Source organism: Anser cygnoides, chromosome 1 (genome assembly GCF_040182565.1).
Source record: "Anser cygnoides isolate HZ-2024a breed goose chromosome 1, Taihu_goose_T2T_genome, whole genome shotgun sequence".
Classification (NCBI taxonomy): Eukaryota; Metazoa; Chordata; class Aves; order Anseriformes; family Anatidae; genus Anser; species Anser cygnoides.
In genome coordinates, this window is record NC_089873.1 from 130716649 (window position 1) to 130779331 (window position 62683).

The 62683-nt window shown below is 39.9% G+C and overlaps 1 protein-coding gene and 1 long non-coding RNA gene across 2 annotated transcripts; both read left to right on the forward strand.

Moving 5' to 3' along the window:
- The first annotated feature begins 12700 nt into the window (after positions 1 to 12700).
- Positions 12701 to 29702, forward strand: LOC136786776 (uncharacterized). Its single transcript, XR_010826255.1, has 4 exons — positions 12701 to 13022; positions 21980 to 22053; positions 25072 to 25105; positions 27968 to 29702. It is a non-coding gene; the product is annotated as an uncharacterized lncRNA (long non-coding RNA).
- Positions 29703 to 29850: 148 nt separating this feature from the next.
- Positions 29851 to 59909, forward strand: VEGFD (vascular endothelial growth factor D). Its single transcript, XM_013183845.3, has 7 exons — positions 29851 to 30480; positions 47953 to 48163; positions 51805 to 51995; positions 54268 to 54416; positions 55194 to 55291; positions 58135 to 58330; positions 59251 to 59909. The coding sequence occupies exons 1-7, from the start codon at positions 30391 to 30393 to the stop codon at positions 59375 to 59377; spliced, it is 1062 nt and encodes a 353-aa protein (XP_013039299.3). The 5' UTR covers positions 29851 to 30390; the 3' UTR covers positions 59378 to 59909.
- The last annotated feature ends 2774 nt before the right edge of the window (positions 59910 to 62683 follow it).

A 62683-nucleotide genomic window follows, 5' to 3' on the forward strand; every position in this document is an offset into this window, starting at 1 on the left:
TCCACAGTCCCTTGGATGTTGATGAGTGGGGTATAAAAGAAAATCAGAACCTGCACTACTGGATCTTAATTCAAGTGGCTGTTGAACAAAGGCTTTAGTGGTTGGTAGTTGTAGCTACAAACGTAGCTACATTTCCAGCGAAGATTTTACCATCTATACTGGGACAGAGCACAAGAGAATCTGTAGCTAGATAAAAAAACTCGGACTAGTATCTGCTCATACTGCTCAGATTTCATGCCCTTGCTCCCTCTCTAAGACCAGATGCTTGTTCTTAATGGGTGCCTTTGAACCAACGCAAGAAAAACAGCAGCTGCCCAGCCTACAAGTACAGCATGAATTGTGGTATGGCCTTGATCATCTTTGACAAATGGCCATTGAAGGGTGGATATTTATACCCAGGCTCAGTTGTTAGTTTGTTCAGTGATCTTGCTATTAGTATTAAGGAATGAATAAATGAGAGCAAATGAACATTTGGGTAGGATATGCATTTTTATTAGGTTAACTCATCCTTGGGGAAAGAAGGAAGGCTCTGATCAAAGCATCGCCTTATTGCAGAAATCTGACTGCAGGGACAGTTTCATTTGTTGAGGATTCAGTCTTTAGCATGCAGCAGAGTTGAATGATTTAAGAGACTGGCCCAAAGCAAAGACAACACACAGGAAGGGGTTACCACTGCTGTGAAGTTTAATGGTTCTGAATTAAAAGCAGTTCATTTTAGAAGCAGGAAGTATATGACAGTGTTGACATTTACTGCCCTCTGGCAGGAGCGTAGTAGGTCCATGTGGTAGGTTTGATTTTTTGTTTCTCTTTAACAAAAAAGAATTACTTTTTTTTCTTTTTTTTTTTTTTTCCCTGTTACTATTTGTCTTTTGCATACCTTCAGCCAGTAAATGGAGAAAGATGCTTAGAAAATATCATAAAATGGGGAAAATAAGGGACGCTCCACCAATTACTAGGTCTGTTTATAGATAGGGAAGTGTCTACCAACCCAGATACTTACCTGGAGGGCTGGACATAGAGCCCAGTCTCCCAGTTTGTTGTCCACAATGCTCTCTTCAAAACCACTCTTTTATTGCACTATCATTGCAGATTGCTGTTTTATAAAATATCCTCACACAAGCCTTCTGAAGATATATTCAATCACACAGTGACACAAATCAGTGCTTATGTTATTGTCAATAAAATTAACTGGGAAAATATAATTGTCAGGTTTTCCCCATATTAGCATTCCTAAGGGTATAGACTACTTTACCTGAAAAGCATGAGTGAAATTACATTCATACTAAAGTCAGTAGTTATTTTGTCATCACCAGGTGAAGTAAGAAAATATTCCGTGTATACTGTCTGCCAGAACCAGGTGAGATTCAGATATAACTTGACTGCATTATGTCTAACTTGTTCAAATTTGGAAATAAAGTCATGGATCCTCATTATAAATAAGTTTCTGGCAATTCTTTGCCTGTACACAGAGGAGCATTTTCTACTTCTTTGGCATTAAACTCTGTAAGACATCTGCACCCTGTAATTGGCAGGGACTCTTGTTTGCTAAAAAAGGGATGAGGTAATCAAGAACTGAGTAAACCAATTGACTGCTCACCAGAACAGGCCTAGCAGGGAACATAAAGAAGAAAAGCTTATAAGTCACTAGAACATGTAACTATATGAAAAATTATATAGTACATCTGGGATAGATAAGTCATTGCTATATAGGAAGCCTGTTCTGAGCTTCAGCTATCTGAAATTGTTCTGATACCAATGCATGAGTGCATGGATTAAAAGGAATCCTACCTCTTCCAACTGTGACATTTTGCCTTTAGCACATCATCCAGGTTTTTCTCTCATGTGCTAAGGAGCGTCTCTCTATGTGTGGAGGAGGCAACCCGGACTCCATCATTCACCACAGACAGGTAAGTGCCAGTCAGAGGCAGTGTTGTGTCAGTAGAGCTCTGGTCTACAATAGTGCATTGTCACTGTTGTATGGGTGTTTCAGGAGGTCCGTGAAGAGAGACAGCATGTCAGAACTGATATTAAGGTGTTAGGATTATGCTTCATGACTATCCAGCCTGCTTGCGAGCCCCAGTTGTTCATGTACTCTTTGAATAGACCTCCCCAATTCACTGATGGATTAGCTTAATAGCTCACAAAAGTCATATTTGGAATTAGTAATGTATACACGTTGACATTACTAAAGATATATTCTCCTCTCCTTTATAAATCATCTATTTTCAGGCACAATTAGAATGGTTCCTTCTGGGGGTGTTGGATTTCTCTCTGTGTTTTTCTGTATTTCAGAAAGCACCACAGAACCTCTGGTAGTTTTTGAGATACTCATTTAATCAACTTAAATTAAAAAAAAAAAAGTATTGGTTTATTTTTAATTGCATCTCCCTGCTATGAAGACTTCAGCAAACATATCAAAAATATATTCTACTGTAGTAAAATAATGCAAAAAAAAGGGGAAGAAAGTAATAAGAAAGTCGTCTTCTCTTTTCCAAGAAAACGGCTTTGCCCCAGTGCAAACAAGACCTCTCCAAGAATTTAACACATCTGCAGCATGTGATGGAAACTAATTTTGGCATATTTGGGACACAAATCTCAGGAAAATGAAATATGCAGCATGTGGGAGCTTGTTATGAAGGCCTTGCTGGCACCAAGGACCTTCAGAGGACCTAAGTGTTGTAATAATTTTAGCTCATATTGTGTTTTGTAGATTTCTCATAAAAGCTTGGTCTTATCTTCAGACCTGTAAATTGTAATGGTATGGCCTTAAAGCACCAGCACCAAGTACAAAATCACTGATTAATTTTGCAGAAACAAACAAACAATTTCTTCACTAGTTTTATCTTTCCAAGCTGAGGGTTAACATGCCCTTTGTGTAAAATGTGTTGCAAAAATGATATCTAAATGTGGCAAATATATAGTGAGAGTGTCTTTCTATCTCTTTCTGCAAAGGATTGGCTGATGATTTTGAGCTGGAGTATTTGTAGCTTTTGTTAAAAATAATAGAAGGAAGATAGCTTTAGGTGTGCTCACTGCTGTTTTGAAGGTAGTCCTTCTCAGCTCCACTGCTCTTTAGTTACCTTACATTACATAATAACATTAGCAGGTTATTTTTCCAAAACTGTTTTACCTATAATTTCACAAATAGTTCAATTTTCACTTCATAAATGTTCATATGTTTATTTATATATATGTATATATATATATAAAGAGAATCAGAAAGAATATTTTTGAAGATAGATTAATGATCTATCTTTAACTTTGGAGATTTTACGATAAATCAGGCTCAGATTAATTAGGGGTTGTCCAGCTAGTTTTACTGTGCATTTTTTTGTGTCAATAACTAAAAGTAGTTATATGTATATACCACACATGATTAAAAAAAATATAGTTCTCTGTTTCTAGATATTGCTTGGAAGAGATATTTTAGTCTCTCTTTGAATATGTTAATGTGTGTGTGTACCCTAAAACTAAATGGTTATGCTTTTTGCGCTTTAGAATTTTTGTCTTAGTCCTGTTAATACTGATCGTGTAACCTAATCTCAATAGTCACATACTTTTTTGGACATCTTAGCAGGAAAACCATGAGTCGATTTGGCATGGAGACTAACCTTTCACCCCTTGGGGTGGTCCTGTCAGGACATAAAAGAAGGCACGTAAGTGGATTAGTGTGTGGAAGCTTGCAGTGATGACTCTCTCTTCAATGATTTCCATGAGCATCACATTCTTATGGTTCTACCAGCAATACAGCTCTGTGTAAGCGAAACACATCTGTTTATGCTGTTTTCATACGTGCACTCTATTCTGGTATCTTTTGAAACTAAGGTTTTCTGCTGCATTCATATACTCAGTGCATAGCAACATCATGTGAATGGGACTAATGAAGAGCAGTATCCTAATGGTGTTTAAAGCACTAATGGCCAATCAGTCGGCTATTTCCTGGCAGTTAATGGCCATCTGGAGGAGGTCTTAATCCATCTGGTCGTTAACTGTCAGGAAATGATTGACTTGGAGGTCATTAGGACTCTTAAGAAAAAAAAAAAAAAAAAAAAAGAGATATTTTTTTCCTTCTCAGTCTCTGCACCATCATACCACTGGCTTGCAGTCCTTAAATGCTGTCTCCCATGAGCATTTTTTTATTGATTGTGAAGTTTTTAGCTGTCCGAAATGTTTTATGCACTTGATAGAATCAGACAAGTACGATCCCCACCTGAAAGTCTATAATTTAAGGTTACAATTTTGCATTTGTATCTACATAGGAAGAATCTTGAACTCATGAAATTCTGTTTAACTGAAGGGAGTTCTACATACAAAAAAAAGTTTTGGTCTTTCACATACAACTGATAGACTGTGAGTGCGACAGAAATGATATCTGTTGAAAAAGAACTAAGCAGTAAGCATTAGAAGAATGATAGGGAAATAATGGTTAAAATCATTTCCTGTGTTAGGTGAAGTAAAACTGAATATGAATAAAACTATGAATTGTCTTGGCCATCTTTGTCTTCTCCCCACATTTCTTTCTTTTTCTGCTATATGTTTAAATACATAAGAGTGCGACATTTTAAAATTCATCTTTGTTTATTATGACAGACATGGAGGGAAACCTGTATTTCCAAACCTCTCTACAAGAGCTTGCCTTGCTGGTTTTCTGCAACAATAACTTGAGTTTGTGGTGAGCCCACTGTTTAGCATAACAGGACTGCCTTGCTGGTTCCTTTACTCCCCCATTTGTCCGTGCTGATCTTTGCCCTAAAGTAAGATGAAGTCACACTGTAAGCTCTCTAGGACCCATAAAGATGTGTTAGTTTGTTTGCTGTTGTTGTTGTTCATTTGAATTTGCATTTGCATTTGTACAGGACGTGGTAAAATTGCATGTGGTTGATATGCGAGGAACCAGATGTTAGGTTACTGCACAGCTGCCTGAGTGAAGTTGGATCTGAGACTTCAAATATTTAAGGAGAAAGCAAAGATGAATTAAAAAGAGAGAATTGTTGTGGAATGCCATCTTTGTGTTATGATTCATTGACACTGAGGGGAGGGGAGGGGAAAGGGGAGAAGGGGAAAAACTGGAAGGAGGAGATGTAGAACAGAAAAATAAATGTAGGTGAAGCAAGAGGTCAGGTAAAATAGAGTTAGTGCTCCAATATGTGGATCAAAACAAAAGCACAGGTGATTATCAACAGATTGTTTACTTAAAACAATAAGTATTCTAGAAGATTTGGTGACTAGATCTGAGTAAGGCCTATAGAAGCAGCTGTTAGAAGAATGGATTTGCCCAATACACAGCATTTACAGAAGCAAGAGTAGAGAAAATTTTGGCTGATTTCCACCTGAATTTCTCTTTGAATACAGAGTCTATGTATTTGTGGAATTATTGATAACTGAATCTAATATGGTATCTGGATGCAAATCACTAAGTTTATTGAGTCTGTCAGGAAGTAAGTAATACAGGAAGAAAAAGAAGTGAGAGGAAGACATTCATTTTTTTATAATATCATAAGACATGGTGTTGCAAATTATAATTAGGTCAGGAAATTAAACACAATATGCTATATAAGTTAAAAATGGAGTAACCCTAAAGAAAAAACAAATTAAATAAAAATGTCTTTAAAATATGATTGTAAAATACTTACGGGTACATTTGAAGCCACATGTTGAAAAATTTATTACTGCTCTGGTATGCAAACCCCACTACATTTTATCATCTCTTTTTACTTCACTTTTTAAATTTTATTTTGGTTCAGTTTGGCAATAAAATGGACATATTGAAAAAGGTTAGTAAATCAGTTCTGATATCCAGAAGGGGAATTTAGTGTGCTCATATTTATGCTGGGAACTCCAGTGTTTCCCTGTTGGAGCAGCTGTGATTTCAATAGGCTGCAGAGCTTACGTGTGGCAATGTCTTTCTTCTTATAATTAAGAACACCTTTACAAATAAAACCCAGGAAAGGAAGGAAAGAATGTTAGGGGTGATAAAATTAAAGACTTCTGAAAAGAAACTCTTTGAAGGGAATACAATATAGGTAATTCTTCATTTCAGAAAGGGAATTTATATGTTTAGTCCATTTCTGATATGTGCATTTTCTGTATTGAGAGCGTGCTTTTGGTTACTATGTGAGACTGCTTTCTAAAGGCCCCTTCCTGAAATGGTTTGGTCCTTAGTTAGGGAACTATCTAGTGGAGGTGATAGCAATTGTATGAGTAAAATTGCAAGAACAAAAAGAAGGAATATCAAAGAGTTCCAATTTTTAATCTCATTTAATGCTTTATTAGGAGTTAGACAGCTCACTCATTATCCACCTGGTCCCCGGGTGATCTGTGAACTCCTATGTTCCCTGGCAGATTCACCATTTTGGATTGGTGGCCAAAGACCAAGGCTGACCAGGGGGTTTATCAGTAGTGAAAATCCTGACCACCATCCCCATTCCAGAATAAAAGATCTGGGAAGTTTGTATGAGCCACAGGAGAAGGAAATATGACCTTCTGCATGTAAAGAGACGGATGAAACTACAGCTTAGACTTTTGGTGGTTTTGCTATAGAAGCTTTCACTCTTAAAAAAATACATCTGCCTTTCTTTGATCCACAGTTAGAATTAAATTTTAGGGTGTATACTAAAATATGTTAACCAGCAAGCAGTTTAGATCTGACTAGGCAGGCTGCATGTGCATTAAATAATACTCAAAATAGGCTATTTCTATTTTAAATATGAATGATAAAGGCATATTGATTTCATGATTGCCACATGCAATGGGAAACAGAAATTAATAATATCACAAACTCTAGAAATTCTCTGTAAGAAAAAAAAAAAGAAAAAGAAAACATGTCAGACTACTTCTCCTGACATTTTTTCAAACCTGATATTTTTGAGTAATCCCTAACGCTTTTCTCTGCCGAGTGAGGAACTGTTCTGTATCCTGTCTTGTCTTAGTTTGATGCCTTGATGTAAATGACCGTTGTATGAACTGGAACAGGTTGCCCAGAGAGGTGATGGAGTCTCCATTCTTGAAGAAACTCAAAACCTGACTGGACTCAATTTACTTAGTTCTTATTCAATGTGTATGAATAAAAAATATACTGCTGCAAAGGCCTACAAGATGTTATCTATAAAACGTGTTTTATTGGTTTGGTTTGGTAATTTCAAGTACGTATCTTACTTCTGAAAGTTGTCACTGCTTGGCCAGAGAGTCCATGATGTTCTGTCCAGGCAGAACACAAAGTCTCTGCTGATAGTCTCTTGTAAATGTCCAGTGACCACTGTGCAGCTCATTACACATTGAGATACATTTGGTCTTTTTATGGGTACTCAATTTGTCAAACATAATTAGCTGAAATCAGTCCTCAGAGACCAGGAAAGATCATGTCTATGATCACGTGTTGTATTTGAATAGGCTCTGTTAGCACTGAGGAAGAGGAAGAAAGTGTTTCTTCTTACTGTTGTCCAGACTTTTGTAGCCAGTTCAGTGTCAGTTTATGGTTGGTTCTGCATGTGAACATCATGCAATACTGTGAAGCTTCCTGTGGTCTTTAAGGAGTTCAATGAGTAAAATACACTTAATAATGACTTAGCCACAATGACTTCACCTGAAAATCTGCATTAATTTTGAATAGACTTTTAGACTTTTTTAGGATTCCTGAAGAAGAAATGTGGTTCTCTAATAAAATCAGTTAAACCTGTCACAAGGATTTAATTTTTCTTTTTTGCTTTTGCTTTGTCTGTTAAATTCAGTTGGCCTGCAAAAAAGGACATGAGCTCAGCAGCATTTTTTTCCAGGAATAATCCCTAAATTGTTCATTTTGAAAAGAAGAAGTTCTACCAAAATTGCAAGGTGATCAAATCCAACAGCAGAATTCCACTGACATGGTAGAAAATGTCTGTCAGCATTTAAACCTGGGCAGTCTTCTGTTGACCTCTTAACCCTCTTCATTGCAGCTGAATGGCATAATAATGTGACAGTCCCTCTCAGGAACAAGCTGGGCTTCTTTTATTCTGTGGTAGAGAGATGAATTTAGGAGCACCTCAGGGCTGTTATACAATACTTCAGGAAGTTCCAAAGAATCTTCATTGCTTTTCTTTTTGGGAGGACTGATGTATATTTTGGAAAACATAAGCATCTAACTTAAATGGACTCACTCTCTCTTTTTATTTAGCTGGGTGGGGGGAGTGGGAAGGAGGAAATGAAAGGATTTTCTTATGTACATTTGGAACTGCCTCTTAACAAGAAATACTTCCAAATAAGAGTAAGCCAAGTAAACACCCATTGGAAAAAACTTTTTCACTGCTTTGCTATTCCTAGTGGATATTTTCATTGGTTTTATTTATTCAAGTTCTGGTCACATCACTTGCATGGATGAGGTTTCATAGTTACTATTGATTTCTAAAAGGACAACCAATGTGAGGTAAACCATCGACCACCAGCATTTGCCAATGAGTATCAGGCCAAGGGTGGTCACTCCTCTAGTTTGCCTGTAATCTATGAAGTCAAGTGTGGAATATCCCATGAAAAGTAATGGTGCTTAAAATTGTATTTCTTCTAAGTTTCCCTTAATTTACTTCACTATGTGAATGGTGACAGCAACAAGTCATGTCTCTCTATACATGCTATCAATTTCTCTCCTGTTTCAAATTCCCTGATGCTTTACTGAAGAGTTCACAGATATAGAAATAGGTCAAGAATACAGAGAAAAATGATGTGCTGGAGCTGTTGAGCAGAAAGGAGATGCAACTGCTGTCCATGACCTTTTCCTTTTGTGAGGGACATTACATAGTTCTGCTCAATGTACCCATCTGAAGGAAAAGAGACACCTCTGAAACATGCAGAGCGAGGAAATGTTCTAAATATTAACCTAAAAATTTTCTATGTCGGCCAAATTTCCCATCTGTTTTATTTGTTTGCTTGTTTGTTTGTTTGATGTCTTGGCTTCCGGTTTTACTAGGAATTTTTCTTTCTCCATTTCCACATTATGTTTATGCAGCTGCCATTGTAGTTACTATTACCACAGCTGTAATGATACTAATGTGAATTTCTTCTTCAACTATTATTCCATTTATCTAGGATATTGGAGCATTCTTATGAGGAACAAAGGAAAGCAAAATGTTTTTGAACAGTGGTCCTACACCTCCTCTTACAAGCTAGTCACTTTGTATCACAGTAATATTCTTTGGTATGTGTATTTTAGTAGGCACATGACAGTTAAGAGAGTGTGCCTTCAAGCTCTTCTACATTCTTCCGAACTGACCCTTCCCTCTGCAAAAGACATTCCTCTATGGATACTGTATGTGGTGGAGTAGCTAACCCGTACCTCTACAAGTGTTTCAAGTCTGATGTAGAGCTCTGTTTGTACCTTTTGATCTCTCCCTTTTCTCTCTAATATATGTCTTTTACTTACGTAATGAAAAAATTTATATCTCGAAAGCTCTTTAAAATACACTACGTATGAAAATTCACTCAAATTGTCATTGAGGAATGATATTTGTAGAACATAACTAGTTTTTTTTTTTTCCTTCTCCAATTAAATGGTATATTTTGAAAAATAATTTAGTGTCTTACCTGATCAGTATACCTTGTTAAAAATAGCTTCCATGCATGTAAATAACATTTGTCTTCCCTACTTCTTCCTTAGCCACATGCAAACACAAAATGCTTAACTGAGATTCAGGATGGACAAAAAAAAGCTAAGGCTGTGCAGCTGTCCAAAAGGTAAGAAGCTTAGTACTTTTTTGGGAGTAGGAAAGTGGGAGAAGAAGAGGAATGTAATGACCTCGGTTTGAGTCATAGCAGGGTGAAGAATTTCAACTTTATGGGGTGAGAAACAACTTATTTTTGCAATGTTCTTCATCCCCATTGTTTAGAAACAAGTTAAAAAAGGCAGTTACTTGTGCCAAATTTTGCTTCAGGTACAGAGTAGCACAGTGCTTGGTGGGAGCTGGATTCCTGTAGATGGGAACTGAATATCTCCATTTGTGTATTGGGTTTATGTGGCAAGGTTTTTGTAGCTGGTGTGGTGCAGGGGTGGCCTCTGTGAGCAGAACCCAGCAGCTGCCCCACGTCAGACCAGAGCCAGCTCCAAAAAGGACCCACTGCTGGCCAGAGCTGAGGCAGGGAGTGATGCTGGTTGGGCCTCTGGGAGAGCAGATTTAAGGAAAGGAACAAACTGTTGGACAACTCTGGGAGAGAGGAGTGAGAAATGTGAGAGAAGCAGCCCTGCAGCCCCCCAGGTCAGTGCAGCAGGAGGGCAGGAGGTGCTCCAGGCAGGCAGCAGCAGTTCCCCTGCGGGCTGTGGAGAGGCCCCTGGTGGAGCAGGCTGTCCCCCTGCAGCCCATGGGTCCCACACGGAGCAGATCTCCACGCTGCAGCCCGTGGAGGAGCCCCCGGTGGAGCAGGTGGCTGTGGCCTGGAGGAGGCTGCGGCCCATGGAGAGCCCCCGCAGGAGCAGGCCCCGGGCCGGAGCTGCAGCCCGTGGAGAGGAGCCCACGCAGGAGCAGGGGGTCTGGGGGGAGCTGCCGCCCGTGGGGGACCCGTGCTGGAGCAGTTTGCTCCTGGGGGATGGATGGACCCCGTGGTACGGAGCCGTGTGGGAGCAGTGCTTGAAGAGCTGCTGCCTGTGGGCAGCCCCCGCAGGATCAGTTTCAGAAAGACAGTACCCACTGGCTAGTTTCAAATAGAGGGACTGAAGGAGGTTGCTCACAAACAATTACACAAGTGGAAATGCAAATTTCCTGCAAACAGGCATGGGGATTCTATTAGAGCCCTCTACTGAGGAAGACTGCAGTATGAACTCCACTCTTACTATCCCCATGAGAGAGGGTGCTGCAGGTGGCTTAAAATCAGGGAAAATTTCACGCACAATTCTCATCAGAGAATTCACACAGGAGTGAAAGGAAACAAAAAAAGAAGAACACCACAGACCCATTAGAGATGACTTTTCAGGAACCTAGTTGCTTTAATTACGAGTGATTCATTTAAAACAGGCACATATAAGAGTTAAGCAGCTGGTCAGTGCCTGTACTGTCAGAAAACAGATGTTTTTGCACGGTACAAGGCAGCTGAAGCAAGGCTGTGGGTTTGGAAGCAGTGCATTCCACATGGCTTGGAAAGAAGCCGGGGCCACATCCTGCAGCCTTCATGTGCCTGATAGCTCCCCTCTTGGGAACTGGTCTCCACAGACCATGTACTAGTTATGTCAGTCAAAGATTGCCCTCAAGATTAGCAGAATCTCAGCACCACATTATTCTTTCACATTTGTAACACGTTTTTCCCTGCTAGCTGTATAATAGGGAATTCTTTATTATCCACTACCGTGGTTTTGATTTGCATAAAAAATTGATCTTATTTGCCATACAAGATACAGTTGTTAGCTGCTTTCACATAAAAAGAGCAGATGAGGAACAAGATTATATCAAGTATTACAAGCGTGTAACACCACCAGTGAGCTCTTTTGCCTTTATGGGCACAGATCACAAATTACGTATTAGAACAATAATAAAGTTGGGAAGTGAATCACCCCAAATTATACATTATATGCATCATACAGGTGTATATTAATAGATTTGTAGTTGAGTGGTCAAGACTGTATTCAATTGCTGTAATCAGCTTACCAGATCTTGTCTTTGAATTGCTAGCAGAATGACTGCAGGTGGTCATGGCACATGAAGTAACAGGAACCTAGTGAGTAAATATGATAAATTTAGCAAAGGGTCAGAGTAAATTAGCTATTCTTGAATGACCTCATGGTTATGGATGAGTTAGGAGTTGGTGGCTCTGATTTGGCAGATCCCTTCGATCACAAATATACTCACTTTTCTCCTTCTTGCATAATGAAGCTCCCATGCACATTTTTATACAGAACTGGAGTTTCTAACACAGCTCTCTGTGAATGTATGAGTGCAATAAGTGGAGGTAATGGAGTAGTACTCTAGTTGCCATAAAATAAGTTACCTTTGACCTGTTGCTTTTGAGATAAATTCAATATCATTATGTCTGCGAACTTAATACTACATGGATAGTCCCCATTTTTTAAAATAGCCACCCTGTGTTGCTTTTTCCTCTGCCCATCACCATAAAACATAATTACATAAAATTACACAAAACATAATTGCTTAAAAAAAATCTGGAGGAGATATAATGCAATGAGATTCTTTGGGAGACCTGAAAGTAGAGTAAGGTTTAATTTAAATGATAGTTTCTTTTGAGATTATTTTGCGTATTCCAGCTAAAACTATTGTTATTTTGTTTGCAAATGTCTTAAAAAGAAATTTCATCCTAATTGTTCTTTGTATTTGTGTTCACAGCACAGTGTTTGTTTGTTTCATTTTGTCTATGTTTTCCCTGGGTGTTTTATCACTCTTGCAGTGCTTTCAGCATGTTTGTTGCTTTGATGGTGGACTTGGTGTATTGAAGGCGAGAAGCATTTAGCTTTCTATTTTGCCATGAGCACCCTTCAGTGAACAATGTCCTGTAAATCTTGTTCCAGCATTTGAGAGTTTTCAAAAATACTTCTAAAACCTTAAAAAAAAAAAAAAGAAAATGCTCCCATTTTATTTATTTATTTATTTTCAAATATGGTGAGAAGACTTTCCTACATCTTCGCAGACAAAATATCATAGTGTTTAGTTAAATGGTGATGATGTAAAATTGCAAATGACAAAAACACAGATATAAGGAAAACCAAATAAGGCTGATTTATTTTTATTGCTTAATGTAAGAGAAATTCAAAACCATTAACCAGTCCCTTGCAAAACAAGTATGTGAAATCCTTTCAGTTTTCATAATCAACAGGGCTGTTCGTCTGACAGGGAAGTTGGAAGATGTTTCTTTAACCTGAAGTGCCTTTCTAAGAACAAATCCTTCAGGAGCATGCAGCATTGTTCTCTGTGGTAATGCCGTCTCTGGAGATCTGAACTGACTTAACACTTTTCGGTCATTCTGGAGAACTGTATCAGCCAACAGTACTGAGCCAAAACCAGCAGTCTGTAATTTGGCTTGAGGAGCAGATTGTCTGGCATCCAAAATCAATTTGCAAGGTAAGAACAGAAGTGGGTTAGAACTGGTGTAAACAGATGTTCATAAAGGAAGGATCGGGTGAGGAATTTGGAGTCTAGTGTTACTTAGGAATCAGACCATGATTTAGGAGCTAATGGTGGGTGGAAATAAGTTATTTTGAAAGGGTCATAGGGGTTTTCCAAAAGTATGTATTTATAGAATTAAAAGTATGGGAGGTGGAGAAAAAGGTAAAAGAAAATTACCAAGGTATGCCCTTCATAAAAAATAGTAATAATAAAAAATGCAGAAGCATAAAAGAATAGGGAGAAGAGGAAAATGGAGACTTGGAAGGCATAGAATAAAAGAGATGACATTTTAAAGAAGAGATGACATTTTTAAGAATTTCAGAGCTTGCGTTCTTTGCCTCCGTATTCCACTGTCAGAGCTGTTCACCAGGGATTGAAATGATTCCTTGTACACAGCACATGGAGGGAATGCAGGAAATGTGGTCGGTGTAATTTAGTGGGATTCCTATCAGCTGATTTAATGCAGATTTACTTCTGATACAGTAGTAGCCCTGAAAAAGAAAAGGTGGTGTTTGTTAGCTTGTTAGTAGCCAGTGAATGTTTACATATTGTAGACATATGAATGTTTCTCACTCTCATACTATTGAAAAATTGACCCATCAGAAATCCCTTTAGTGCAAAGTTAGAATTTTGATAGCAATATTAACTTGGCTGCATTAAAGAGTAAAGCATAGTTCAATGTGCAAAGGGCACACCACATTTCAGAATTTGATTAATAATTAAAAAGAAGTTCCTTCTAACACCTCTTAACATTAGAAAACATGTACCAGTTGTGGAGTTTGGGCATATAACAGATATGTGTGTAAGATCCAGTATAATATCTCCAGTGAAACTACTATACATCTCAAATAGCAAGCCACAGCTTCTATTAAATGTAATCACTTCTCCCAGCAGTACAGCAGCATAGTTCAATACAGAACAAAATTGTTTTCTCAGTTTAAAGTAATCCCCACCACAGCCTGCATGGTTAAATTGTGACTGGGAAACAAGGGGAAATAACGACGGAGGTTAAGCTTCTAAAGATGAAAGCAATATGTTTTGCCAAAAAAAAAAAAGAGATCAAATCAAACAGAGAGTAAAATGATCTACAGGGAAATCCTTTGCTAGAGGTTAATGCTACATGATAGATCTCAGAAGAGACAGACACGGGTGGAAATTCTTGGAAAACAGGGGTGCATTAAGTTACCTATATTGAAACTGTATCAACGGGAGATCTGCCTCATGGTGTTGTAAAGCATTTCACAAAGGAAGGTATCACCACAGGTGGGAAAAAATGTGCTCCTAAAAGAGAAAACCAAGCAAGCTCTGGCACTAGTACAATAGAATCTCTGTGAGGGGAGCGATAAAGTGCATAGAATTGTGGTGATTATATTTTACAGCCAGGAAAGGAAACTGATAAATATCTACTATGAGGAGAAACAGGGCAGATTTAAACATTTTTACCCCAAGGAGAGTTACATGGAATTTTTGTATTTTAAAAAAATAACAATAAAAATAAAAGTAGGGTTACTGAAAGTTATTTAGGAAACAGACAACATGTCTAAAATCCTAAGGGACCTGCAGAAAATTTTGGAAGACCTCGTTTCACCTTTGGGGAAAGAAGGACATGAGGCTGAAATATTTTTATTCAGATGAAGCAACAAACCCAGATGGGATACTTTGTGAATTCTGTAAGAAATGATAAGTGATCTTTTGGGTTATGTGGCAAAATAATTTAAAATGTTTCCAGGAAACTGACATTTTCCAGACAGTATAAGAGGAAAAGAAAAAATGCTTCTGGAAAACACCCTGATTCTACTACATGGCTATACATCTGCAGGAGATGCTTACAGCACTTGAGCTGGTCCTACTAAAGTCACTTTAGAGTCAGTGGAGGGAAACAAGTGGAGGGCACAGTCCTCGTTTTAAAGGAAGTGCATGTACTTGGTCAGGTAAATAGCATCCTGAAACTTTCTGTTTCTCTCCATTAGAAAGGGAGTTCAGAGTGACAAAATTGGATATAAGTCTACATACTTGTTTGTAGAAGTCTAAAGTTAGATGAAATGAACCCAGCCATAGCTACCAATAATTCCCTTTGACACAGCATGATTGGGCTCAGTGCAAGGAGTTCCAGAGGTTAGGCTAGACTTCACAGGTGCACAAACACAAATATGCACAAAGATGAGAAGAAATAGCATATATAGACCTGTCTGATAGGGTCTACTCACACACACAAATGTACCCTTAGCACTGCCTTTGAGGGAGGTGCTGGACTCTCCTGGGGAAGCTGGTCATTGACAAAAAATATCTTGCTCAGAGCAAGCAAGTTATAAGGTAGCATTAATAATTCCCTCAGTCTGTCACATAGCCTCATTTCTGTCTGTGATGTTGGGAATTAGGAAAAAAGACACCTCTGCATATCTGCTCTTACCCATCACTCAGATGGCAGCAGTACCTGAAGGCTTGCAGACAGTAACCAAAGAGGCCACCTGTGCCTGGGCAGCTCACCGTCCAAGCCTGTGAAATAAGTCAGCCCACTCCAGTGCTGACCTCTCTGTAAGTTTTTTAAAACTCTGTACACTAACCTTGATTTTCGCATCTCATTCTATCTCAGTGCTGACACCCTCTATTCGTACCAAACCCAATGGTGGGTATGTTGGTAAATCTCTGTATTGAACTCTCCCCAGAGCTTCTGTTCAGCTCTCCAAACATGACTTCCTGGCAAAAGATGAGATGACAAGATTGACAAATATGTAAGATGCTGCTCTTAATAAAAATAACAACAGTCTGTGGCTGAGCAGAAAAATGTGTTGGTGGATTGACAGCTCACTGCTTTCATTTCCTCCTCAGCCTCAGAACATTGTTGGTACTGCTGAGTTTTAAACACAAGTGTGCACAGAATAGGCTTATGTCAAGAGATTATTATTTACATGCTCCATGTCATCTATCAGATCTGTTTTACCACATGCTGGAGCTGTTTCGGACCCACCGCTCTACACCCTTTCATCTCAGCGGGTGCCCCTGCCTGCACACTGTTGCAGGACCACCCCTGGTGAGCAATCTGATGGAGAAAAGCCGTGCCCTAGCAAGCAGCTTTCCAGCCGAATGGCCTCGGCAGTGTGTTGCAGCATCCCACTGTTTTGCTATTTGACAAAAATCAGTCGCTTGCAGGTGGTGATTTCAGCTATAAATTGTGACTAACTATGTGGTTTTCACAGCCTGCTGTGGAGAGCATCGCTGATGTAGATCACCGTGCTGTAAGCTTTCTGATATCCCAGAGGGTGGAAATCGGATCAGGGTGGAGAATTCCTGACTCATTTCTGACTTGTTTGAGAACAGGGATGGTCTTCTGCCCATTTTGGTGCTGCAGTTTCCTTCTGGGGATATACCCACCAGCATACAGTGAGGCAGCATGTGGCCATGGCAAGGATATCTGAGGTCCTGTTTCATACCTACAAATGCACGAAAGGAAGCAACATCTTCATGAAAACTTTGGTTGTCTGTACACTAGATGAATAACCAGGGTGATTCAAACACAGGGACGTTTTTATTTTTACTTCTATTTTTTCCCTATTAGTGTATTTAATCCTAAATTTCTTGCTAAGAGATGTAGGACAATCTCTAAGTCTGGTCAGTACTTCCAACCAAGAAGCAGTCATCAGTTTTAATATATATGCTGTTGTTTAATTGATCTGGTCTGTATGCCTCAAAATGTTGTGAATTACTGCTTAATCCTCAGCCTTGGAAGGAAGCAGACCCAGTGGGAACTAACCAATAATTGTCATACCCTATGAAAATATTACAATTATAAATGAAAATCAGCCTTTCCAGGTAGCTTTCTGCATGCTTTTGCTGATGTTTAGATGTTGTAATTTAACCACATATTTAGAACAGCTATTCTCAGTAGAGACCCTTATGAACTGTAGTGTTAGCATTCTTGGCACAGGTCAAGCAATGGAAAATATTTCTTATCTGATTTGGCCGTATCTATAAGTGAAAGACATGTAAAATGTCTTTCAAAACATTTATGATTTACAAAAAATAATCAAATTCATAAAGTATCATAAAAATTGCCTGTGAACATTTCTGTAATTGTCTTTGATGATACTCTGTGGCCTTTTGTAAGTACTTTATGTATGAATAGTAATGCATCTTACATGTATTATCTGGGTTTATATAGCTAGGTGTTTCAGAATTCTCTGGAAGGATCTGAGAAAATGAGATGTCCAGGAAGTATATATATTCTTTATTAAGAGGGAACTGCTGATATACCCAAATTGCAGATTACTTCACATAAAATCATATGCGTCACTTTGGAAAAAGGTATTCAAAAGGTATGAAATGAATCCAGAGTAACAATGAGGACCTTGTGAACAGTTCTGTGTTGACAATGTATGCCCTAAGAACATAAGGTCTTATTTGAGTAAGACTATACACTTTTTACAACCTCCTCTGATTTGTATCATCTTTATTTATTAGAGTATTTCAGTCATTTCTTACCCATAGTCCATTAAATAGCAAAAGATTTTGGGTCATCCTTCATTTCCAGTGTTGGACAAAAAGGTTGGCTGCACAGAGCTAGCTTGCAAGTAGAGGCAAAATGTCCTTCTTTCATTATTGAAACATTTTGGGTTGACTTGGAGAAACCATGAATTTGAACATATTTGAGAAAAAAAAATTGTTAAGATTTTAAACTGATTATATTAAATAATATTTCTGAGCAAAATCATTTTCTGCAGATTTTTGAAAAAATACTTTCATAACTTAAAACTCAGTTCCTATAATTTATTTTCATATTTAAATGTCTGTTTTATTCAAAGATCCTGATGATGCTAAACAAAAACCAGAACTTCATCACATAGTGTATTAACTGATGGTAACAGTTCACTCTGAAAACAAGGTAGCTCTGCCCTAATAATTGCAGCCTGAAGGACATTTCTTGATAAAACTGAGATGAGAGTTGTTGACATTGTTGCCGTAAGCCGTAACTGTGGGCTCATCATCTTCTTGCAACCTTTAATATATACATTTATAAACATGCTCTCAGAATTTTTGGAACAAAAATTTCCTAAATATTCCTGAATTGCTGTGCTTTTACTAATTGCTCATTGTTTTCTTAATTTTCATGATACATACCAATCTCTCAACCTCCTCATTAATTTTGAAGTCAGCACTGGAAAGGGGGCCTTTCCATGTACATCAGCAGGAACAGATTAACTCTGTCTGATCATTCCTTTTAAATCTCTTTTGAAAAATCTGAAAATTTAAGTAGCCAGAATAAAGTTATTCTTGTTCCCCAAATAGAATAATAGGAGAACAATAATAGGCCTGCAGTTACACTTAACAAGCTAACTGATTTCCAGAAGAGTTTGCCTTGTGTATTGCCTACTTTTCCTGTCCCCCAAGACCTGTGAGATGATAGAGTCTCTCTTAGGAGAAGCAAAGTAGTGACCCTAACTCACCTTGAGTCTTGATGAATCTACATCATGTTGGTATCCTCTCATTCCCTTTCTGTATCATCTGCTCTTTTGCTGTGTCCTGCTTTCTCTTGAGTGCCCTTTATTTTATTCTGAACAATGGTGGGTGGGGTGGTGCCAAATAAATGCATGCCAAATAAATATTCTTAACATGGAGTCCAGCTTGGAAGAAAGATTCATAAGTAATTATCTGTTGAAATACATTTACTGTATTTGCTTTGGTCCCTCAGTGTCAGAAGACAACTAAAATCCGTAGTCACTGTTGATTGCATCATAGGTCATAGAAAATGTCAGTCTGCAAAAAACATTCTTAATTGCATACATTTTCTAAGTTTCTGGTAGTCACTTGGACTGTCTGAGTAACACTGACAGGACCTCTCCCTGAGTCCAAGAAACTCATGCCCAGATTGCTTCAGGCCAACACATCAGACTAGTATTTTTGAGCAGTTGGCTGAAACCAAGCTATATAGTAGTTGGCCAGCCATCTTGTCTGAGCTCCACGTGATGTTCTTGTGCTTTTAAATCATAATTAACAATCATTTTTATGAATTTTTCAACATCATTAACCTTAATGACTTATTTATTAGATCATAATTATGTATATGGCATAACGTGGGCCATGGCAGGAAGATACTTGTGCATGTTTGAAGAAGCAAAACCTTCTTGGAGATGTCATAAAGCTCTAGGTGAGGGGAACCAGAGAATCCTCTTGCTATGGTCTTCCTCACTGATGAAGAGGTCTCTGAAATGAACTATTGCCAGAACGACGCCTGTGTGTTGTCTTGAAGTGAGCTAACCAGAGTGATCTAAAACAGGACCAGGGAGCAAAGCAGTCATGAACCAGAGAAGAGGAGCAGAGGTCCCATAGTCAACAGCCTCTTTACTATCTCTCTCTTATATTTAGCGATCTTATTGCTGAAGAATATTCCGTCAAACATAAAGCATCACAAGAGCAAGACTTGAAGATTTAGGTACAGAAAAAAGATCACGTATTTTTTTTTTTCAGTGTTTTAAATCTTGTCAAAAATATTATATTTTCAGCTACCTTTATCTAGCCTGCTACAGGAGTGACGCATTCCTGGGAGATTTTTGATTCTTTAGGTTTAATTTCTTTTGGACTTATGTCTTTTTTTTTTTTTTCCACTTTTGTACTTTTTGTAAGTAAGCACTATTTCAGAATCTAAATTGTGTTCACTTTTTATATTATAAATTTTCCTATCAAATTTCTTCACTGCATTTAAAGATTAACCTAGCAGTTTATGTGAATTTAAGAATATCTCATCATTTTACTTGTCTCTTGTCTTTTCCTTTTTTTTTTTTTCTTTTAAAGAACATAAAATTGCTTTCCAACTCCCTGACAGCCCTCCTAAGCCTAGACAATTTTGTTATTAACTGCCTTGCCAAAAGACTGTGGTAGAGGCTTAAGTTCATAGCGTATTCATCAAATGCCACCAACAAAGTATTTCTCAAACAGATGAGGAGGTCTGAATTTAACACTCAGAGCTGTTGTGACATTGTAAAATACTCTTTTTAAAATCTCATGTTTTGTATGGCCAAGTGAGCTCATCTACTCCAGAACACCATGACTAGTAGGTGATACATCAGGCCTTTTGTGTTATCTGAACACAGCTGCAGAATCTTACACTTGGTAGCAGACCAGGGTAACAGCAGTCAGGGGTTTGATCCTAAATAAATAAATAAATAAATAAATAAATAAATAAATAAATAACGTGTGTATGTTAAATTAGGTCTGAAAACAGTAGACAAAAAGGTGAAAGAAAGTTGGGGCACTCTCTGTGCCTCTTCAGGATTCTTCCTGTCCTTTGAGAAGCCTTGATGCTACCTGGTCTTCTGAATCCTGATATCAATAATGGGAAATTAGAGATAAATAGATCATTTCATGTTGGTCACTGAACAGATGATGATGGATATGAAGTGTTCATTTGACCATGGTTTGACAGGCAGATTGAGCTGGAGTAGAACCATCAATTTGGGTATAAAACTCTTCACAAAAGCCACTTGGCAGGCCATCTTTTATTGCATTTTCAATAGGAAATGGAAGGTGAGCTTAAAAAACTATTTTTATGTCAGTATACATTATTGATAGCAATAGGAAGTAATAAAGACAGGAAGCATGTTTTTTTTGGAAAGGGATAGAAGTACGTTTGTGTTTTAAGTGTGAAAAAAAAATCATCCTGTTAGAGCCAGAGATGAACTTTGTAATATATACACTTCAAAGTATACATTTATTTCTCTAAACATCCTCAAGAGAGAGATCATTAATTCTTTGCTGCTGACGTCAGGGAGCTGATTTATCCTTTTATTGGCCTAGTGTTTGTGAATATTAAAGGAGTTAAACCAAAAGTAAATAACAAATATTTAATCCCCAAACTTTAAGTTGCACCAGATGGGCTTTATTTTCAGATTACCGAGTGTGACTGTAAAGTGCCCTCAAATGGATACGAGTCCTGAGATTAACTTGTGGGGGCTCAGCTGTCATTGTAAACCACTATGTGCATGTTCTCAGGGTGCAAGGTCAGTTACGATGATCCTTGTACTTGTTCTCAGACCATCTATTACATATATTTATATTACTTCAAGGATGTTGCTTCAGGGTGTTACAAAGTAAGCAGGGAAATCACTTGTAGAAAATAAATGTATAAACCCTTCTATTGGCACCTTCTTGCTGTCATACATCCCACAAACTAACTTCATTTTGTCTAGGACTTGTAGCAAAATTTGCTCCTTCTGAACCTCCAAGCTTCTACTTCTCTGTATGTTCTCTCTCATCTATTAATTGCCCTTATTTGTGAAAATGTCTGTATTAGGAGTGGAGTCTTAATTTGGGAGAAATGCTGGGTCAAAATAGTTGTTCTGATGGATTTTTACTGCTAAAAGATCCTGGAAAAAAATGCTTTTTTTTTTTTTTTTTGATGAAGACAGGGAGAGTCAGAGAGAGGGGATTAGGCAACATTAAGCTGTTTGTTTTTATGACTTGGCATCTTTTAAGACTTCTCTGACTTTCTTGCTGGCCTTGAGAGGTAGGCATGTTGTCACAGTATACTCTGGCCTTACCTAGTGGGTCAAGAGTTTGGGACTTGTGCACAGAAAATGTTCCCAAGGGGTTGTTTCTGCTTATTCCAAGGCATCATCTTCTTGACTGGACAACAGAATTAGGCAGGTGCTTGAATTTGAGGTATTTTATATTACTTTTGACTAAGAACATTTCTTTTTGACTGGATAAAATTAAAATGTCCAGAAAAAAGGACAATGGCTAATTTATGCTTTAGGTAAATATGATCAGTTCGGAAACTTTTTTTTTTTTTCCTGTGGCCCTATTATGATAGATTAAGTCATGACTACAGTTCCATTGACTGCTTATGTTGGCAAAGTCTAGCCTGTTGTCTGAAATGCAAAGATGAAATTAATCTTGCATTTTCTACTTTTCTCACAAAGCCTGCTTACCTCAAAGAAGTGTCATGATGAGTTGGGTAAAGATCTCCAGGAAGACTTGAAGGATAACTCCTGTGGTAAGACCACTTCAGAAAATAACCTTGTATGAATTTAGCTTCAACTGACAAGGTCTGTAACATGTATTTCTTCTTCAGTCTCTGAGAATGTAACAGTTGCTTGATTAAATGATCATTTTCTCGGCTAATTGATGTATTATGGTGCAACTGTGGTCATAAGAAGGATGTGTCGGTCTTCATGATGTCTTCTAGATGCTCTGCTGCCACCATCTAGCTTGCAGCCACTTCAGTTTTATTGTCATAGAACTCTACTGTGCTGGATGAGCAAATGGAAAGTTTTAAAGTACAGGCTGCATTGTTTCTATTCCATGTGGAAATATCTAACATTTTGTTCTGACTGAAGAGTCAGCTGATGCTACCTTGTACTCAGCTGCACTAGAGACTTTTTCCTGGTGTGCAGGAGGAGCAGATAAGGTTCTTTCACTTACTCAAGACATTTCCCAGAGTTTGAAAGGTTAAAGATGTTGATGTCATCTGTAGTCACATCTTTCCCTTGAGAAATTCTAGGCTTGATATGTATAGTACAACAATTGTCTATTCAGTTATACAAGTTGGTGCAAGTTGTGCATACCCTTAAGACCGAGGATGATTTAACAACAGTGATATGCATACTGGAGCAAATGACTGTTGTTACCATTTTCTTCTGTGTAAGCACACAAGAGTTCATCTATTTTTGCTCACAATCCAGCCAGGATTCATCCGTCTAGATACTCATTGTGTTTTGCAGTTATACCTCACTTGTCTATTGCTTCAGATTAAAGGTAGATATTGAACTATTGACTTTGAATTCATTCTCTTGGTATCTGAATCCTTTCTTGGCTTTGTGAGCATTTTTAGGCACCTTACTTGTAAAGTTAGGGATCCTTTGATGTACTCAAACCCCCCTGTCAGTGAGCATTTCACAGTCAATTTGGAGTCACAACCCTTGTTACAATAGGTGTAAAGGATGACATTTGCTTCCTGGTCAGAGCTCTACCTCTTCTTCCCTTCTCCCCTCACTCCTTCCTCTTTCTTTTCTTTTCCTTTCTTCTCCTTACCTTTGAGAACTCTTACCTTCCCGTTTAGCTTGCCTCACTCTTTTATAGAAAAAATAGTGAGGACTTAGAATAAGTCACAGGCGAAATCAGGGGTTGTGAATGATATTACATGCTTCTGTAATTAAAGTCTGATTATTGTTCCAGTTGTGTCCTCATTAACAGTTATGTAAATACAGGTGGAGGTAAAGACAAGCCAAGCTCCCATTGTTGTAGATACTGGGTTGCAGGAATCCAGAGATAAATTAGGCTCTCTGGGTTAGGGACAACGTAGTTTAGGTTCCTTAGAAGATGGAGTTACACAAACAGACACCAAGGAAACACTGATTTCTTCGTACTTTTGCTAGGTAAAGCTGTCACTCATCGCTGCAGCCATGCCCACTGTGAAGTTAGAAATGTGAAGGCAGCCATGCCCTTCATGAGGCTGGGGTAGAGCCTTTCAAAGACAGAGCAGTTTCAAGGTGTGTTCATCACTCAGAAGCTCAGCCCCAAATGTCTGTGTTTTTCATCTGCCTGGTGTTGACAGCTCTCCTGCTGCTGCACGCAGTTAACAGCAGAGTCCCTCCTCTGAGCTAGGCCTCGGTGCGGCGCATTGGAGAACTGAACCCATGGATATTGCGGTTCGCCTTCGTTAAATCTGAGAGCATGTCTGCCCTTTAGCCGCGGGTGTGTTTGTAGCTTGTGCAGGCATTCCCTACCGACTTTTAATCTATCTAGATTGGCTATTGATAGTGGTTTAGCCACCTCAGCCTGGAGCGCAGTGGATGCCCAATGCCCAATTACGCGGACCACTTTTCAGGCAGGTTTTTCAGCCTGCACTGAGCTCCAGGTTCACAGCAGCAAGTAGCTGATGAGGCTGTCTTACTGAAGAGTAGCTAAAACGTAACCTCATGGGGTGCCACAGCCACCTGGATGGTGTGTGGGGCTGGTCCTGGGGCTGCCCGGTGGGCGCTGTCCCACCACCACACTAGTACAACTTCAGCAGCACCTAGTCATGAATCTGGCTATTAGATTTTGCGTGTTTCTCTAAATTAATTCTATCAATCCAGCTTAGCATTTAGTGCAATGTTCTGAACACTCTGGTATTTGGCAGAAATTTCTGATTCCAGTAGCTGTTATATTAATCTTTGTGTTATTTAAACATGTTTTTAATAACTACATAACAATTTATAATTAATTTAGTATTTTGTACTAAGTCAATGGCCTCAAATTGCTGCATCATGAGTGTTATATTAAATATAAGTTAGATTCTTTCTTGCAGTATTTGAGCTAATTGACCTACTTTTTCTTTTTCTATGTAATTTTCAAGAAAATAAAAGTTCCTCTGTGTAAGGATTATTTAGAGGGAATCTACAGATCTGCTCATAGAATCATCTTACAAATACTTACTTAATGACCTTCACTGGGAATTATATTAGTTCCACGAACATTACTCCATGCTGAGACTTGAAGCTGTGCGGAGTTCTCAAGTGCAAAGTATCTAATGGAATAATACAATATTTGAAGTAAAGGCAATGAATTGCCTTTATTGATCTCCAATTTAAATTTTGCTATCTGAGACTGATCAATTAAATTAGAGTTTATTTAGGACATATCCTCACAAATGTTATGTTATCTGAGTATTCCTATTGATTCATGATTTACTCTTGTGTTAAAAGGTCTGAAGTACCTTTTTTTTTTTGTGTGTGTGTTTTGCTACATTTCTCCCAGTAAAGACATTTTTGGGGATGTTTCCCTAGTAGTTTTGTCTGGCAAATAGTGACACGGGTCTGGACCTATCTGCAGGTATGCTATTTTCAGATAACAAGAGGAATTTATTTTATCAGATGAAAGAACTTCAGCTTGAAGAATATAGGTTGTTCAGTATTGCCAATAAATTCTTCTGTTCTTTGGGTATGCAAGCATGCAATAAATTTATAAGCTAAATATGGTGGGTTTTTTTTTCCATTCACTAGTATTATCTTTTTTTTTTTTTTTTCTAAAGCCAAACCTGCTATGCAATTCAATAAGAAGTCCTGGTAAGTAAGCTGTACTTGGTCTGCATATTCTATCTTACAAATTAGAGAAAAGTATCAGTAAAATATGATTAGTCTGTTTCTAGGTATATGTACCTTATTATTTATTTATTTATTTTATGTTCTCTTCTATCAAAAAAACAATTTATGACAATCAGTGAACTGGGGTTCTGTGCAATGTATGTGAAACTGTTACTTTGGAATTAAGACTCATATGCTCATATGCAATAATATTGAATAAATAATATATAATATTTATAGATAGAAATTTAAACTTGTTTTCATAAGTATTGTTCATCCATTTGAGACTTCAGCATTGATCAATATTTGAAATAGACTAAAACAAATATTTTAAGTTTTTCCTGCAAAGAGCTTACTGGTTACCATAGTATGAAACAACTGCTTAGCCACAAGTGATAAAGTATGAAGACTCATTTCATTTAACAGAATTTAGCTTTGTTGGTGTCAATGGAGCTGTATATTCAGCTACCAAAGCGCAGTAATGCAAATAGTCACGTAATATTTATTGAAGTACTTCATTCTACAGTGCTAGCTTTAAAAAAATGCAGAGCAGAGTCATGCACAGAACTAAGCAGGTGGTTTTACAATAGCGAATGGAGATAAAAACAAAAGCTAGTACTGTTAATTTGTGTTTAGATAGTAAAAGAAAACATAGGTCATAGTCGTAGGAGGCATCCGGTCAGACAGCAAGTTTGTTCACTGCTCTTGCAGGCAACCTGCAGTATAATCTCAAAATACTTCTGAGTTAGCATTAGAGAACTATTTACACTGTTATCAGTGCAGCAGTAGGCAGAAAAAATTGTTAGAAAGGTGTGTGAAGAGTAGGCTTGAGATGATCACAGAATCACAGAATCATCTAGGTTGGAAGAGACCTCCAAGATCACCCAGTCCAACCTCTGACCTAACACTAACAAGTCCTTCACTAAACCGTATCGCTAAGCTCTACATCTAAACATCTTTTAAAGACCTCCAGGGATAGTGACTGAACCACTTCCCTGGGCAGCCCATTCCAATGCCTAACAACCCTTTCAGCGAAGAAGTTCTTCCTAACATCCAACCTAAACCTCCCCTGGCGCAACTTTAGCCCCTTCCCCCTCGTCCTGTCACCAGGCACGTAGGAGAACAGACCAACCCCCACCTCGCTACAGCCTCCTTTAAGGTACCTACAGAGAGCGATAAGGTCGCCCCTGAGCCTCCTCTTCTCCAGGCTGAACAAGCCCAGCTCCCTCAGCTGCTCCTCATAAGCCTTGTTCTCCAGACCCCTCACCAGCTTCGTTGCCCTTCTCTGGACTCTCTCGAGCACCTCCATGTCCTTCTTGTAGTGAGGGGCCCAAAACTGAACACAGTGCTCGAGGTGCGGCCTCACCAGAGCCTAGTACAGGGGGACAATCACCTCCCTAGCCCTGCTGGCCATGCTGTTTCTCATGCAAGCCAGGATGCTGTTGGCCTTCTTGGCCACCTGAGCACACTGCTGGCTCATATTCAGCAGACTATCAGCCAATACTCCCAGGTCCTTCTCGGCCAGGCAGCTTTCCAGCCACTCATCTCCCAGCCTGTAGCTCTGCTTGGGGTTGTTGTGCCCCAGGTGCAGGACCCGGCACTTGGCCTTGTTGAACTTCATGCAGTTGGCCTCAGCCCATCGGTCCAGCCTATCCAGATCCTCCTGCAGGGCCTTCCTACCCTTGAGCAGATCGACACACGCACCTAACTTGGTGTCATCTGAAAACTTACTGAGGGTGCACTCGATCCCCTCATCCAGACCATCGATAAAGATATTAAAGAGGACCGGCCCCAGCACTGAGCCCTGGGGGACTCCACTAGTGACCGGCCTCCAACTGGATTTGGCTCCATTCACCACAACTCTTTGGGCCCGGCCATCCAGCCAGTTTTTAACCCAACGAAGCATACGCCAGTGCAAGCCACGAGCAGCCAGTTTCTCGAGGAGAATGTTGTGGGAAACGGTGTCAAAAGCCTTACTGAAGTCAAGGCAGACCACATCCACAGCCTTTCCCTCATCCACCAAGAGCGTCACTTTGTCATAGAAGGAGATCAGGTTCATCAAGCCTTTCATAAACCCATGCTGACTGGACCTGATTGCCTGGTTGCCCTGCTGGAGAGAGCCCCTATTCACATCCCGCATTGGAGAGGAGAGACAAGAGGAATAGGGGAAGTCATAGGGACTGCAGGGCAGATAGTGAATGGAAGCTATTCCCAAAAGTCCATCATCAGAGTTGCTCTGCTGTCCTAACAACTGTTTTCTCTTGCTTTGCCTGTGCTTTCACTAACAACTTTGAGCTAGATTTGAAGTCCAGGCAGTTTAAAAAAGGTGTTTTTCTTCCTTTGCAAGTCTTTGTGTCTGAGCCCTGAGGGAGAGATTAAGTATTGTGTATCTTCTGCCTGCAGCATCTAACTTGCTCTTTTAAATGGATTTGATTCACTGCCAGAGGTTCAGTTCAGTATTCCTGCCAAGAAGCCCACTGAAGCCAGAGCTGGGCAGACAGTTGTGATGAACATTTTGCTTCCAGAAAGACGTAATTTTGGTCTTTCCAAATGCTTTTGTGATTCAGAATTGAATTTGGTAAATAGCAGTGATGAACTAAAACACAAACAAAACATTATTGAGGTGTTTCCTTCCAGTGTTTCCAAAACAAACAGCCTTGATTTTCTAGTGCTAGTTTGTTAATAGTCCCTGAAGTAGGTTTTGTGGGTCCCACAAGGGCGGAAAGGTCACTGCCATTCTCACCGTGAGGCTGAGGGTGTGAGAGCCCTTGGGTTTGTATCTCTTCCCATTTTGAAGAGCTGCGCTCTCATTCTCAGACATGTGTTTTCCTTACTGGTTTGCAGAATATATCACCACAAGGCCTTTTCACTCTCCATCCCTCCAAGCCCTTTCACCTCCTATAAGCAGTTAAACGCCCACTGGGATACAGGAGGAATTCCACAGCTGGTGTTCAAGACCCTCTGTGCTGTTGCTGGGTTGTCCCTTGCTTCTGCCACCTTATGAAGCAGAGTAGTGATGTTGTGCGAGGGCACCAGCCAAAAGCAGCCAGACTAGTGGCTGGAAGGAAAGCTTGCTCCAGGTACCTGATCTAGCTGAAGAAAAGGCGAAATTTTTCACCAGCCCTTCCAGGGGAACAGAGAAGCTCATCCATGAACCATGGTGGAGACAGGCTGTATAAGTAATACCCTGGTGACCAGGCTTCAGGGCACAAAGGATATATTGCTTCTTGCCTGTGTTGTGAATCTGTGTTCAATTAATGATCCCCATAAATGAGAGAAGCCTGTAGGCAGATACCCCCTCCAGATAACTACAGGTCAATAGAGAGTTATTATCATGCAGTCCTGACCTTGTAGTGACTATTTTGGGTTTGGTCCCTTGCGCTGAAGCAGCGCACTCAAGGCTAAGGAGCATTCACTTTGTTCCGCAGGGTTTCAGTTCCTGCAAGCAGATGGCTATCGGCATCAGAAGGGAAATGGGGAAACTAAATGAGGTCAGAGTGACCGTACATAAGCAAGAGATAACATGCTCCTTTGAAATGATGAATGAAATAGTTGATGTCTTTCAATGGCAAACTACAGCAATGACACAGAATGTCCCCAGTGGCGTGGGGCCAGTGAAACTGCATGAACACAGCTGGAAGTGTGGTGGGGGGCAAGATAGGAGGGGAAGAAGCAGGTCCGCAGAGCACAGGAGCTTTCTCACATAGCTCAGAGAGTGAAACTCCTGCTGTCCTTACACGAACCAGTGTGGGGTAGGTGGGGGAGGAAGCCACCAGCTAGAAAAAACGGAGAATAAATTGCTTTCACAAAACAAATGGTGAAAGACAACGCTAAAAATTATACAGTCGCATATATGTTTTTAAAACATAATGGCACAGTTAACTGGCGACAACTGGAGAAAGCAGATTCAAATAATTTTCTCTAAGATACCCATTTGTGATGAACACTTAGGAAGAAATTTTGCAACCTTACTGATAGCAACAGAAATGTGGCTTGTATTTAAGAGAGCTACTGCTTGGAAGTCAAAGGTAGGAAAGCAGTGCTGTGAAGTGTTAGCTACGAGACTGTTTTATGGTAACAACTGTAGCTCTGCAAACCCTAAGCTCTGTGAGAGTGGAGCTAGTCTCCTGAATATAAAATACTACATGAGTACAGAAATAAAGATTTAACATACGTAATTATCAGAGCCTTTGTCTATGTTATAAGTTTAAATGCTTGTTATCTATTTTGGTTTTGAACTGTGGAAAAGTGCAGAGAAAATTCAAGCAGATCTTTTTATCTTGGGGCAGAAAGAGAGATTCTATTTTGCTGAAAATGGAAAAAAAAAAAAGATTATTCCTTTTATATCTTTATATATCTTTTATATATTAGCTTCCTGAACTTTCATTAAAACATTCAAAATCCTGTGTGTTTTTAAAGATAATTTTAAACTTTCCTTTTAAAAACCTATCCAGAAAACCCTATGCCACATAAAAGAAAAAGGTCTTTCTTTCTCTTTTCCTTTCTCTCCCTCTCTTTTTTTAAAAGGAAGAACTTAAAATCTGTGTGCTGTGTAAGAAACGTGTGCTGAAGTTTCATGTTTCAGGTAATCTTCTTTAAAATAATGGGAGTCTAGATTGCATCAGTTAGTTTAAAAACTGCTATGCTATTGGTAGGGACAAAATGGGATTAGAGCCAAAATTTGACTGTGTTACTGCCAAAGTCTGTATCAGATTTAAGACACATGCTTCTGCAAGCTTCCATGAAGGTTGTGAAAAAAGTTTTAATACAGAGTTGGATTACAGCTCTCTAGCTCAAAACATTGGCCATTACACTACCATCTGAAAAGGCTGCTGTAACACGGAGCACAGAATAGAGCAGATTTCTGCAGTTTTCTGGACCACAGATGGATTTTGAATACCTCTTTATGCCTTGATGGAAGATATATTAACTTCATTAACTGGAATCCAAACCTGATCATTTGTGAGAGTGTATGTGTATACATACAGATAGAAATCTATTTAAACCCTTATCATGATTTTCTTTCAAGTGCATCTAAAATCTACTCTAAGAAATTGCGTTGTCTAGGTGAATTGTTCAAAATAATTGTTTAGAAGAGTAAAGAGCTAGATATTTGCTCTTGTATTTTGGAATCTTCTGTGAGTTTATGACAGAAAAACTGGAATCTTTTCTTGTCTGCATTGGTGATAGAGAAATGCATTTCAAAAGAGACGCCTCTAGCTGTGTGACAACGACTGCGTAGTAACCTGTGGATTTTAAACACCAGAATGTACAAACCGTGGGCAACTGTGAATATTTTCATAGTTTCTTTTCTGCATTTGCTGCAAGGATCTGAGTATGAGAATGGATCTGTGAAGGTAGGTGATCTCTGTTTATTGACATGGTTAATAATCCACATTGCCAGAATTATATAAATTTCATGTGCAAGCTGGTGAGCTTCTTGCTGTTTTGGTGTTTGTTTTTGTTTGATTTTTGTTTTGTTTTGTCTGTTTTGTTTTGTTGTGTGTGCTTTTGTGTGTGTGTGTGTGATTGTTCAGTTGCATGGATATTTAGCAGCCATAGAAAAAAGAGGGTCTATATAGAAGTTAAATACATATTAATTGTTTATTACTTTATTATTTTTTACTAGCTATTATTAATTACTTTTAATATACTTTGTTCTTTTATTAAACTTTTAGTATCAGTCATGCAAGACAAAAGGAAAATACAAAGCAAAGCACAAGTCAGAGCACTTGGGATACTTTTTAAATGCACTTTTTTCTTTTGTATTTATGATTTCAGAAGTAAGAACACTGGTGTTGAAAATTTTCCTCTAAAAACACTTGTTCGTCAGTTGCTTACTTGTTTGCCAGAAATCTGAGAAATGTTTTTCTTTTGTTTTACTAGGAAATGTTGTCCAAGACTTTAAAATAAGCAGCAACTAGTAATAATAGAGCACACTGCCTGAAATTCAACCTTTATTCTGAATGCAATGCATGCAAGAAAATTTAAGCTGAAGTTTCACCTAGAGAGTATGTTTTTTTTGTGTCTAACTTTCTGAGAAAATGTGAGAACAGCCAGGACAATCATTTAGAAAAATCAGAACAAAAGCTGGAACAAGATTCTGCATGTGTAGTGTGTCCAAAAATGATTAATTCAGTGTGTGGTCCAGAACAAATTATTACTTCTCACTGACAGAGCAAAACAAGCTAATAGTTTTGTTTTCACTTCAAAAAACCTCCTGCTTGCAAGAGATGACCACACACTACTCTGTGAACTGCACTGCATGTTGACCTGAGGTTTAGAAAAGAAAGGCTAAATTATGTACTTAATTGCAGATTTCTGTTGCCAGCACAAGAAGTTAGCAGTGGTGAGCAATGTGTTTTCAGGATGACTAATGGCTAAAGCCTTTGCCTGCTCACCATTCACAAGCTTTTAATTTACAACCTTAACTATCAAGACTTGGAAGGCATGAAGACCAGTGCAATAATTCTCATATACATTGCCTTCGTTCTTATATACATTGCACTGCATGACAAGTCACTGTTTACTCACATTTAGGAATCTCTTTACTTAAATCAGAAAGCACTTTCTAATATAGAATACTAACCACTGTATAATTGGCAATGATGCTAATTCTGCCCTCACGTGGAACACAAGTTTATTCAGCTTATTAGCAAATCGCTAGTTAGCTAAGAGCCTTTTAATTAAATTTTGAAACCATATCCATTTTGCCCCACATACATACAAGAGCTCTTCTTGCTAATTTAAACTGGTTTATAGTTTATTGACTGTGATGACATTGCCTAGCCAACATAGGCATGTTTGTAATTGTTTTCATTGTAATTTGGCTACCACTCTCAAGCAGCCATCCTAGACATTGGGTATTCTATTCAACAAAAATAAGTTAGTTTCCAAGACTGTCATGAAGGTATTATGTAGATCACACTAAAAAGGGCTATGTTTCACATGCATTGGCTGCTGATTACCACAAGGAAAAGACTGTTGTTTTTTTTTGTTGTTGTTGTTGTTGTTTGTTTGTTTGTTTGTTTGTTTTTGTTTGTTTCCTTTCCTGTTTGTTCTGGCTCTTTCTGAGACATTTTTGGCTAAGGTGTTAATTATTTTTATTTTAATGTTTGACATAGTGTATTAGGTTTCTGGGTTGTTTTAGCATTTATGGCATGTGGGTTTGTGTGTGTGTGTGTGCATGTGAGTATACCCCACAGAAAGTCCTTTATGTTACAGTGCTTCATGGTATACAGGGCTATCTGTATTCTTACCAATTGCACCTCAGATTTTACTTGCAGAACACAGAAGTAATGTATTGTAGTCACCTATCATATCTTATTTTTAAAAAGTTCTTTAAGATCAACAGCAATATTGCCGGGATAAAAAACACGAGGTCAGGATGTAGGTATTAATCACAACTAATGAGACACAGAGAGCCTCCTCCCTGTATCTGTTGTTATAGCAGACCAGGTAACTAAGCTCAGCCCAGGACACTTGAAGTTTTAAACCTGTTGATGGACTAAACTGTCAGGTGGTGTCAGAGTGGTAACACGTGATAGAGTTTCAGGGGGTTAAGCATTTAAATACTCTCTTTACCCCTGCCACAGTGATCCTCAATAATGCTGTGAAGGTTAAAAGGCTTCTTTACAAGCTGCTGTAATTCAGGGAGTCTCTCTGCTGTGCTTGACTTTTCCTAACCCTTCAGAAACACCATACTCTTCTGGGTACAGGACTCTCTTTGTTCCCCACGTGTGCACCAAACCCAGTCATTCCCTGCCTACCAGACCCCAGTTCTTCCTCCTGTCTACATTTTTGTCCTGTCCCAGTCCCAGCAATCAGTGGCTCCCCAGCCCGTATTCCTGGACCTCCCTGGCTTAGGGTCAGTTTCCCTACCAGGATCCCCTTTGCCCTCTCCTTGTGCCACCTTCCTTCCCACTCACATACTCCTGGGCTGGGGTAGCCTCCTCCATCCTCAGACCCTCAGGAGATCAGTCTCAGTTTTTCAGTGACAGTCTCAGTGCCCTGCTGAACCCTTCTACTTTCCCATCCCGACTGATCATGGTCCCCTCTTCTATCCCTAGCTTCTAGCTTTGTTTTCATGGTCAGGACTTCTTGTCTTTCCATTTTCCTGACCCCAGTTTCTAGTTCTGGTCTCCCCAAATGCTCTCAGTCTCCTTAGCTAGGTCTTGCACTCTTCTGGTAATGTTCCTCTTCCCTCTACACTTTAAATCTGACATCTTCCTTTTCCATGTTGCCCGACCCCTGAAGGAGCCTGAGTGAGAGGAATGGTGTTGTCCCAGCTCTCAGCTCTGCGGCCTGCTCCTGCTCTTGTCTGCATCCTTGTCCTGCTCAGCTCCAGGCTGGAGTGTGGTCAGCACAAGCCCCATCTGCAGAATTTAGCTGCTAACCCCGGCAAGTCTCTGCTGAGTGTCCATGAGCTGCTGCTGTTACATTTGGGTGGTTATTTACAGAGAGAGCAGGAGGCACATCTGTGCCAACAAAGCTTCCTCAAAACTTCACATTTGCTATCCACCACAAGGAAATGCTAGACATTCTCAAAGACAAAATTGCCAGAAAAGGCTTTTGCACAGATATAGAAGGAGATTCATCCTTAACTGTGAGCAAACCATTTTGTCTGGACAACAAATCATGGGATCATAAAATCACAGAGTGGCTTGGTTTGGAAGGGACCATAAAGATCATCTAATACCAACCCCCCTGCCATGGGGAGGGACACCTTCCACTGAGTCAAAAAGTTATTAAAATCATTTAGAAGCAGACATCTGGCACGGAAAGTTTCAGCTTGGACGTTGAATGTCGGCAATGTTATAACCAACTGGAAAGAGTCTCATGACGGGAAGCAGTAGGCAGCTCAGCCTGGGGCAGGGCAATCGTGCAGGTATCAGACACAACTCCTCAGCTGAACTCATATCAACATTGGCAGTAATCCCTCTATTTCACACTCCAGTTATTTGATTCAGGTTGCCAGTCTGACATACTAAATCCTTAGTGAACAATTACGTTTCCACATGGGTTTTCTGATGTCTAAGCATTAATTTTTTTCATCATGAAGTGCTTAAAAATGCCTCGTTGAAGTGTTGTTCTGCCAGTCTCTTACATATTAAACCCCTCAGCTAAAGCGCCACAAACTTAACTGTCGCTTTTCCTGTTTCTCCCCCCCAAACACCTTTTTCCTCTCCCATACAGCAATGACAGACATATGCTACTTTTTTTCCAGAATTTTTAAAATTAGATACAAAGAGGTGTGTCTTATATTCATCAGAGCCGAGGTGACTTTTGCCAGGAAAAACCCCAATGGTCTGTCGGACCTACTTCTGTCTTCCAGCACTAAAACTGTCTCTCTAATGAGGCCACAGAGTCCCGACCGCTGAGGGGGTGAGTCTCAATGCTCCCTGCCCTGTTCTGCCCCTTATGTTATTTATTATGGGAAAGGCAAGAGAAAGTAATGCCCAAGTTACGACAAACTCAGAGCTTTCTCTTTTTGCAGAGGTCTTCTCCCTGTGTCCCTTCTCTCCTTTGGTTCATTAGAGAGAGTCCCACTGCCAATAGGCCCGGGGAGTATCATCAAACTCAAAATCTGGTCAGAAGACAGAGGGGGTAGATAAGCTCAGCCCTGGAGCCAGCTGCTCTCTGCTACATGCACACCTTTTCCACAGCTAATAACCTTTTTTAACTCCGCACCAAATATTGATACAGGCTTAAGTAGCCATTTTTGTTCTGATGGGTCTTAGATTCAACAATCTCATATTGCCACTGCGAGCTGGACAGAGGCAGAAGCCAGTTGCTGGTGTGTGGTCCTTGTCCACTGCCCTGCTCTGCTGAGGGCGAGAGCAAAACAGCACTTCCCCATGATCCCTGGAGCACCTTAGGGGAGATGCCTTGCCCTCGGGCCGACATGGAGGTACTGGAGAGCCATCACACAGGGAGCTGAAGGAATCAGGAAGCTCTGCATCTCTTCCTTCCTGGAGCCAGCTGCAGTCTGTCTGTGCAACCAAAACAGAGCTCTGCAAAGAAACCTGAGCAAGTCTTAGCGGAGCAGGGAGTAAGCTTTTGTCTCTGATTATCACTGACGCTGTTTTTCAGATAGTCAGATCTATGCAGCACTCTAGTAACAGCTTGCAAATGTTGCTTTGTTTCTAGAAAGGATATATTCTAACAGTTCTTCTGTCTCATGGATTCTCTTCCTCAGAGGCAACTCCTGGAAGTACAGTCAGCTGCTCAGCAGCTAGAAAAGACTCAATGAAGATTGTTGGAAACACTTTCTCTCTTTAAACTAGACTTTTCATCCTTACTTCCAGCTTCCTTTCAAAGTTAACAAACTCTTTGAAATACTGATTATGAAATTGTGGTTTTCATAAGTGTTTTCTTATTGTCACTGCTGCTCTTGATTCTCTGTGATTACAATCTCTGATAGGCATGATGAGCCAAAAACGTGAAAATGTACTTGCAGCATTCCTGCAGAAATGTTTGCCTGTGCTTTTCCTTCAGGACTGGGAAGCTATCAGGGAGGTTGTGAGGAAAGCCAATTTGTTCTGACTTATCTGCTACTGACTTAAGAAGCTACAGTGAAGGATAAGACAACAACACCGTATATTGCCATGCCACGCGGCATCCATCCTTGGCTCTTATCAGTTGGGAAAGAAAATTACAAGCACACTGCTGCTTTATCTAGAGCAGCTCTCACTCATGAGAAGAATCCCTCCCAGCTGCTGTTCCAGTCCAGTCCATCTCAGCTGGGATTGTAACGTCTGTGTATAGAGTGCTGAAAAATGCACCAGGCTGTTTAGATTAATCAGATGCAGCATTTGAGAAATTCATTCCATTATTCAGCGGTTTGAAATGAAGACAGCACTAATTAAACTTTGACATCAGTCATGGCTCACATCTGGAGCTCTGTAAAGTCCAGGGGAGGCAGGAAGGCAGGTTCAGAGGGCTGTGGAGAACCTTCTGTTAATTCATGATCACAGAGCAATCAGGGCAAGCAATCAGCTCAGGCTCAGCGAGTGTTGCTTGTCTGAGGGCGGTTTCCTGTGGCTTGTGCTTTCTCCCCCACAGGGATTTGCCTTGTTTCTAGCCACTGATGTGGTGGTATTGATGCAGCTCCCGCAGGAGGCAAGCAGGGCTAGGAGAGGAATAACCTGCTTGAAAAGGGGAAAAAATGGTGCAAAATCTGGCTTGTAAGATCTCTGCTGGTGTGGCTGCAAGTTTTGTTCTGGTTACTACTGTCCCTACTCAGATCTCAGTAAGGTTTGCTGGTGTCTTATCTCCTGTCTGCCTGCCTGGGAAAAATAACTAAGGTACTGTTGTTGTAGGTGATAACTCCTTTATTCTTATTCATTAAGAATCTTGTACAGTACTTTTTGTCATTATCACTGATAAAAATGATTGGGGTCGGTGTTTCTTTTAGGCCTTGCTCATAGGGCAAGTAAGTCCAGTTACAAAACCAGCCATTACTATTTCTGGGCTTGACTTTAAGATGTAGTCCCAAACTGATGGCACTGCTGGGATAAAGAGTGACCAGAGTTATTTTGCTGCAAGGAGGTAAACCTGATATGATACTTTTCCTAAGGAAACCCTTATAAATCCCACTATGTGCTGGTCCCTTATAAAACCCTCCACCTGCTCCCTGCTTCCCCAGTACGTTATACAAATCTTCATAATTCTTGGTGAGACATGGGGAATGGGGACAAAACTCTATGTGCCCCCATGACAGCTGCAGAGACCCCATTTGCCCATGGGAAGACCAAGCAGAATTCATTCTTTTCTTGAATGTTTCTGTGAAACACCTATATTTGGGCTTCTGTATCAATGAACAGTAGAACTATTCAGCATGGTATTTTAGTTTGCTGACATTAAGAAAAATTAACTTTTTGAAGGACATCTGCGTATTTGTTTTCTTTTTACCCCAGATCTGACCTAAACGGTATGACCATCCAGCCAGTGGCAGAACGCCACCTAGGGTTCTTACTGTTTTGGCAGAATGGCACTTAGAAAAACTGGGACACACGTTTGAACACATAGGGTTTGGTGATCCAGTGTGGGCACTGCAGGGGTTTGGAAAGGGGTGATTACTCTGCTTATTATCAGGTCAGGATGGCTTTGCCAGAACCACCTTTTTTAGACCAGAAGCATGCTGAGTTAGTTTTTGAGAGCTCATTGTCACTACAGTGCAGTCACTATTTGCATGCAGTTGGGAAAGGAATCATATCTGAGTCGTGTTAAATTACAAGAAAGTTGCATCATGTTGCTGTATCATATGTCATATTGCACACGAGAATGTGCCATACAAACAGGCAAAACTTTTCACTTTAATTAGCAATGTGACTCAGAAACCATGTTAGGATACTTTCCTGAACTGCTAGGGAAATATTACTTAAGAAAAATTACAATTCCAGGAAAATGTGTGCATGTGATTGGGGTAACATAAGTTCACTCAGTACTGGCAGTGGCTCTGCTTTGTGAAGTGACATTTGGAAATCCGGCCGTACAATTGGCTAGTCATACTTCCAAAACATTTGTTGAAGTGTCTTGGGGCAAAACCAGAAACCAGTGAAAGCACTAACTGAAAGAACCTTCATCACATTAAAAATATTTTCAAATATTAGAAGAATATATAGTCATCTGATTTCGTCCAATTCTCTATTACTGAGACATTCCAAAATCACTGTCCAAACCCCAGTGATTTCCAATGACAAATATCAAAAGAAAGTCACTACGGCCTGGACACGCTCTTTGTAAACATCTGCAATATGCTATTTTTGACATGTGTACTGTGTCACAGTGTTAGACAAGCACCTACCATTGTTTACGACGAAGTAAGAGCTTATGTAATGTCTCTAGCTGTGCTCTGTGGTGAGCATTGTGTCTGCCTGAACACATTGCAGCTATGCCAGAGCATACAATCAAGCACAGAAGTAGAGCTTGAGAAAACATACTGTAGGATTCCCATAGCTATCAGTAGCATTTGGGATACACCAGGCAGTTACCACCCTGGGCATTTATGACAATCCCTATCTGTCCTTTCACTGACCAAGCAAATATACTTTGCATGATTACCGCAGGAGGGGCCTAAAGGCAAAGTCTCAATGTAGATAACCAGGCTTGAAAAGGAAGAAACTCCACACCACAGTAGACCTATTTCTTTTTTCCATCTATCCATCTTGTTTTTCCATCACTGCCAACAAGACGAGGCATAGTGAATGCTGTTATCTTCAAAAGCATACTTTAGCTGCTGTGAGGGAGTTTCCCATGAGAGCCAAAAGACCTGGCTGTGGGAAGGAAGATTTGTTTGATGAGAGTTGTAGTTGATTCTAAAAATATTTGCTGGCTAGAAAAAAAAAAAAACACTCATAATAATTATTAATTTTAATTAAAAAGATCTATCTGGACAAAAATATATAGTTGTGAGAAATATTCTGATACATTATCAGTTTCTGATTGTTTAGACACATAAAAGAAATGAAATAATCTGAGATTCATGGTTTCAATTCCAAGTCATGCAACATTCTGCTGTTTTCACTGCTTTGCTTTGAGTATTTAGTTTCATTCAAACCAAATGTTCAGAGTAGAATAACCAAAATGTCTCATGTCTGAGGATTTTGATAATGTAATCACATTACTAAAGTGCAACAAATCTGATTTGTTTGCTGTAGCACCACAAAAGATATATTCTAATTGAAAAGGCCATTCAAAATATAAAACAGCTGTTCTCCTGAAGACACAGGGTAGCTAATATGATTTACTTGTGAAAGCATATCATCCTCAACTAAATTATAAGCTGTTTATCACCACCTTGACTACTAATCTTAGGAAATGGGTAATTAAGTCTCCTGTTTTCACTGGGAGTGAGGCGAGAGCCTGGAGGAGAAGAGTCTGGAGGGAACTTATTAACATGCTAAACAGCAACATTGGAGCAGTCTAGAAGTTGCTTCTCCAGTTTTGGGTCTTGGCCAAATGATGTGCTGACAAATTTTTATCAAAAGAGACCCTCAAACATCATTTCTTTATCAGTGAGAAATATGACTCTCTCAGATGAATGTTTCCATCAGTCCCCTGCTCCCTGATAAAACACCAGATGAAACTATCAGTTTTACCACTTTATGTTCCTCCCAAAACCACACATAATGTAACTGTGAGACTTTCTTTCTGTGCTCTGGCCATTTGCTGCTGCTCTTCTTTACAGGACAGGGTGCTATGCAGTTTCTCTTTCAGCAGCATTGACACACTAGACCTTGTGGGATGACTGGATTGATCACACAGTCACCCTTTCCTGAGAGAAAGTATGGTCAAGACAAACACTCTTTAACTCTGGAGGCAGACAGCAGAGAGGTGTCTCCTAGGTTTTGGATGGGGGAAGCAAAACTTTTGTTCTTCTGCCTGCTTTCCAAACTTTGAGCTCTAGCTGGGCAAGCAGGCAATGGTGAGGGTAGAGAGATGACCTTCAGGCTTTCCACTCAGAAGACCATTTTCTGCTCCTTGGACAAATCAGGAGTAGCTGTCTGGGCACTGCAGCCAGAAGATGCATTTTTGACACATGCATATTTTTGCTTGTGGGAGTTATATGGGGTCACTCTCTGATGCAGTTGCAGAAAATACTGTAGCAGTGGACACATCTGAAAAGCTGAAAGTATTAGCAGTCACATCAAGGCCTCAATTTGCTGAGAGGGCTTTTGTGCAGACAAAAGTTGCCCCAGTACTTGCGGGAGTCCTCAAGCCCGCTCCTCGCCCCCCCCCCCCCAGCAACTTCTTTGGCTATCATTGATATGATAGGGTTTTTCAACTGTAACACAGTCCCTAGTAATTTTGTATTTGGGGAAAGACTCGGTCATTTCCAACCTCTTAAAAAGAAATTCTGTCCAGTTGTATGTTTTTTGCAATCTACTCAGACAATATAGTTGTAGTCTTTCAACACAATTTTCTCTGAAGAAAGAACTTTCAAAAAAGTGAAAGCTAGAAGTCAGCCTCACTGGACCAACACTTGACTTTAGCATAAGCTGCATGTCGCTCCAGATTATTGATACTGTAACTCGAATGACAGCCCAGGTGAGTGTCCCAATAAGTCTGAGAGAGCTTGAATTTTTTTCCTGAGTATTAGAACAGATTTAAGTTTTTGTTTAAACAGTCTCCATCTGAAGGTGGAATGAAGTACTGAAAGCCCCTGAAGCTTCATCCATGTTTCTGATAAAGACGGAAGAGCCTTTAAATGTCAATGAGAAATTCCATAAGAATCCTATTTGTTTTAGGGAAGAATATTAGTAGGAAGTCAAAATATCTCATTGTTTTGTCTCTATGAGGTCACATTCATTATAATTAAAAATAGCTTCTTTGTGCACTAATAATGCATAGATAATCATGAGCCCAGAGGGGATACTGTCAGGGATGGTATTACATAGATCAAAAGTTCATAGCTGACAGAGAATCAAAGTTCTGATTTTAGAGGAGCTGTTGAAAACATTTTTTTTTTCTCCTCAGAAATGAAATACAATGGTGATGATAAAATTAATGCAAGCTAGTATGTGTCAGACATGGTAAAGTTGAACTCCCCATGCTAGACGTTTAAAAGCTGAGGCAGTTACTTCTTGATAAGGCTGTAAGTTACTCCTGCAAATCTGATGCTTTCAAGCTGCAGAAGAGTTTCACAATTTTATTGCCCGTTATGCAACACCCAAGAATACAAGATGCTGTAAAATTGACAATATTTGTTATGATAAAACTTGACACTGGTTGGACCCCTGCTATCTCAAAATCAGGGCCTATGACTCTAAGCATTATTTTCTGTGTTTTCTTGGTAATCTCTTTGGATGAATGCCTTCCTCTGTTTTCTCTTCTACTTCGGTTGTAGTCACCAGGTTAGGGATGGTCTCTTTATTTTGTGTTCATACCCAAGGCCCATACTCCTGGAAACCACAATAATGCTAGAAATAGTTACTAAAAATGATGCAAATCATCAAAAGGAGTTCTTCTTACTTCAGAGATTATATGGAAGCTTGTCAATTTCATCAGGGAAATGCTCAAATGATGACTTAAGGCACCATCTTTGTGTAGGAGCTGGGCTGTTTTCCTGCCAAGAGAGAGCAAGACTTTTCCACAAGAACTCGCTTTCGCTTTCAGTGTAGAGATTCCTTGGTCAGATCAGCTAACAGACTACACTATGAACCACAACGTGGCTTTGAGGCAGGGCATGAAGTAAAGTCCTCCACCCAGGCAACTGGCAGTCCTTGTCTTTAGCCAGTCCCAGCTCCTTTAGGCCTTGGTGCAGTTGCATCATCTGGTTGCATGAAGTCTTTGTGACTTCTTTTGAGCTACATGTGGCTGCTAGTGCTGCATCAAGCACATGGCACTCGCATAAAGCTTCAAAATGTTCTCATTTGCTGCCAGCACTCTTTGTCGATGCCCAAGTGCCCTTACTTTGTGATGAAACCTCTCCCACTAAACTGGTTAATTTTGAAAGATTTAGTTTGAACTTAGTTTAAACCTGCTTGGCAATGTTTGTAATACAATGGCATTAAGAGAATCATAACTCTTTGTTACGCAGCTAAAATCTGCTTTGTTTGGCAAGGTAAAGTTCTTACCTTCTTTTTATTGTTTAACTGCTGAGAAGATGGATCATAAAACAGTGCAAGGTTATTGAGAGGTTCCTTAATCATTTGTCCTGGCTCCAGACATAGTGATAATGTTGAAGCTTTCCATTGGTATTTGTGCAGCACTTGCCACAATATTATCTGTGACCCTAAATTGGAAAAAAAATATGTTCTCTTTCAGAAGCGATGTTACACATGTATAGCTTTGAGAAGAGGTTTATGTCCCACTGTGGATAAGGACTGCTGGGGCTGGGGCTAAAAGAAAGTGGTTTAGACATCTGTGTAAGCTTTAGTGATGTCTTTCTTGAGTCTGCGAGTGTGCCTGAGTATAAAGTGAAATGCAAGTAGAACTTTCCTCGGTGCGTGTAATATATGGATTTTGGTAAACCTTTATTTTGGCCTTGTCGTACATGCAAAATATTATTCACTGTGCATCTGTTTTCTTAAATAAAAATACTGAACTTGAAAAGAATTAATTTGGGGACCTAGGCATGTGTTTGTGGTATGGGTCCTCGAGTAAATTTAGGACATCAGTGGGCCTTTCTTTCACCATTGCATTCTACACATCTTTTCTCTGTTGTTCAAAATACCTCCAGAGGGTCCTGAATGGGCCAAATACAGCACTAATGCAGAGATCGTCTGTGACATACTAGAAGGAGTGAAATGTAAAAATGTATTGTGTTCTGCTGGCTCACTCAGACATCAGTTTGAAATGTGTAGGATACTTTTTCCTTAAGCAAGAAACCTAGGAGCTTGTCAAGCATGAAGAAAAGGTGCAAGCTGTTGAGTGGCAACATCTGATAGGAGCTTGACAATACTAAGTCTCAAGAAGGGGCACAGTTTGAGCAGTGCAGACTAATTGTGAAATTCTGCATCTGTACAATCTGACACACAAGACAAATGTTTGACTATTATAAGTTAACAGGGTAATGAACTCTGTCTGATTTAAACCATCTTCCAAGGTGGGAAAGGCCCCTGAATGTACCGCTGCTCTTTCTCTTTTTTCTTTCCAATGCTAACTACTTTTAGAGTTCTCTGGCATCTGAGATTGCTAGGAAGAAGATAGATAGTCCATTATGGTTTCTTTTGGAAGGACAGAAGTTGTAATTATCCAAAAATCACAATGTTAACCCACGTTATCATTTCCTGATGTCAATGATATTGCTCATAGTCCAAATGCAGGAAAATAGATATTCCTCTTTGAACTGAAGAAAGTTTTGGAACATATGGGAGGTTCCTGTCATGAAAAACAGAAAAATTGATTTGAGTACAAATCAGATTTTTATCTTTGGGCATGGAATTCATTGTGATGCTTTGAAAAATGATATTAAAAGTAGCAACAAGATGAAGAGATAAGAATGAACTACTTAAACCTACTATACTACTTGTACTTTGTTTTGTTATTTGTTATTGATGAGTTCTAAGCAAACATTTATTGTAGCCAATAACATTATGTACATGGTTTAGTATGGGGTATACATTTATGGGTAGTGAAAGTTTGTGACATTTTGAGATTTCCAATGATATGGTTCGAAAGATATATTTTTATTTTTATTTTTTTCTTTTTGGGATCACGTAAAGAATGTTGTCCTGGCCCTTTTTCAATAGCTCCTCTGTTTTCTTTCTCTCTCAAACCTTAGTGGAAATTTTAAGCTTTTGGGGGCCAGAGATCATCATTTTGCCAACTATGTGAGCAATGCTAAGTGCAGTGAATTCCTGTTCCACAGCTAGATTGCAACTATCACAACCAACTACCACAGTGGTGAAAGCTCATCCCAGAAAACCACTCAAATCTTTGGTGACCTAAGAGAAAGGGAGTGAGGGCATGGCAGGGAGAAAAAATGGATGTCTCTACATGAAGAGGTTGAACAACTCAGCCTGAGTTAGATTTCATTAGGCTCTCACCTGACCCATCGCTTGAGACTGTGGAGAAATAAGGAAAAATAAACATAAAAGTACAGCGTTCCAAGCAGTACAAGATGATGAAAGCAGAATGGTGAATGTTGCAGGTAGACAAGAACTGAGGAGGGCACAGGTGGTGCACATGACACCATGACAAGGGGAGGAACCTGGAAGGAAGGGCTCTCATTATCAGAGAAAGGCTGAAAAAGGGAGGAAGGGGTCTCTGAAAAGTTTGAAATAGCACATGAAGGTGACTGCAGTTAGGAGAAGTAGATAGAAGGTGTTCCTCTTGCTTGTTCTGGGGACCTGGACCTCCCAAAAATAACAGTGGAGATTTGACCTCTTTGCAAGCTGTCCACTTGCTATCACTGTGAGAAGGAAAAAAAGTCTTTGATTATCACATGAGGTGTAGGTTTGGAATGTCGTCAAATCTAACACCTTTATCCAATTTCACATTTTGAAACATTTATTCATCTTTCTGTGCAAAGCTGCACTCGTCCAAGCGGAGCTTCTCAGTCGGCCAGAGTATGTTTGTCTGTAACTAAACAGGGCTTGAATTCAAACTGTTGTACATGAAAGAAGTGTCCACATCTGTGTAGCATTACCAGTCATATGGTATGTCATCTGTGATATTGCCTGAGACCATAAAAGGTTTTATGTTTTCAGATGATGCTGTCCTTTTCAAAACACACTAAATACAAATGTATGCTTGAGAAAGAGTTTGTGACCACACACTATTCAGTGCTGCTGTGCCATAACAAGAGTGCCCCAGCTGAGGCCATAATCCTGCTGGTGGGGCTGCTGCATCTTCCATGTGTTTTCTTTTTTTCTTTTTTTTCCTTCTATAAACTTTTAGTTTTGAATGCTTTTAAGTTGTGGATATCCACCTCTATGGTCAAACTGTATAAAGATGAGAGACTTCTTTCTAGATTATGAACAGTCTGTCCATGCTCTAGCAAGTGTTTAAAAGAACATCTTATTGAGTGTATTGTAAAAGTCTCAATGAAGACAAAACAAATGTGTAAGGCAGTATTCATTGTTCCTGTTTCAGCATCTAGAAGAAAATGAGATGTTTGTCTTCAAATGTTTTATGTCCCAGAAAGCTGCAGTGGGATTCGTTTAACCAAAGATCCACAACACAGATGACTGTTGTGATCTGGTGAGCCTTGACTTACTGGGCAGCTAGCAGATTTTCAACATGATTTCAAATGTGTCATGGTCTACAAGTGTCTATTTCTCTGCTTTGGCTGTAGAGGGAGCTGAGAGTGACTAGGTCACAGAAAAAATAGATGTCCACAGTGTAAAAATCTACAATTACTTGGGATTCAGCCCTCTCCAGATATCTGTCAGTACCTTCTGCTTACCATCACGCCTAGTGTCAGTAGTGCTCAGAGGGAGAGACAGCACTTTATCTCAATGCTGTCGTTGATATGGGAAATGGCATCCGGAAATTTTGTATTGGATTCCTGGGAAGAAGTTAAAAAATCAGCTGAAAAATCTGTTCCCTCCAGGAAGAAGTCAAATATAAGAAGAAGGAACATAATTATCCTGACATTGTGCTGGGAGGCAACTGACTATCCCATTAAATGAAGAGTTTGTGTATCTGTTAGGAAATATGAAGACAATAAAGGCAGATGATTCACTTCAGGGTTGAATAGCCCTGGCACAGAGAAGTGATAACTCAGTTCCAAGGGCTCTGTGTGAGTTTTGGATAATCACGGTGTAGTTAACTAGGTTTAACTTCTAATGACTGTAAAGGGAATTCTGTAATGTGCACTGCTCTTCCCGTTTCCTTTGACTGCACTTCTCCAATTTCCAATATAAGAGAAAGAGTAAAAGAAGAGAAGGAACAAACTGCATACATAGGCAAGCTTCGTCAATACCACTATAGTGCATCAATATCAGAGATATACTTTTGTAATTACCACAATTCAAAATCCATTTGATATGCATTTTTTTTTGTACAAAATTGAATTCTATTAATAAAACTTTTTCCTCTTTCTATACAATATTAGTTTTGCAGGCATAAAGTCAGTTAATTTCCACATCAATGAATTTGTATAGCTTTAAAAATACAAAGATACTTTAAGCAATACAAATTTTTGCTTTAGATAAACACAGAGATCTTTTCTGTACCATGAGGCATGCATACTTTTTGTGTATTTTTTGACCTTAAGATTAAAATTAGTTTTCTCCTATAATAACACTTGATATTTAAGTGAAAGAAATGGAAAAGCAAGTCCTAACTATTGACTTCTACAAGAAATGCAGAGATGTGTCTTTTCATTTACAGAATAGCATCATATAATTTTACTGGTTCTCTGTAATTTCATTCTAGTTTAAAGGTCTTGGATGCTGATCTAGCTTGAACATCTTCCTTCCTTCCTTTCTTTCTTTTTCTTTCTTTCTTTCTTTCTTTCTTTCTTTTTCTTTCTTTCTTTCTTTCTTTCTTTCTTTCTTTCTTTCTTTCTTTCTTTCTTTCTTTCTTTCTTTCTTTCTTTCTTTCTTTCTTTCTTTCTTTCTTTCTTTCTTTCTAAGACAAAAAAAAGGTTAATGCTTAATACATTTCATTTTTAACATCTTTGGTCCCATTACCACACCACCCCTGGTCCCGTACTCATATGTTTTGCAGGGTCAAGGAGACAGTATGTGTATGAGAGTGAATATAAGCTGCGGTTCTTTGAAAAAATAACTCTTGACATATTGACCTCAAACTGAATTTGAGCTTTCCTAGATCAGCAAAATTTTGGGCAGCTTGTTTGTAAAACTGTCTTGCAGTTAAGTTACTGGTGCTAATTTTTCACATTCCTTTTGACCTATTTGTCCGTAAGTATTGAGATGGGCTTTCCAGTTTTCACCACAGATGAAATGTATGAGAAATGATACACCTATGAAAAGCAGCCATCTCTTTCATCATAATAAAGCATGGCAGCTTTCTAGAGCACGATACAGTGTTCCATATGGGCATAAAAGAAGAGTAAATAACTTATTCTGGTTAACTACTTAGGGAATTTTAGGTCAGTGGAAGGTAATTATGCAAAAATGAACTTGGCCAGTGTGTACAAGCTAACATCTGTATCATTGCAAAATAAATGCCACAGATGTTTTAATAACGAACAACAGATGTGGTCAATGCCTAGGTTTCAGATCTCATCTAGAAATCTTTCTCTCATAGGTGACTCTTCCCCTCACTCTTTCCCTAGGCTTATGCAGAACACTAGCTGGCTGCTGGCTGGGACTGCAAGCTGCTGACTGCCGAATCACCAGCTCCCATCTTTCAGCCTTGCCTTTAGGACGTGGTGCATTATTTATGAGAGCTGGCAGTGCAGCCCTTTATCTGCCAGTCAGAAAGCACAGCCGACTGCATTACCAGAGAACACAGCTGAGCACCAGCCCAGCAGAGCACAGCCATTTACAAAGATAACCTTTTGCTTGGGTTGGCGGCAGTAGTTTTTAGCAGACCTGGTGAGTCAGTGGAAATAAATATGCAGTGTCTTGGTAAAGGCACACAGATGTCAGAAAGCAGCAGCCAAAGAAACCAGTATTGTTGTGGTGTGCCGTGCACTGTTAAGTTTCTGTTAAAAAGGTATTTTTAAGTGAATAGTGACTTTAAACTAACAGTGTAGGCCTTTGTAGGGAGTGTTCTCCCATGGAAGTGGAGAACGGTCATGTACCTCATGAAGGTGGAAAATGCAATGACTGCACTAACACTGCTGCACAGCCACAGCATGGAGGCTTGATGTGAGGCCGCCTTGGCTGACTTGGGCATGACCCAGACGGAAATCATGGTGGGAAACGGCAGATGCACTCTGCACTTTGCAGCACGTTGAATGTCGTGCTTGCCCACTGTGTGGGTCGGCCCTCATATTTAGGGCATCTCCTGGCTATATCACCTACTCTTGCAGTGATGTCTCCTGATTGACACCAGAGTTTTGCCACCCAAGGTGGCTCTCTGCAAAGGTGCCTGGGTTGTCCTTGCCAGCTGAACTCATTCAGGTCGTCTGCAGAGGTGACCCAGTGCTGGCATGACATGCCAGGTTCCCTGGGGAGCAGGGACATGGGGAGTGCAGCCTGCATTGGTCGATCAGCTCTGATGGCTGTGATGGAAAGGATGAGGAAGGGGGTATCTCACCTTCCCAATTTATAAGGGCACAAATCCTGTGGATCGGTCTGACATCAGGCACCATTAAAAACAGGGACATTCCTGTGTTCTCCTGTTTTCCCAGGTATTCTCAGCTGTTCTCTGCAATATGCTGCCTCTGGTGCAAGTGCTGTGTGTGCTGCATCTAGGACAGGCTGTAAATGTACTGGCTTTCTGATTTCCCCCTTTCCTTCCAGAGGACATCTCTGTCAGCACTGGAGCGGTCAGAGCAGCAGATCAGGAGAGCATCCAGCCTGGAAGAGCTGCTTCGAATCACTCATTCTGAGGACTGGAAGCTGTGGAAATGCAGGCTAAAACTCAAAAGTCTGGCCAATTTAGACTCCCGCTCTGCATCACATCGCTCCACCAGATTTGCTGCTGCTTTCTATGACACTGATACACTGAAAGGTGGGTGCAAGTTTGGAGTCTGGTTGCAGCTTCAGGACCATCGTTTCTTATGCAGTAATGGGTTAATTGCCAGGGGTTTCCTAGAATACACCTGGACTGGAAAGAGCAGGGCATTCATGGAAAATGACTCCATACAAAAAAATGTCAGGCAACAGTCTGAGTATGTCTCCTTCTTTTATGGGCAAATAAGGCTTACTGTACTGTGTGTACCATTCTAGGGAAAGATGTATTATGTATGAATTTGTCACTCCACAAAAAGAGGGGAAGTAAACATGCATAGAGTGGGCTGGAATGATGGGCTGAGGGGCCTGCCAGCAGCATCTTGCCAGATCCTGGAATTTGCTTGCAGGCAAAAACAAACAAGCTTTACTACAGGCATCAAAATCCCTTTCTTTATTAGGTGTGTTTTGATATAAGGCACTGCACATCATCAGCGGTGTCTGAGTGGGAACTGCAGGAAGGAGGTATTGCCCTAATCTTCTCTCTCTATTTGAGGAAATCTCTCTAGAGAGAAGTAGGCTTTGAAACTGCCAGCCAGCACCTGAGTGAAGGGAATCACATTCTGTTTCCCCACGTGGAGCAAAAATGAATACTGTTCCCTGTAGGTGAGAGACTCAAGGGCCATTATATGTTCACTGATGTAAAATAAAAGATCAAGTACTATGCTTCAGTCATGGAGATGGATTTCCTACAGCAAAGCTACACTATAGGCTAACCAAGTATAGATCAAACTATTCTTTTTTTGTTCAGTCTTTACCCTGAAGTGACATGACCATATCACTTTCCTTTGGGGAAATCGGATATTGCTGATCCTGTTCCAGCACTGCTTTTACAATAACCACAGCCACATTTGCACGCAATTGCTGTCGCTTTCATATCTATTGCTTCTACATTTCAACTAAATTATGACTGAGCAAAGGCCTCAATTTAGTTCTCTGAACCATGGAACAGAAATGCAGAGATGAATGCCAGTCTGAAAAGGGTTTTTATGTGACAGGCATGGCTTTAAGCATCTCATAAAAATTTTGTAGAGACAACAAAACAAAAGCAAACAAACAACAAAAATACACAAACCAAACAAAACAAACCCCAGCATCCAATACAGATTGGAAGAACAACTAAGGGGACTTTAATTAATGTTACACATTTTGTTTGCACACCTTTACAAGCCTATACAGAAACATTAGGAGTTCCTGTAGCTGTTATTAGAAGTAGTACCCAGGGTCAAATGCTGTATTTCTCTATTCACTGTTGCTCATTGAGTGAGCCTCTGTATTTATGAAAAAAATAAATGTTCCTTTTGTCAATACACTGAAACAACAGAGGATGTTGTCAAATTGTACTGAGGCAATGTAGGCTTTTTGCAATAGGCATTTTCAATGGCAGAACAATGTAACTCTTCAGGTAATAAAGTCAGATACCTATAGTTGTACAGATGTAATATTCTCATAACCACTTGTCACAGCTGTTAGTTCACATCCTTCTTTCCCTTTAAATATCTAACTTTAGACACAGGTATGTCAGCTTTCTCAATCAAAGTCCAGTCACTGAAATTTAAGTTAAAAAAAGCCTATTGGGTCATCTTCTCCATTCTTCCATCCAAAGTGGAATAATCCCAGAACAGAAATGACTTTGTTCTAATATTTTAATATGTGCAAGGTATTAAAGCTCTTTTTAAAAAACTGAGCCTATAAACATGTATTTCTTTCCCACACCCTTTCTAGTCAGTAAGCACTGTCCCTTTTGCCAAGAGCATCTGTTTTGTTTTAGTAAAGTGCTATGACGAGAAGGCTGGGTCAAGCCTATTCACAGCTTCACTGCTAGACCATCTGCCACTGCACCCCAAACTCCAACGGGGCGATTTTAAGACTTTGTTCCTCCTTTCTAGAGCTTTAACAATGAACTCACTGAAAGTCCCCCTCACCCTGTCCCACCACAACCTCCTCAGAGCAGCTCAGTTCACATACAACAGCAGCACTTTCAAGATTGAGTGTGTATCATCAGAGCCAGATTTTGGAGCAAATGCCCTGTGCTTGCTCAGGGACATCACAGCGACCACAGTGCTTCACAACAAAGCATGACACCCGCTTCTTTGACCAGCCCTTCCTACAGCAGCCCTTCTATTTAAAATAAATAAATAAATAAATAAATAAATAATGTGATTAATAAAGGGAAGGTATGTGCAGTTGGAAAGGTCATCACTGCTTACCCTCACTGAAGTGACATCTGAAGTGATTACATGCATGTACTTTAGTAAGTTTGGCAAACACTTTATTTTCTATTTTAAGGCTTAGGATTAGATTGCTGCTTTGATAGACTCAACTACTCTAGAAAATTCTGTTGATTTTAGTGATTCTTCCTTTAATTTATGCTACAGGAAGTAAAATCAGAATCCAGACCCTAAACTGTTATTTTTTGTAATTTTTGAATGACTGGAAGGTAAAGTGAATCAGCCATAGTGAAGAACTCTGCAGAAATAAACAAACTGATTTAAATATACACAGTTAGTTGAAGAAAAATAAATAAATAAAAGGAAAGTCAGGTAGGAGAGAGTGAAATAAAGGCTTATCTGAAGACATAGTATAGCAATTAGATTAAAAGTCTTCCAGAAAAAATACATATTTTTAGAACTTCCCTATAAATGTACATACTGCTGGCACGATAGCAGGGAGATGGACTGCACTGGGAGAGCAATTTTCTTAATAGTATAGAAGTTGCTTTTCATCTTTCATAAACCTGCTGGAGGGGGGCAGACAGGAAAAACGTTTTCAGAATTTTAAGGACTTCAAGCACAAGCACTGATGACTCTCGAGTAATTCCATAACATGAATCAGATAAGCAAAGGCAGAAAAAAAAAGCAGGGCCACCTCTAAGAAGACCTGAGATGGTATTATGTAAATGTTTCTATTTTCTCTCCGTGCTTCAGCCAGTGAATGCATTATTCCTTCTCACAGTCAGAGTTTGACAGATAGGTCTGAAATAAATTACTAGTCTACACCAATTGAGTATTTGAAAGATGCCACGTTGTTTTGAATAGATAAAACACGCTTGAATTCATATTCCTGTTATTCCAACTTAAAACCCCAGAGGGTATTTAGGTGTGAGAATGTTTGTCTTGGATTTCATTCAGCAGCTTGGAAACAGCTCGCTGGCTGACATCCAGTGGGAGTACTAATACCCTCTGACCAGAATCTGTTAATCATTAATGTGCTTTTCCAGTCAGGCCCAGGCTCTATGCGCCCACAGTGGGGTATGCATGGCGAGAGGCTAGGGTGGCAGCACAGAGATGACCCTGCAGGAGAGAAGAAAGGGTTGGGGCCAGCCTGACCAGATGGGCTCTGGGGAGCTGATCCTCCGCCAGCAGAGATCAATGTGGCCCTACTTAACCCATGGACATGAACGGAGATTTTGGTCAACCCTGTTGAAAACCAAAGGCGGATAAATGTAGCGACCTCTTTGCCAGGGCAGCTGGTGTAAGTTACTGGGATAATTTTGTACTCCGCCTCTCTCTGGTTCTTAAATTGATCCAAGTAAGTGCAGATGGCCTGCCAGCACTTCATTTTCATTTATGTAATGTTTTTGCCTCACTAATCAGAGGTTTACTTTGCCGTGATTGCTCATAAAAATGGTGTTCTCTCCAGTCATAGATGAGGAATGGCAAAAGACTCAGTGTGTGCCAAGGGAAACCTGTGTGGAGGTTGCCAAAGAGCTGGGTACGACAACCAACAAATTCTTCAAGCCTCCCTGTGTGAACGTGTTCAGATGTGGAGGCTGCTGCAATGAGGAGAGCCTGAGCTGCATGAACACGAGTACAACTTACGTGTCGAAAACGGTAAATGAGCCTATTTACATGCATTCCCTTTGCCCTGGCTCTCAAAGAAGGGAGGGGAAAGAGGATGTTTGGTTTCTGAAATCCTGTTATGAAAGATCTGTCTGCTCTGTCATAACAAACAGAAGAATTGATTTTTTTTTATCTATGTGGAGTGAACACAGGCATGTGCAATGACATTTTACACTCATGTGGTATTATTACAAATGTTTATATATGCGTAGAGATGGAAAATCAGGTCCTGAGAAAGTGACTGTAGGCTCATGTGACATTACAGGGTTTAATGCTTCTTTAACGTATTGTTACTTGGAGCTGGAACCTCTTGAGAGCATTGGCTCGTGGGAATGCCCTCCACCAAAGGAAAAAATCTGGGACAATTTGTTGTGTGGGGCCAGGAGTCTGTGAGCTGCATTCTCAAAATTGCCATTAATTCCACAAGGATGGTTAATAGTTACTGAGGTACAGTTTTGTGAGCCTTAAAAGGAGACACTTGCAGCAGCAGATGACAACTGCTCTCAATATGAATGCTTCAGGATCTGAATGTCCCAAATCACAAGTTACTTCGGAAAAGAAAGATTTGAACCAGCAGCCAGTTATTGCTTAGGTGCAAAAAGAAACAAATATGTGAATTTTAATGACTGGTGCCAAGAAGTGAGCATAGAGAGAGTATCCAGAGAGCTTCTTTCAGGAGACTCCCTCTAGCGTCTATGTACTGAGATACCTTGCTCCAGTCGGGAACTGAGCACAGTTCCAACTTCAGTACTTTCAGTCAGCAATATGTTTGAAACCATCAGTGTCCATACCTACAAAATGAACAGGTCCTCCTAGATTAATCTTCATCTCGGGCACGCCTACTTAAAAAACGTTTTGTACTTGTATTAATATATTAAATTCTAGTTATCAAATAGGTTTTTATTTAAGACAGAACAAAGACTGAGGGCAGTTGTTTTAAGAACAAAATTGAAGTCCTTATGGGGAAGCATTTGAAGGTCAGCAGGCCTGATTCACTTCCATATTCTTTCAGGTTTTTTTTGTAATGCAATTCCTTTGTGTCTGGGCACACTGGACCTGTCCTTCTTGCGTCAATGTTCATTAATTGCTTTCATTCCACACCGGACAGAGAAAGCACTTATGAGCTGTTGGCTATACACAAAAGACATCTGATCAGCTCAGGGAGCTAGGTCATGCTAAAAAGTATTTACTTACTTATGTGTTTTTGGAGCAGCAGTTCATAAGTTTGTTGAAAAGCTGCAATTCTGCAGAGTGTAACATTCCTTTAGTGCCCTTCAAAATAACCATTCCCTCAAAAGCCCCCAGCTAATTCCAGTCCTGGACACACTACCAGCAGCCCAGACTTCTCTAAAATCTATGAAATTACTCCCATAAAAGTAAGAGTATGTTTTTTTTTCCTTGCATAAAATATCCACTGAAAGATATTCCTGCCACCTGAAGTTAGAGACTATGACACCTACATTTAAATATCTAAACAGTCAGGCTTAGGACTATTTCTCAGCCACTGAATCTGGATGCAGCACTAACCTGGCATGCTGAGAAATACTTTATGCCTTACTTTCCACTTGAAAAAAGCTGGCCTGTTGGGTCAGAGGGGGTGTGGGTCACTTCAAGGACTCCGACATAGAGCTGCCCAGAGAACCAGAGCTTCTACAAGGCTACCCAGAGATCACCTTAAACAATTTGCATGACTGAAGTTAGGCTGCTTGGTTCCTTAAGCTCCTACTACAATCAACACAGAATGATTCCCTCCAGGAACCCAACTAAAGTGCACTGAACTGTCTTTTATTTACTCCCGTTTCCTCTGTCTCTAAGAAGTCTGTGGGGCTTAAGTGTGGGACATTAAGATGCAAGCTGTGAGTACCTTAGGAGAGCTAAATGTTTCTATTAGTGGCTGAGATTCAGCTGATGATATAATTGAGAACAAAGTTCCCAATGTCTATATCTTTTCCATCTTGCCCTTGCAATTCAAAAGAGGTATTTGAGTACATTTGCAAAGAGTTTGGGTTGATCTTGGGTATTTAGTAGCTGGTTATATGACTCTGGGATGACCATTTTGGCAAGTTTCTACAGTGATAGGCATTGTTTCCTTTTCACTTCAAAACCCTCAGTGCCCACCTGCTCATTCATGCCTATGGTAACTATTGCTAGAAAGGAGCAGTGGTGAGGCAAATGGTGGCAAAGGCTAAGAAGTTTTGATTTAATATAGAAATTGCATAATGGAAACTGAAAAAAAATAATAACTTTTATTTCACCTACCTAGCTCTTTGAGATCTCGGTTCCCTTGACAAGTGTTCCAGAGCCTGTGCCAATCAAAATTGCCAATCACACTGGCTGTAAGTGTTTATCAAATACCCAGCGTCATCAGTACACCATCATACGAAGATCTGTCCAGTACCCAGAAGAAGATGGGTAAGTTCCCTCATTTACAAGTGACTTACTATGTTGTGGGGTCTAAAGTATGAAAATTACTTTGTTCTGATTTGGTTATTATAACGGTGCCTTCATTTTCTGTTATCCCAAAAGATTTTATTTTTTAACATGACATGAGCAGTTCTGCTCACACATTATTCAGCCAGGGCACATGAGAGTACTGAGATCAACCTAAAGTACTCTCCTGTACCTCATGCCACCTTGGGTCATAATTGATGCAAACCATGGATTTAATTTTTTTATTCAGTTCTGGTTTGCATCTGTCAGGCTCAGTGTCCGGAGAAAAGTGATCTCACATCTGACTCCAAAGTATGGCATAACATGCTGTAGTCCCAAAGGAAACCGACTACATTAACTCAACAAACACTCTGGAAACACAGCTAGAGTCATTTAAAGTTAGCTCAGAAGTCTCTGTCTAGCCCTGCATGTAGGCTTGACCCTGCAAGTGCCCTTCAGCTAGACTTCTGGGCTGGGGAATAGGTGACATTTCAGCAAAGCCACTTCCAGCCCTCACTCAGCCTGCTGGCTGCTCTGAATCCTCTTCCTTTGCAGACACTGGAGAACTTCAGCCTTCTTCCAGTTGGTGAGCTCCCCTCCAAGATCCAAGTACCTAAAAGTCAGGCTGGTCCCTCTGACCCTGAAAACAGTCCATTGTACCTCTTTAAGCATAGGTTCATTTTGCCAAACGACTATGATGCTGCTCATGATGTTATTTTTAATTATTTTTAATTTCCATCTTTTTTTTTCTTTTCCTAGTTGTCCCTTTGCCAACAAACTTTGCCATAATGGATGGATCTGGGATAGTGACAAATGTGAATGTGTTGTAGATGTACAGCATCACAACAGACGGGAAGGTAAAGATAAAATTACCAATGGATACATTTATTTACTATGTCCAAGCTGCTTCTGTTTCATTTTGGTTATGTCCCATTTCCTGTTTTGAGAGGTACAGTTTTAATTCTATATCCTTAGATGGGCCTGGCTTATGGTGTAGAAAACCACCTGAAAATAAACGCTCGTATATGCTTATCCCCATCTCATGTTTTTTCCGTGGACATTTTACTCCATCTATATTAGCAAGTTGAATAAGAACCAGGAATGTATTAAAAAGAGTTAATGAAGTCGGCACCCTCGATTTTTTATTTTATTTTTATTTTTTAATTTATTTTGCATTTGCCTTAAATTGCATGATGTACATTAGGGAAAGCTTTTTAACTGTAGAAAAAATTATCCCCTGGAATATGTTGCTTGGGTAAGGTGTTGAATCTTCGTTATGGGAAATTCTTGAGAGCAGATGTATCAGGAATAAGAAATAAAATGGGTAAAATCAGTCCTTCCTATTAGCTGTAGTCAGTGCAAAAGATTATAATCTTTGAAAGTATTAGACTATCTTTTAGGTAGTCTAATAAGGTATTTGGGAGGCTTTTAAACTGATACGCTATATATACTCAAGAGTATGCAAGTATGCCCTTTAAGATCTATGGAAGACGATGGGAGAGGGTAAAATGAAGACAGGCAGAGGGAGTTGGGGTTGTTCAGCCTGGAGAAGAGAAGGCTACGGGGAGACCTTACAGTGGCCTTCCAGTGCCTCAAGGGGGCCTGCAGGAAAGCTGGGGAGGGACTCTTTGTCAGGGATAGGACAAGATGTAATGGCTTTAAACTAAAAGAGGGGAGATTTAAATAAGATGTTAGAAGGAAAATCTTCACTTAGAGTGTGGTGAGGCACTGGCCCAAGTTTCCCAGAGAAGCTGTGGATGCCCCATCCCTGGAGGTGTTCAAGGCCAGGCTGGATGGGGCTTTGGGCAACCTGGTCTGGTGGGAGGTGTCCCTGCCCGTGGCAGGGGGCTTGGAACTGGGTGATCTTTAAGGTCCCTTCCAACCCAAACCGTTCTGTGATTCTGTGATTCTATAAATCTGTGAAAGTAAGTACAAGTGTCCAGTACTTCCTTTCTCCCTCTGCTTTTCATGGAAAACTTTACTCTCTCAAATAAATTTGCAGGAAATATTCTGTGGGGAACTGAGTAAGTATAAAGACACCTACTAGCAGTAAACATTAAGAGTAAAGTTAAATCTTCCCCAAGCCCTATGTAATTCTTTTTTAAAGTAACTGATTTTCTTAGGAAATTGTAACAGTTGAAGTAAAATTGTGACAGCAGTAGAGCAGATGGATATGGAAGCCCTGACTCTGTGGTTTAAGACACATTCAGCAAGCAAAAGAGAAAACCAGGCAAGGCAATGATAAAAGCGAGCTAGCAAGCAAGTTAAAGTAAAACTAAATAATTTCTTAAGCTACTCTGTTATTTGCAATGTCCTAAGGCTAATAGATTGGTTGCATAACTTTTTCTGTAGGATCTGTTCTTATTCTGGATCAGATCATTTGACCATCAAGTTATGTAGTTAAACTCATGTTAGTCTTTTCACTCAAGAAAGGATTAGTACTCCATATTTCAGAGTATGTCCAAAGGACTATGAATAGCCAAAGTCCTCTTCACTCTTGGCCTTTTGTAAGGTCAGCTTGGAGATTAGAATTTGTGGCTTGTTGAATTATAGCTTTTGTTGACATAAACTCAATATTTCCTCAGATAAAATATAACTCTCTGAAGCACGTTGTGCTTGGCTGTGGCTAGGACAAAATAACTTAAACTCTGTCTTTGATGTTAAAACAGTGAGACTGAAACACTCATACCCGCCAAGCTTTATCACCCCAAGGAAGTGGTTTGTTTTCCAAGAATTTGGGGCAGATTCTTTCCTCTCTTCAAATAGGACTTGGTTTTTATTTTTATTTTTTGGATATTGGTTTTTCAGCATTAAGTAAATAATGATGGTTTCTTTCAAGTAACGTACAGGCCTGTTCTGGTCAGTAAGAGCACAGCTCAGGTTGCAGAGGTCATGGATACAGGTTACATTCCACATTCCATAGGTTAAATCCAATAGCTAATTGTAAAATTACAGGAAATTACCTTTCCAGTGACACATTATATGCCGTGACCTTTAACCAGGGATGTGCTGCCAGTGTTTTAATGTGGCTTTCAGAAAATATGTTCCCCTTTTTTTCTAGGATTAGCCTCATATTGTTCTCCAGATGTGTATTTTGAGGGAAGATAGATGAGGTATTGGAGTGTTCGCTTGGCTGGGATTTTGTTTCTGAAAAAAAAGTATTTTCTCCTTTCGTTAACTGACAAGTGTACATATGTTGCTTATTGAAGTGCTAGACTGGCTTGCATCATGCTAGACATAATATTATTTGTGTAAAAATTTCCAGAGTGTATGGATAGTGAAATACATTGAGCAGTGAGGGTGCTAGTTTGTGTGCATATGCAACTTTGACTAGGGCATCCACTAAATCCTTTCTAAGATTTTTCTTTTTAAAACCTGCAGTGCAGTAAAGGTTTGTGTGTTCCAAAACCTAACATTTGGCACTTCTGATATACAGCCCCAAAATAAAGTACTTTTATGCAGGGTTCAACCCACAAGAAATAACAGTATCAGAGTTAGTGAAACAATCGGCTCACTCCTCCCTTGAAAAACTCGAGAAGTCCATTTCTGCACTGTAAATTGCAGCAGAAATTATAAAGATTAGAATAAATCAAAGAGTACACATGTGAGTCCTACTGATTGCAATGAAAGAGCCAGTGTCTTACAGAGCAGGATTTAGCCTTGTAAAGCCTAACACTAAAAGTTTTTTGAACTATTGCAGGACTCCCTCCTCTTGCTGAACTGGCTATGTGTGGACAACATATGGAATTTGATGAAGAAAATTGTGAATGCATCTGTAGACAGAAGTGTCCCACAGACTTCTTTCAAAGTAAAGAGAACTGCAGCTGCTATTTGTGTAGGGAGAGCCAGGAAAGCTGTGCTCAGAAACACAAGATATTTCATGCTGAAACCTGCAGGTAAGCGCTCCTTGTCATTCAGTGCCTATACTGCAAGATCTGAATTAGCTTGCATAGATGCTGGAGGTGCAAGTGCTGAATTAGCTAGGAGTGCCACCCAGGATAAAATACCTTGCTGCAATTATGGAGATAATAATAACAATAGAGATAGTATTTACAATACTCACGTCATAGAAGAGTCTAAGGTTTATTTAATTAACATTTAATGTTTTGAGAAATCTGGACAAGGATGTTATTCAACTACCTAGATTTATTATTTTTTTCCCTATTCTTAGGGGAATGACTGCTAAAACAGTGCTACACTTGAAATTACTGTGTTACAAAGGGGATTAACTGTGAGACACTGAATCTTGCACTTCCAGCGAGTCAGAACCCAACCTGTGTTCTTTGTGACAGCCAAATGCTTTTTCATGAACTTCTAGGGACAAAGGTACCCTAAATTAACACCCACACCATGCAGCTCATTCCCTATTAAATTTGTCCTCAGAGCAAATGATTTGCTAGAGCTAATGAAATTTTGTACACATAGAAAGCCATCCAATCAGGTCTGATTCCTCTGAGAACCAGGAAAATTGTTTTGGGGCTATTACACTCCATGCGTTTTCCAAATCTTTTTGTGTAACTAGTTTTGAGGTTTCTTTGGCAAAACTTAAATGGAAAATATGCTTTTAAAATACTCCTTCACGCAAGAAATGAAAGAATTACTTAGGCTGACTGTGGATGAATGGACAACAAGAAGACGTTGCTGCAGACAACAACTGCCAGGCAGCAAAGTCTTTACTCCCTTTTTGTAGGGTGTCAGCACTTTCTCAAACGTCTCCTATGTGTTGGATGATGAAAAAGTTGGGGAAAGTGACAGTGAAGAATTATCATATTAAAATGCTCCTCTCTTTTTTCCTTTTTTCTCCCTTGTTAAACAGCTGTGAGGACAAATGTCCATCCCAACCCAGAACATGCCCCACTGCAAAACCAACGTGTGCCAGGCATTGTCGTTGTCCGAAGGAGAAGAGAGGTTCTCATGGGTCTCAAAGCAAAGAAAATCCTTGACTGAACTTCCTCAATTCCACAAAAATCCACTGCTTCGCAACGTAGCTGTCACTGACTTTCAAACAGTAGTAAACACGAACATCTTCCACATTAACAGCAGAAGAATGAATCCAGTCTGCATTTATTTATTTATCACTAACTGCAGGTCAGTCCTCTGAGACACTGATAATTGTTCTGTAAGAGGTAAAAACAACTGATGAATTTCTGTCTGTGTGGAAGAAAGTGCAGAAAGAGCCAGTTCAATGTTATGCTATGGAAGATGAAGCTGGTACTGGTAATAGAGTCGCAGTCACCAGCCAGTCTTTCAAAAATTGAGACTAGATAATCTTAGCCTCTGAATCCTTAGCTAACGCAACTCTAGGGTGAAATTTTCTTCAGAAATTCAGTGTACAGGATTTGCCTTCTAATAGAGTCAGCACTGAGTTATTTGATCTACTGTCCAGCTTTGATTATCATTTTGAGTTTATTGTACAACTACTGTCAGATGTGCCATATTTAAGTGTATATAAGAAAATAAATACATCAGTTATTCGAGTGGTTTTGATTTTTTCTCTGTTTTGCTAAAACTCTGCCAAACAAAAAGAAAATAAGCAAAAACCCAAAGCCACCTCAAGCACAGCCTTATGTTTGTCCCACTGGGACTGGCTCCTGCCCAACCCCAGGTCAAAACAAGGTCACTTGGTCCAATAATTTCAGTATGGAAGAATAATTTTTCCCACGTCTGCTTGACAGCTATGTGTGATTTATTTATTTGTTCCTGTGTGTTAATCTCCCTAAGGGGATAACAGCCACACTAGTACTAACTGTTCAGTGATTTTCTAAGGGAAACGATAATTTTGCTTTTAACTTACCATGCCATGAAAATATGTCCTTTGCACTGAAATTCTTTTCAGCAGTGTGAGGCCTGAATAACAGTGTTTTAACCAAGTCAAGTACAAGGACAACATTATTTTCTGAGCCACTGAAGTCTGGTCTGAGTCATTCTAGAGAAAATATTGTAAGCAGCAATCTTGAACTGGAAGTGATGGTCTTGATGACTGAATCATTTTTTCCGCTCTGCCGAATTCTCCAATTCTATACTGCATTGTGAATGGAGGGAACAGAGGAAATGAAACAACTGCAACGGAGATGGAAAGGTCGACACAATGTGTGGAATAGAAAATAGCTTTTTGATGTGCATCTCAGAGGGTTATTTTATTTTATTTATTATATTTATTTATTTATTTTTTGTTGTATTTTTATAGGGAAAAGTAGATTTTTTTAAAAAATAAAGTCAGAATTCAATCCTATAAGAATCCTATAAGTCGCCTCCTCATCTGCACTGGGCTCTCCTGCTGAGGGGTTTCCTGCAGAGCACAGGCCACAAGCAATTGGCCTGCCATATGAACAAGGACCAGAACAGGACCCCAGTGCAAAATAAGGTGAACCGGACAAGCAGTAGAAGCAGCACACCATTACACTTCCCTCACTCTTCTGAGAGGCTCTAAATTCAGACATATATTCATGGTGGGTGAAGTCTTTGAGCTATGCAAAGGTTCTTAAAAGAAACAAACCTCCCCATCACTTTTCACCTCACCCGTAGTCGGGGGTACCCCGATCCTGTGGTGGGATTAATGTCGTCTTCACTGTTAGCACATTCCTCGGAAAGCAAAGGAGCTGCAGAGGCACGATGCTGTGCAAGCCCAGGCACCTCACACTGAACCAGACACTTAACTGATGGCACTAGTGGCATATGGAGTAACAATACACTTTTGCCTGAAACTATACATCAGTGTTTGTACAGCTGAATTCTTCTTCAGTGTCAAGAAAGTTAACGTATATTCCTTTACTATAACCACATTGCCCATGGGCAGTAGTTTATAGTGTCATTTAACACTGCAACAACTGGAAAATGAATGGTTTTCCACAGGTTGGATCTGACTGGAGACCTGCTAGGCTCATGAATAAATAATTCCTGAAGTCAGTAGAGCTGTACTGACATAAAAAGGCAGGATGAGAAGATGCCCTCTGGGTGTGCAGAGGTCTGACTTTGAGTGACACGTGGAAAGAGTTTAAGCTTTTGCATTTCCTAGCTTGTCTTACACTGAGATTTAGCAGTTGGAGCCCTGTGTTAATTATGTCTCGGTCTTGTCAACGCTGATCTGTAGAGGCTTCCTCAGCTTTCTACCCTGACAGGGTGAACACTTCATTTTATTCTTTTTTTTAAACAGAACTGCTCCAACCTGAGAGACAAATATGTCTGCTCCAACTCCAGAAGGCTCTTAGATAAAGCAATCACTAAGGAGCTGAAAACCATGTTTGAAAGCGTTTCTTAGTGAGGCAGAGAGGGATTTGGACATGAGCCATCCAACCCCCAGAAGAACGCAAAAGCATGGATACTGAGGCTGGAAAGGTCCCATCACTGATCACCACTGCAAACCCTGCTCTGAGGTTTTTGCACCTTCCTAGACCACTGTAAAACAGACCTGTGCCTGGAGGTCTCACTTGGGACTGAAGATCCCAGCGGGAAGAAGCGAGATGTTGCTACATCCACTTGCTTCGTTCAGCCTAAGCCACACAGTGATTTTAACCCTTAACTTCAAAATTTTGTGATAAACTGTTTTGGATCACTTTGTGAAATGCTTGGATAAATATTTTTGGTAGAAACTAGTGCAAATGAGAGAAAATATGTGGTTGTAATTTGCAGAAGGCTTACAAATGTGTGTCTTTGATCAAAGAGGATTGGCAGCTCTGGCACGCAAAGTTAAGACTTGTACCCAAACCTCTGCAGGTTAGCAGAATTGGGGATGAGTGTGTGTGTGTGTGTGCATGTGCATACGTGCACCCTAATCACACCCCACCTCTTTCCCTGCTGGTGCAGCACAGCACCTCACGCAACTCTTCCTCTTCCACTAACCCATTAATCTGTCAGCCAGCTGCCTCTGGCCCTCCAGGCCACAAAAGGAGGCTGAAGTGAGCACACACACTGTGCCAGGGCTGGCAGGGGAAGGGGATGCCTCTTGCTGGTGTCCCAGGGCCAAGGACACCACACACACCAGGACAGAACTGCAGCCTTCCCCTGCAGCTCCATAGGATGGATGCAACTCCTCTCACTTCACCTAACCTACGGCACTGTGCTGGGTGGCAAAGCAGAGGCACCCCAAGGCTCTGAATTAGCCAGATTCACACTTTGAACATGAAAATACCTTCCTCTAACCTTACACGTTAATGGCTCAGAGTGTGAACATTGGCCATTCTTCCCCTCCTGTTGGCTTCTGCAAAAAGAAGGACTAAGAAAGGCACTTCCATCTTCTGAAGCCTTCAGTC

Bases quoted from the DNA above. Each gene is read 5' to 3' on its own strand.
- VEGFD (XM_013183845.3), top strand. From the start codon at position 30,391: ATGTACAAACCGTGGGCAACTGTGAATATTTTCATAGTTTCTTTTCTG. The intron at 30,481-47,952 runs GTAGGTGATCTC...CTTTCCTTCCAG, and splicing joins ATGAGAATGGATCTGTGAAG to AGGACATCTCTGTCAGCACT. The intron at 51,996-54,267 runs GTAAATGAGCCT...TCACCTACCTAG, and splicing joins CAACTTACGTGTCGAAAACG to CTCTTTGAGATCTCGGTTCC.